General features: G+C 35.8%; 1 pseudogene; it reads left to right on the top strand.

Moving 5' to 3' along the window:
- The first annotated feature begins 53,192 nt into the window (after positions 1-53,192).
- Positions 53,193-53,540, top strand: LOC116567401 (annotated as a pseudogene).
- Positions 53,541-72,089: the final 18,549 nt, after the last annotated feature.

Raw genomic sequence — 72,089 nt, 5'->3', positions numbered from 1 at the left:
CACTAGTATAAAGCAGATTGGTGATATATTTCACTTCATTTTTCTTTTTTAAGTTTTGCTTATTTATTTGGCAGAGGGAGACAGAGAGAACACAAGCAGGGGGAGTGGCAAGCAGAGGGAGAAGCAGGTTCCTGGCTGAGCAGGAAGCCCGACATGGGGCTCCATCCCAGGACCCCAAAATCATGACCTGAGCAGAAGGCAGACACTTAACTGAATGAACCACCCAGGCACACCTATAGTTCACTTCTGGTTGGCTGGACTACCTATTTGTACAGCTTACTTATACCTCCTCTGCCTCTGCTTCTGCTGATACTATAAGCATCACTTTCATCTTCTGCTGAATTGTCACTGGATCTATCCAATGTTATGAGGTGGTGGCTCTGATAGGACACACCTTGTTTTGAGCAGCTTTCCTAGTATGGCCACTAGCTGTCCATGGCCATTGGGTCTCCACAGGTCTCAGGAGCACATCAAAAGCTATTTTTCAAATGGTACATAGTTTTCTACTTCATATGGAATTCCTATAGAATGCTAGGATGGTCTACATTTTTATTTTCTTATTGAAACTAGACCTTACCACATATCCTTCTCCACCACAGGTACCTCTAGAACAATAGAAACTGTCTGGCCATATAACTGTTCAGCAGGGCTGTTTGTCCACCACACACTGAAGGATCTTTTCTCTTCTGGTCCACTCAAAGCTGTCAGCCTTCCATAAAAGGTTTAGAGTAGTATTCTTAAGTGTAGCATATGGCATTTTCAAAACAAAAGGTGCCTAGAAAGCTTTATGTTTCTTTTTTAGTGCTGAGAATTGCCAGGACACATTGATTTTCTCTTTTCTCTGAAAGACATATGTTGGCATGCCCAAGATCAATGGACACTGAAAATTCACTGATACAGCGGGCTCCTGGAAAGAATGCCTGTGTCCTAAATGCAGGATCTGAACGACACATTAGAGCATCTCCTTGTCATACTGCTTCTAGTGTTGAATTACAGATTTTGTGTGTATCTTATGACCTCTACTAGATTAAAGAGAGATTAACTTCTTATTTATCAGGGTATTTACCAAAGCATTTAGAATATATTTTCTTGCACAATGTAGGTGCTCAGTGAAATAATTGATGCACTGAATTAATGTTAAACATCAGTCCAGCCAAACATTTATTTTATTTTTTTTAAAAAATATTTTCTTTATTTATTTGAGAGAGAGAGAGGGTGAGAGAGAGCATGAGAGAGGAGAAGGTCAGAGGGAGAAGCAGACTCCCAGTGGAGCGGGACTCAATCCTGGGACTCCAGGATCATGACCTGAGCCAAAGACAGTCACTTAACCAACTGAGCCACCCAGACGCCCAGTCCAGCCAAACATTTAAATATATAATCATGAGTTGTTCTGTTGTTAGCATATATAAAATGAGAGACTGAGCAGTAAAAAGTTACCATAATCAGACAATATATTAAGTAAATGGATAATAATGCTGTAAAAGTTGAGACAAAGTTAATTTAACTTTGGCTTCAGTGAGTATACCTAACTATTATTTTTAAGTATTTTTTTTAATTTCAGAATTTATTTGGATTTCCAGAAAAGTTGTGAAAGAGTACAGGTAGTTCCGATAGACCCCACACCCAGTTTCCCCTTTTATTACCATATTCCAGTAGTAGGATATATTTCTCATTATAAATGAGGCAATGATGATACATTGTTATGACTATAATTCATATTTGATTCTGATTGATTATTGCTTACTTAAGTAATTTTTTTTTTTTTTTTTTTTTTTTTTTTTTTTTGGTGCCAGGACCCCATCTAAGATACTCCATTACATTTAGTCATGTCTCCATAGATTCCTCTTGGCCATGACAGTTCCTCAGATTTTCCTTGATTTTGATGACCTTAACTGTTTTGGTGAGCAATAGTCAAGAATTTTGTAGAACGTCCTGTGAATAAGTTTTTGATGTGCTGAAGTGTAAAAATGGATGACCCAAGTGTTGGTTTCCCATTCAGCTCTTGCATCAATTTTCATGCTCTTGGAGTGGGGTTTTCCTGTTTGATTCTGATGTGTTAACATTTTTGGAAGTGGTCACAGTGGATAATGAAATAAAAGCAAACCAGCTGTTATACCGGCTTTTGCAGTCAAAGAGAGTGTTCTCTGCCACAGTTGATCAATAAATGTCAGTTGATTAAATAAATAAGCATCCCTTTCCTGCCTTCTTACTTTTAAAGCCAAAAGCTATTCAGATTCTTATTTAAAAGAGCCCCCCTCTTTGGTGACAGTTACAAAGTGGAAACATTTTGCAATCCTTGCACAACTAGTCTTGCTTGTAAATCCTCTTCTGTACAAAACAATCACTTAATATAATAATGTTTTTGCAAAAAAGACTTCAATCTCTGTCTCCCATTTACCCGACACCTTCTGACAATATGTTTATTAACAGATAACTCCTAACCATTGTTAAAATACAATTTTTAAAGTCATTATCTTCTTTATATGTAATTTTTAAATATTCTGGTTTTAGCCAAATAAAGAGCAATATGTTTTATAAAATGTTAGCTATTTATTGTCATAAGACATTTTAGGTGAAGGTTAGTACTGGAAGCCTACTATTCACATGCTTCTCTCTCTAGGGTATAAAACAACGGTGTTTATAAGCAAAGAACTAGTGCCAAATGGGTGCCATTTTGTAAGATTTATTAACAGTGTCCATAGCCTGTCATGTTGGTCTTTCTGGCAACAGCTAGGTGGGAGAAAGTGATGGATCTTTATGCAGTCCACCCGGCATTGAATTTAAGCTGGCCCAGAGCCCTGGGATTTGCCCATGCAAGCATGGTGGAAAAGCTGGAGATGGCGACCCTACTGAAACACACTCCATTTATTATCTTAACTCTGATCATTAGGTAATGTGACCCCATACCAGAGCTAACACACACATTGTAGTCCATTATTTATACTATCCCCTGGGGTTGTGTAGTACTCAACCTGCAAGGCCATATACAGAGACCGAAACTATCTACTGGTTACCTAAGAATAACCTGGAGGCCGACCCAAGAACATAAGTTTATGTAAAGACATTTATTTATAAAAGTTGAATATTCACAGTGTTATTAATGCTCACACATTTTCACCAATAAATTAGAAATTTTAGAAGAAATAGGCAGATTCCTAGAAAACACAATCAATTTATCAAAGGTGAGATAAGAATAAATAAAAATATGATTATTTTTAGATCTCTTAAAGAAATTGAGTCCATAGTCTAAAACCTTTGTCGCAAGAGAATCCTATGTGCAAATGGCTATGTAAGTATATTCTTTTAAATACTTAAGGAAAAATACAGCACCAATCCACATGGATTAAGAGTTTCTAAAGAAGAGAAAAAAAAATATACACATCTCAATTTGTTTTATGAGGTTTTATGCTTCCCCAAACCAGATAAGGTTTGCATTATAGGAAAGGAAATTTATAAGCCAAACTCTTTTATGAACATGTATAAAAATAGCCTAAACAAAAGATAGGCAAAACAAATACAGCAATATAAAATGAGCAACAGCTTTCCTTATTAAGTAGAGTTTGTTCAAAGAATGCAAATAAATAATAATAAATAAAAACTAGCACAAGTATCATGCTTACTACTGAAATATTGAACTCTTTATCTAATTAGAAACGAGACAAGAACACCTTCTATCCACTTATTTTCAACATTCTTTGGAACCTCTCTTTGGGAACAGGAAGAAAGTAAATTAAAGTTATAAAGATGGTAAAGCAGAAGCAAAGTTGTCAGTTGTCAACTTTTTTTTCTAAGTTTATTTATTTATTTATTTATTTGACAAAGACAGAGAGAGTGAGAGAGCACAAGTAGAGGGAGAGGGAGAAGCAGGCTCCCTGCTGAGCAGGTAGCCCAGTGCGATGTTCTGAGGGGTTCCATCCCAGGACCCTGAGATCATGACCTGAGCTGAAGACAGACACTTAACCAACTCAGCCACCCAGGCATCCCTCAACTTTAAATTTTATAGGTAACTCTGGTTTTACCTAGAAAATCCAAAAGAACCTATTGATTAATTAGAATTAGTAAGTTTAGCCATCTTCGGAATACAAGGTTAATAAAGAAGCATGAATTGCATGACTACATGAAATTACAGTTGCATCAAGTAATCAAACTCTTACTCCATAAAGTAAGAAGGACAAGTTTCATACATATAATGTGAACAAAAATTTCCAGAAAGAAAACACTTCAAACTGTATGATTTCATTTGCAAAATGTTAAAAACAACCAAACAACGTTGTAAAACCAATACATGTCATTACAAGTCAGGACAGTGGTTACATCCAGGCAAGCAAGGAAGGGATACTGATAGGGGGGGATCGAGGGGGATTTGGTGATGCTGGTCACACTGGTTCTGGGTGACTGACTGAGACACCTTTGTGTTTACTTGGAAAATCTTCCCAGTTGATCATTTATGATCTAGGCAGTTTCCTGTGTTTGTTTTAAACTTCAGATGAAATGTTCCTAAGGATATTTAGATACATGCATATGTCGTATCAGCCCTTTTATTTCTGTTTTTAACTCTTAACTTTTCCATGTACTTATGCCCAAGGCTTATCTCAGTATATTAGCTAACACAATCCTGATAAGCCACATCAGATCACTTGGCTCCATTGTTCAATCTACTGGTTTCCTATGCCACTTAAAAACCAAATTTCTTATCATTAGTCAAAAGATCCTTCATGATCAGCCCCATGCTTTCTACCCTCATTTCTTCTGAAACTTGTCTTGTATCTGTGCCTCAAACCCTTTTACTGTACTTTACCGTGGAGCCTCTTTTCCCCAGATAGCAAGGCAACCCTCCCTCCTCTATTTCAATTCTTTATTTAAATTTTAATTTTCAGTGAGTCCTCACTAAAGTTCAGCACTGCACTGTGAGTACCACATACATTCCCCAAATTTCCTAATATCCTTTTCTGCTTCTATTTAGCTTTTAGCACTTACGTTTGGTATCTAAAACTTAAAATATTTGTTTTCATTCTATCCCTTAAGAATATAAGCTCTAAAAAAACAGGCCTTTATTTCTGTTGTGTTTTTGTCTATATCTACCATGCCCCATATATAGAAATGCTTAAAAAAGCATTAGTTGGTACACGTAAACATGAATCATAGAACACTACATCAAAAACTAATGATGTACTGTATGGTGACTAACATGACACAATAAAAAAAAAATAACTAAAGAAAGCATTAGTTGAATAAAGGAAGGATCAGGGCAAAGATGAGAATAAAGTTAAGAATGTTTTTAGATGGTTACTTCCACATACTTGGTTGAAACACCAGAAATGCTGCCTCAGGTGAGAAGCATTCTAGAAACACAGGCAGGAGTAAAGCCTTAGCTAAATCATTTGTATAGTTTTTTTTTTTTTTTAATATTTTATTTATTTATTTGACAAACAGAGATTACAAGTAGGCAGAGAGGCAGGCAGGGAGAGAGAAGAGGAAGCAGGCTCCCTGCCAAGTAGAGAGCCTAATGTGGGGCTTGATCCCAGGACCCTGAGATCATGACCTGAGCTGAAGGCAGAGGCTTAACCCATTGAGCCACCCAGGCATGCCATTTGCATAGTTTTTATTGTTAAAGAACTAAGCAAGCAAACAGTTTGTCCATTGCTCCTGGCTACATTAGCTAGAAAGATGTCTTCTGAAAAGAAATTCGATGACTTAATTTCACTTTTTAATAATAAAAATGCGGATAATATACAAATTCCTGTTAATCTGGGATTATAATCTGCTGAATTTGTTTTGAACTTTAAATTAAAATACTCACCAAAAAAAAAAAAAAAAAAAGCGAAATTACCCTACCTTAGAATTCTGTTCTTGGAGCTAAATACTCTTTTCACACATACGAGAAAAATCCCAAAGTAATTGAATTACTAGAGGGATATTTAGTATTAAAATGATATTTTCCAGACTCCAAAATGCCATTTTACCAAGAACTGATAATTCAGCTTGAAAAGTTATTTGCTAAGCAAAATCTTTCAAGAGTGGCAATTTGGATAGGACTGAAGCAGAATTAAGTCACAACAGGAGTGAGGGGAAATAAGCCAAATAATATGAGATTTCCTGGAATTTGGTTAGGGAGTAGCTGAGAAGCTTGTCTGATTCATTTCCAGTTATAAAAAGGATTTTTGCATTGCCCTTTCACGGAGACTTAAGTTCAAAGAGTTTATTAGGAACTGTCACTAGGAAGGTGTGGGAGAGATCCTCATTCACACCATAGTTTTCAAGAGCATGAACCCTTTACCATTTCTTAACAATTAATTAGATTGTTGGAGCAGGAACTTGGCCTCTGTATAAATATTTTAAATATAAAGCATTCTTTAGAGTAGTAATTTTTGATTCAAGATGCCAAGAGGCATACTTAGGGAGTTTTTAAAAAAAATAGCTGATGCCCAGTTTTTTACCTCTGTATTATACTTTTATATTTTCTGGAAGTGACATTCAGTTATTAGAATTGTTCTAAGTTCTTCCAAAACTTTGAAACTAAAAAGTGATTTTTATCTATTTATTTCAGATTTTTAAGTTGTTCGTAGTTTAAGGAAGAACTGGGGATTGAGATCTACTACTTTTATTGCTTTCGTAATTTCATTTCTAAATAAAATACTTGGAACTCTGATGTTAAAACCAATTGTGGTTAATGCACCTGTATGTGTCAAAGGCAAAATTGATAATAAATCTGTTACATTGTGACATAAAATTCCAAAGAATCTAATGTTTTCTCAAACACGTTGGTAATTTTAATACTTTAATAGTTTCTGTTCATGGGCTCTTTTCATGAGATTGTTTTCTGAAACAGTAGATAAGAACTTAGCGAGGGCAAACACGAAGATGATTTGCTTTTGTAACAGTTTAAACATTTCCCCTGCTCTTCTATCATTATTCACACTTACTTAGCAATGGAATCATTTTATTTACCAGAAACATTACTCCAGGCTTTTCATAAAATTATCATAATTGATTAGGACTAGAATTTAATAAAAAACAACTTGAGTAAGTGGCACAAAAGAGTCCACTAGGAACCCTGTTTTCATTAGAAATGGAGGATGTAATTGAAGATGTATGTGAGGAAATAAGTCATTTGTAGTGGTATCAGTTACAACGACTTGAGTAACCATGGCTCTGCAGTCTTGAATCATTCCTGGTAAAATGGTTTCATCCTTGTTATTAATTTTCTCGTCATGAACACATTACTCAGGCAAATCTTTCCCTTTAGCCAATGGAAAAACTCTTTAAGAGTCTTAACACCTTTCCATGACATAAGTCTCTCTTTTGGAAACTTTATATTTTAGATCCCTTTCATGTCAAAACTTCCAAATGCCAGCTCGTAGGCCCTATGGTTAATTAAGGTTCCAACATGATTTATTCTTCTATTCTTTGACACACATACTTATTCCTCACTTTATGGAATGCTTTTTGGGTTGTAAATCTAGTTTCTATCTCTACCTTTGGACATATAATTACTTTCCAAATCCCATTTGAGGATGGATTGAAGTCACTGTTTTTCTATCTGTGAAGGAAAGGTTGGTATGTGGAGTAAAATATCATTACTTAATTTGGAATTTGGCCAGATCTCTGGAACTTGTGACCTTGTTTCGATGAAGTGTTCAGGGATTTTTTTTTCCCCAATCACAAATAGTCAGATATGTCTTATATAACTCATAAAGTGCTCTCATACTAGAGAACTAGCTTAGTGAAAATTTGGGGAAAGTTCCAGAGGCAAGGTTAAACATATACCATTTTCTAGAGGCGTGAACTTTCCTGTTTGAGTTAAGTGTGATAATTCACTATAGTTTATGGCATAATTGCTCCAGATTATATATCTCAGGTGCCTGCAGGCAAATGATGATTGAAAACCACAGTAGGTTTCTTTCTTTCTTTCTTTTTTAAACATACATTTATTGGGACATACAGAATTAAAACAATTCAATTTATAACCAAGACTAATAATCATAAAGATATGACTGAGAGGAAATTCTGTATTTTAGTAGAATTCAAGCAATATATTTGTGCTACTATATATATTTCACTATCTAATTTTCTTTCCAACTTTAATTCCCTGGAGATTAGGTCAATACAATAATAAGAATTATAATAATAATGAACACTGGTTTTGCTAAGCACTATGACAAGTGTTCCGCATATGTGATCTCATTCATTCTGTGAAATAGCTCTATAAGTATTTATCTGCATTTAAACATGGTAAAAAAATTCTGCAAAATGGCCCAATGTTACACAATTAAATGTGGGAGATCTGGATTGATGAGTATGACTTATCTGACTCCGAAGTCCATGCACATTTCACAATGTGGTTTTACCCACGATTAATTATGTTCTGTATCTCCCATTGCCAAGGGGACTAAACACTGAGTGCGAAATCTTCTCTAATCCTAGGAGCATGGTATTACCTAGTTAAAACCTGTTTATAGAACATGTAATATATTCCACAGTGGAGAATCCATTTACTGGCATATCATATATATTCAATATTTGATTGGTTAAGCAATTAATTAAGAGTGAAATAAGGTCTGTCAATATACTTGATTATGATCACCTTCGTAGTAAGCAGAGACAGGACTAGAATCCTGAATCATGACTTTTAGTCCAGGACCGTATTAGTTTGGGTAAGTTTAGCTTGTTACAGAAGACTGTCAATTACTAGCTGAAAGAAGTTATCCTTGTGGTTTTCTGTCATGTACATATCCAGATAGATATTTCAGGGCATTCTGGTATCACTGATCAGGCTCTTCTATCACCTCCGCTGTTCTCTTCTTTGGAAAAGTCGGAGGAGATGCATATATCATCTGCTGATTCAGCACTGCAGACCATGGGATGGGAAAGAGGGAAAGTGAGGGCACATGCTTTTGCCTATTAAGAGCAAATTGGTCATAACATGGTTCACAGTCCAAAGGTCAGAGCTCTGTCAGTTGACAAATCTAAATGCAAGGAAGACTAAAAAACTTAAGACATTAAAAAAAGTAACAATCAAACAAAACAAAGGTTACAATGGATAGAAAAGCAAACAAATGTCTCCAATAAAAAGACACTATATCAGGCAATTATTCTGATATATTATTTTCTGATATCTGTACATTTAATTATTATCACCATTGTAGATCATGGCTAGAATACAAAAAAAAAAAATTACCTTCATATTTTTCCCCTTCTCAGTTAATTATTATCATTGACTAAATGATTACCAGGAAGATATAAATGAGGGAAGAATACTTTTGAGAAAACTAATAAAATTTCATGTACTAATGAAAAAGACACATTTACCATCTAGCTTGTCTTAACATAGAGTATAAATTTCAAATAAAATTATAATCATGATATACACAGAGTATTAGAATTAACAATCATAGAATAACAAGTTTTTAGAAATGTATGTTTACTTTTAAGTGTATGATGCCTTGAGTATACTTCTCAATTTCATTAAGTAAGGAATTTTTTTCTTTTATTCATTTATTGAACAAATATTTATTGAGAGTTCTTCTAGACCTTGGGGATTGAGCTGCAAACAACACAGACAAAAATCCTTCTGGTGAAGCTTAACAATCTATAAAAGAAGTAAAATATGTTTTATGTAGAAGGTGGTCACTGTGAGGAAGAAAAGCAAAGCAGCTAAAGGGAATAGAACAGGGGACATCACTGGTAGAAAAGCAGTCAGAATTTTTAGAATAAGTGTCAGGAAAACCCTCACGCAGAAGGTAACAGATCTGAAGTAGATGAAATATAGAGCAGTGTGACTATCCAGGAGGGGGACAAGAGTAGGTTCAGAAACTGAAGTTGAGAAATATCTGGAGCTTTTGTGTTCCCAGAAGAACAAGCAGGTGAGGAGAGAGCAGTGCAGGAGAGAAGAGAGGAGATCCAGGAGACAATGAGAGCTGGGTCCCGTACACAAGCCGCTGTCAGGATTTGTGTTTTTAACCTGGGTGAGCTGGAAAACCACTTCAAGCAGAAGAGTCACTTGAGCTCATTTTTTTAAAGCTTTATTTTGCCTTTTCTTTTCTTTTTTTTTTAATATATTTAATTTATTTATTTGACAGACAGAGATCACAAGCAGGCAGAGAGGCAGGCAGAGAGAGAGGAGGAAGCAGGCTCCCTGCTGAGCAGAGAGCCTGATGCGGGGCTCGATCTCAGGACCCTGGGATCATGACCTGAGCCAAAAACAGAGGCTTTAACCCACTGAGCCACCCAGGTGCCTCATTTTGCCTTTTCTGTTTGGAAGGACTGAAGAAGAGAGAATACTTAAAGGAATGTAATTCAACTGAGAGATGATGGTGAACTGTACCAGGGCATAACGATGAACATGGTGTCATGTTGTCTGAATCAGGATCAATTTTGAAAATAGATCTGAAAGATTACTGGTAGCAGAGGAGTAGTAACAAAGTTTGGAAGAAAGCCTTTCAAGAATTGTATTAGAAGCTAAAGAAAGGTACTGTCTCATAGGAACAAACCACAACAACAACAAAAACAAGGCAAAACAAAAACCTGAGAGTAATCAGGAGTGTAGAGATACAAAGACCATACCGATCAGTATTTAGTTTTCCGGTCTGGGTAGAGTGCTGATTTACAGATAATCCAGGGTTTTTTTCTTTTGTTTTGTTTAAAGATTTTATTTGTTTATTTGTCAGACAGAGCAAAAAAGAGAGAAATAGAGCACAAACAAGGTGAACAGCAGGCTGAGGGAGAAGCAGGTTCCCCCCTGAGCAGGGAGCCAATGAGGGACTTGATCCCAGGATACTGGGATCATGACCTGAGCTAAAAGTAGATGCCCAACTGACTGAGCCACCCAGGCTTCCCGATGATTCAGGTTTTAATGATAGTGTGTGTGTGTGTGACATTTGAGTGGTTGGGAGAGGAAGACTAAACACTGAATGCATACTATTGACACTGATAGACAGCTCTGAAAACAAAGCAGGGAGTGGAGAGGGATGGGGTGCAATTTTAGGAAGGATGCTCCGCAACGATCAGTGAAGAGCTAACAGCTGAGCTGAGATATGAAGAAAGAGGGAGCTGGGACGCATATTCTTGCGGCTGAGTTTCCTGGCTGACAAAGTCAGACCTGTCCTGGAGCTCATATGCCAGGAACAGCTGTTGGTTGGAGTCAAGTGAGACAGCACGCAGAGTCTGAGAGGTGGCCTGGGACTACAGCACCAGAGAGTCCTGAGGCCAGAGAGAGGACCTCAGGTACTAGTCACTTCAGGACCTGGTGAAAAACCATCAGATTTATGGCTGGTCGGTATATGATTTGACGTATGTCATCAGATAGAAATAAATGAAGGGACGGGGGGGTGGGAGGTTGGGGTACCAGGTGGTGGGTATTATAGAGGGCACGGATTGCATGGAGCACGGGGTGTGGTGCAAAAATAATGAATACTGTTATGCTGGAAATAAAAAAAAAAAAAGAAAGAAATGCAATTTAAACATGCTGAGAAGCATCTTAAAATACGTTGCTATCATCTTATTAAACTCAACTTTAAACTTTTTTTTTCATGATGTTTAACATCCTCATTAAATACTCAAGGGATAAGACCTCTGAAGGAATTAGTTATCAGTAAATGTAGATAGTATATTATTACCACAAGAATATGAAAAAAGAGCTGTAGCAAACTTCAGTTTCATGGTTTTAGAATTTAATAACTACCAGGGGCACCTAGGTGGCTCAGTAAGCATCTGCCTTTGGCTCAGGTCATGATCTCAGGGTGCTGGGATGGAACACCACACCGGGCTCCCTGCTCAGTGGGAAGCCTGCTTCCCCCTCTTCCACTCCCCCTGCTTGTATTCCCTCTCTTGCTCTCTTTCTGTCAAATAAATAAATAAAAACTTAAAAAAAATAGAATTTAATAGCTCTCTAAGAAGGATAGGTATCATTTGACAGAGTGGTCCCAGATTCCTTCTAACCAATTATTTGTTTAAAATGCAAAAACATTCATTTTAAATGCTAGTATATCAGACAAATATCTTCTGGTGACTGACCTGTACAGTGGGATTTATGACAAATGAAACCCATCATATAAAAGGTAATTGATCATTTTTCTCTGAAACATGGCCCCTTTTCTTTTGTTCTGATAGCACACTTCTTAGGGTGTCCATCCTTCAAAATATGCAAGATATGCACTGTAGTTAAATTATCTAGTTGCTTAATGTACAAACAATATACCTGACATGATTTATATCCTCTTCTTTCTCTTAAACATGACAGAATTATGGCAGTGCTACTTGATGAAATATTTAATCAGATTACTAAGGCTTTAAATTATCTTGTATATACACAAATTTTTGAAACTGGTTAGCATACTATTAGTATATTTTATCATAATATCAAATGGTAATATTTATGGTATTTACCATAATATTTATGTTAAATAAATAATATTTATGTTAAATAAATAAGTTATAGCAAATTCCTTTGGAATCAATTTTGGATTGCTTTATAATTAGTTAAAAATGTTACTTAATTTTCATAACAGGTGACTCAGCAATCGAAACTGAATGTGAGCTCTGCCTCTTGATTATTTGGTTTCTAAGCATATGGCTCTAACCAACGACATAGACATACACAGTAGCACAGAAAGGTACATTAAATTCTTGCCAGAAAATAAAGCTTTAAGCCATCTGTTGTAAAATTCTAGCAAGGGGAAGTAGTATCCTTCACAGATTTGACTGCTGTAACTTCCATCCTTGTATGAAAATAACCATACATTTTTATCACAGCCTTTATCTCTATAATGACCTTTAATAGGTCACCGGCCAATGTTTTGTTTCATTATATTGTAAGCCAATATGTGTTTTTTTTTTTTTTTAACTGCTGAAAAATATAGCAACAGTCAACTGATGCAGAATCTACTGGAAAGGATAAAACACAACTCTTAAAGGTACTGTTTTATAGGTAAATTTTATAAAAAAGGCGATAGTCAAAATCATTGCAAATGATGAAAAAAGTGTGCACCTACGTTCCACATGACCTTGTGGGGGAACTGAATTTACATGAGGTATGTAGTAAGGCACCTGAAAATCCAGAGCTGTGGGAAACATGAGGAACGCGGTGCAATATGTGAGTGGTTCAGGCTGTAGCAAAGGAAATATTACTGTATAATGATGGGAGAATATCCATCTGACTATGCAGAGGGAGGAGCACGATCGTCTCATCCCTGCAGGACAAGAGGAGTGGAAGAAGTGCTTTCTCTGGAGAAGGAAAAGAAAAATTACTTAATATTTTGTTTAAGGGCTGTTGCCTCATTGGCTGGCACACTTTCAGCTCTGTGGTGAACGTGGATTTTTCGTCTTTGTGCGTAACAAAGTTGAATTTTCCTCTTCAAAAACAACGAATTAGAAAAATGCTTTTTAAAAGCAGAGTTTTATTGCACTAACTACCTTTCATTCTGTTATCCAGTTTTCTTTCCTGTGAGATATTTTGTATTATTTCTACTGACATTTTTTGGTAAAATGTAGTCCCTCTTTAACACCTTAAAATCTTATTTTCATCCATATCATTTTGTGGGAATCACACTAACAAAACTCAATAGTGATTCTTGAATCCACCAACCTTCAAGATATCCTTCAAACTCAGTAGATAGGTATAAAGAATGCATTTTTGAACTTCTTTGAATTAAATAAGTGTATAAAATGACAGCACGCTTATTTAATTTTTACTCTTTATCCAGTCTGTATTTTACTCGTTTATGACCTCATAATTCAGCTACTTCCAAAAGCCTGGCTAGTCCAGCTCCGATTCACTTTTTACCGCTAACGAAATACATGGTGATACTCATATCTGTTTTCAGGACATTAAATGTGTGCCTCTCCTTTAAAACTCACTAAAGCTGGAATTTCATATTGCAACTTACCTATAGACTATTCCACTTAAATATTAATAAATAGGTCTTTTACTTATTTATTAATAAAAAAATCTTTCTTCTCTTGCACTCACTAAATCTAAATTTAAATATATCATATTCCTCCTCCAAACCACTTAGGATTACCAACTTTCTCATTCCCATTGATGTCATTACTATTTTTCCAATATTCATACTTAAACACCTGGGCATCGTTTTACCTCCTTATCCTCCCTTTCTATCCTCCAATAATATCACATATTCCCGATGTGAAGGTCATATCCTCGATGTGAAGGTCATATCCTCTTTCTTCTGTAATAAATCTGGAAAATATTGATGGATAAATAGTAAAATACATGTTTGGAGTTAATATTTACTTGTTTTCTTTTTACTTCTGTGACACAGCCTAATAATGGCCTTCTTTCCACAGCAAAACCAAGATGACTTTTAGCTGCAATTTTAAGGTTCTTTTCTGATCCAACATTCCTTTTATTTCCTGACCAAGCTCCTAGGTGTTGGAATCAGTCCAAAATTCTTGGATCATGTTAGTCTCTCATTATACATGAAATTATGGCATTTGGGGGTGTGTGTGGCAAATAGGATGGGGTTGTTGCCAAAGACATATTCCTATGCAATTTCTTAAATGACACATATTAATTTCTGTATTCAGGAGATGGAAGTTGCCAAGTCAACCTATGAGGCCCTCCAAGTTCAATACCTGACCCAGCTAATTCATAACAGTGTTACTATTTTTAATGTAACAATGTAGGAGTGAGCAGATTTTAACCACTGCTTACAGTTTTTACAAGATGGCAATCATAAGGGCAGAACAATTTCTAGATTCCACAACATTTTTAGCTGGCTAACTTCAACAATGTTTCCTTCTCTCTACCACCACAACCATACCTCCCTCCTATTGTGGTTAAGATATTCAGGTCATTTCTGAATATTAATAGTAGGATTTCGAAACAGAAACCTTGGTTTTCACTATTAAATTTGATACATTTTCTATCAAGCTATTGGGATACTATTTTTATAAATTTAGATTCCTAAAATTTTAAATCTTGAAGTATGTTAAGCATTTCCACAGAGGAAAATACGATATATCAATTTGGGCTAATTGCCTCCTTGGGAAATGAAGAGACCACAGAAATTAACAGCTAAAAGAAAGCAAAGGGTGTCATAGGTAACTTGACCCATCTACTGACTTAATTTTCATTGAACAAAACTATAAATAAATTTCACGTTTTATTCTAAATTAGGAAGGGAAATGAATCAGATAATTAAAATAAAGTTGGGTTTGAGAAAATTCAGGAAGTGAGAAACAAATCTATTTCCATTCTTATTGTTATTTGAAACAATATGTTCCTTCCTACTTTGGACTTTTATCACTCTCAAGGAAAAAGAAAAAACGCACAAAGCCTTTTTATAATTGAAGCATGTGAGACAAAGACATGACCAGTTTGTTGATTTTCATAACTATGCCTTTACTCCTGGCCCTGAAATTAGTTCTTGAATGAAGGGTAGCTGGTAGAAAGCTGACCTGACCCTTTGGAGTTAGAAGAGGCAAGAACTTTTTTTTTTTTTTTTTAATTTAATTTAATTTTTCTTCAGTGTTCTGAAATTCATTGTTTATGCACCACACCCAGTGCTCCATGCAATACATGCCCTTCATAATACCTATCACCAGACTCATCCAACCCCCCACCCCACTCCCCTCCAAAACCCTCAGTTTGTTTCTCAGAGTCCACAGTCTCTCATGGTTCATCTCCCCCTCCTATTTCCCCCAACTCCCTTCTCCTCTCCATCTCCCAATGTCTTCCGTGTTGTTCCTTATGCTCCACAAGTAAGTGAAACCATATGATAATTGACTCTCTCTGCTGAGGCAAGAACTCTTAATCCCAACTTTGTCGCAGACATTCTGTGTGGTCTCATTTGCAGAATCCATACCAGATCTGTTTTACCTACATCAGACATGGTATTTGAAAATGCTTGAGGGTGTAAAACCCTAATTACCAGAGTTATTATTTTCTAATTAACATGCCTTTATATTCTTTTCAATTTCTCTTTTCTTGATAGAGCAGTCATGCTCAAAAAATGCAGGATCTACTTTTTAAAAAATGCTTTCTTCATTAACCTAGAGAGGAGACTATTTCTTCAAAACTATTTTAGTATATAATGAAATCTTTTCCGAATCATGTTCTTTAATTTAATATGACCTTATTCTTCTCCACAGTAACAATTTGTCTTTTAAAATAACAATGGTTCCAGAGAGATCTTTTCATAGGAGCATACTCAAAAATTTCTGTATCTTTACTGGCTGGCCTTCCTTTTGAACTTTGTGCTGTCCTAAATGGTTCCTGGAGGGAATTATAAAAATAACTCAGGTCCTAATGAGAAAACAAGTCTCCAGAGCATTATTCAGAGGTTGTCATCCCCTGGCTTTGAATTTTTACGTGACAGAGTTCTATTGTCCCATGTCATTATTCATGATCTCAAACTGTCTGTTCCAATTTCCAAGAAATGCTAAGCAAAGCAGGGTTCAAATTCAGGAAGAAGCTTTTCCCCCTTCAATGAACATGAAATTGTAACTGGAAACATGGTTGATTAGATAAACACCACTTGTTTACTTGTGAATTATCTCCAAATGCTTCTGGGTATCCTTTGTTACAAAGATGAAAAGGTATCATTTGGGTAAAGGTTAGGCATAAGAAATTCTCCTAAAATTATGAAATATTAGAAACGTTAAGTTTTCTTGTTAGTTTCACATTAAACTTTTTGTTTTTTAATGTGATCTTTGCAAAGGATAAGCATCTATGTCTTGGGAAATAGGTTTTCTGTCATTTGTTTTTACATATACTCTCAACTAAGTCTCTGATTAAAGAAAAGTAAAGTTACATTGTAATATGGGAAATGAGATTATATTTTTAACTTTTTTTGATATAGAAAAGTAAAGAGCATTCTACATTAAGAGTATTATTCATGGGGCACCTGGGTGGCTCAGTGGATTAGGCCTCTGCCTTCAGCTCTGGTATCACCTCAGGGTCCTGGGATGGAGTCCCGCATTCATCTGGCTCTCTGCTCAGCAGGGGGCCTGCTTCCCCTTCCCCCTCTGCCTACTCTTGATCTCTTTCTCTCTGTCAAATAAATAAATAAAATCTTTTAAAAAAAGAATATCATTCATTATATTGCGGTCGTTGGGTGGCTCAGTTGTTAAGCGTCTGCCTTCAGCTCAGGTCATGATCCCAGGGTCCTAGGATCAAGATTCAGATTGGGCTCCCTGCTGGGTGAGAAGCCTGCATCTCCCTCTCCCACTCCCCTTCTTGTGTTCCCTCTCTCATTACGTCTTTCTCTGTCAAATAAATACATAAAATCTTAAAAAAAAAAAAAGAATATTCATTATAATGCCAACTGTTACAGGAAAGTGTATTTTCTATTTCAGCAGCCATTAATATCAGGCTAAAAATCACTGAGACAATGATGATCAACATGTTGCTTTTTGAAGGAATTTTAATGGGTTATATTATAATTTTGAAGGAGTTTTAATGGAAAAGAGCATACCTCCATGAACGTAGCTCTTTGATTTTACAACATTTAGAGAATTGTTCTATTAGTGTCTTTGTTGCTGTGGGCTTGCTCAGAATGCACGAACTAAAATTAGTCACATGCATAGCTTTGGGGGAAAATGAAATCATCATGCTGTATGATCCTTGGTATGCGAAGCCATATGGTGGTATATTGTTACCCGTCCTCATCTTGAATTTGTGGAATCATTACATGGCCTCCAGCATTCAGTATACTGGAAGAAAAGGCAGTGTAGATGAACACACTGTCTTCCATATATAGGTTTATACCCATCATGAAATATACATTATCCAATCTTATAAAGGTCAAGATTTATTTTAAGCAGGGTTGAAAGAAAGACTAGAGCAGGGTGGTATCTAGCATTGACACCTGGTCATTTCACTAAAACTTCGACTCAGTGTCACCCCTGTCTTAAACATTTCTGGTCACAAGATTCAAAGAGAAGAAAAAATAATCACTGCTTTATATAGTGTAGGTTTACTATTTTTAACTGAATATAAAATAATCAGAAGAAACTTCATGTGCATTCATGAAAATTGAGGTTTCCTCCCGAGGGATGAAACAGAAAGTTCTCAGAGTGCCTGCAAGCTACCTGGCCAGACTTTTCACCCTTGGGATGTTTCCACAATTTTGTCCCAGGGCCCATCGTCTTGACTTATATTTTGTTTCCACTGTTCCTGTGCCTTTAGAAGTTTCCACCAAGGCCCTGCTCAAGCATCACTTCCTCTATGTAGCCTTTTCTGGTCCCTAGGTAGTATTTCCCTTCTTTGTTTTCCACACCATTTGCCCCACATCTCATTTAGCTTCAGCAACAATGCATTCTGTTTATCTCTTTACGCATTGAATTTGTCCACTATCTTCTGTGCTTTCTAAGAGCAATGAGTATAACTTATTTGTTTGTTTGTTTGTTTATTTATTGTGACTTATATTTTTCTTTGTGTCTCCAGACAGAAATTAGCAAAATGGCTAGGACAGAGAAGGTCAATCATAGATGTTTGTGGAGTAATAAACTTATAAGGCCGAACTATAATAACTCTACAAACTATACACAAACAACTAAACAAACCATAAATGAAAGTTCTTTTATTTATCTTGTTCTGTCCATTTTTAGAGTCTCACATAGACTACTTCATAATGTTGTTTCTAAGTGTTCTCTGGATATCAGAAATTAACAGTGACCTCAAAGTGAGCTTGGGCTCCTGACTCTTAAATCTTCCATAGACTTGGTAGTTTTATTTATTTCTGTAACCATAGGTATTAGTACCCTGTCTAGCACATGCCTGTTGCTCAGTAAGAGATTCTAAAGCAAAAATGTTCTCTATATTTTCGCTTTTGTTTCCTTTGCCTTTGGAGACATATCTTGAAAGAAGTTGCTGTGGCTGATAGTGAAGAGATTACTGCCTATGTTCTCCTCTAGGATTCTGATGGATTCCTGTCTCACGTTGAGGTCTTTTATCCATTTTGAGTTTATCTTTGTGTACGGTGTAAGAGAATGGTTGAGTTTCACTCTTCTACATATAGCTGTCCAGTTTTCCCGGCACCATTTATTGAAGAGACTGTCTTTTTTCCACTGTATATTTTTTCCTGCCTTGTCGAAGATTATTTGCCCATAGAGTTGAGGTTCCATATCTGGGCTCTCTACTCTGCTCCACTGGTCTATGTGTCTGTTTTTATGCCAGTATTATGCTGTCTTGGTGATCACAGCTTTGTAATAAAGCTTGAAATCAGGTAACGTGATGCCCCCAGTTTTATTTTTGTTTTTCAACATTTCCTTAGCGATTTGGGGTCTCTTTTGATTCCATACAAATTTTTGGATTATATGCTCCAGCTCTTTGAAGAATACTGGTGGAATTTTGATCAGAATGGCATTAAAGTATAGATTGCTCTAGGCAGTATAGACATTTTAACAATGTTTATTCTTTCGATCCAAGAGCATGGAATGGTCTTTCATCTTTTTGTGTCTTCTTCAATTTCTTTCATGAGTGTTCTGTAGTTCCTCAAGTACAGATCCTTTACCTCTTTGGTTAGGTTTATTCCCAGGTATCTTATGATTCTTGGTGCTATAGTAAATGGAATCGATTCTCTAATTTCCCTTTCTGTATTTTCATTGTTAGTGTATATGAAAGCCACTGATTTCTGTACATTGACTTTGTATCCTGCCATGTTGCTGAATTGCTGTATGAAACTTTTGGGACTTCATCAAAATCAAAAGCTTCTGCACAGCAAAGGAAACAGTCAAAAACAAAAACAAAAAAAAAAAACAAAAAAAAACAAAGAGGCAACCCATGGAATGGGAGAAGATATTTGCAAATGACAGTACAGACAAAAGGTTGATATCCAGGGTCTATAATGAACTCCTCAAACTCAACACACACAAAACAGACAATCATATCAAAAAATGGGCAAAAGATATGAACAGAGACTTCTCCAATGAAGACATACAAATGGCTATCAGACACATGAAAAAATATTCATCATCACTAGCCATCAGGGAGATTCAAATTAAAACCACATTGAGATATCACCTTACACCAGTTAGAATGGCCAAAATTAACAAGACAGGAAACAACATGTGTTGGAGGGGATGTGGAGAAAGGGGAACCCTCTTACACTGGTTGGTGGGAGTGGAAGTTGGTGCAGCCTCTATGGAGAACAGTGTGGAGATTCCTCAAGAAATTAAAAAATAGAACTTCCCTATGACCCTGCCATTGCACTCCTGGGTATTTACCCTAAAGATATAGATGTAGTGAAAATAAGGGCCATCTGTACCCCAATGTTTATAGCAGCAATGGCCACGGTCGCCAAAGTGTGGAAAGAACCAAGATGCCCTTCAACGGATGAATGGATAAGGAAGATGTAGTCTGTATACACAAAGGAATATTATGCCTCCATCAGAAATGATGAATATGGACAGGACTGGAAGAGATTATGCTGAGTGCAGTAAGTCAAGCAGAGAGAGTCAATTATCATATGGTTTCACTTATTTGTGGAGCATAACAAATAGCATGGAGAACATGGGGAGTTAGAGAGGAGAAGGGAGTTGGGGGAAATTGGAAGGTGACGTGAATCATGAGAGACTATGGACTCTGAAAAACAATCTGAGGGGTTTGAAGTGGCGGGGGGTAGGAGGTTGGGGGAACCAGGTGGTGGGTATTATAGAGGGCACGGATTGCATGGAGCACTGGGTGTGGTGAAAAAATAATAAATACTGTTATACCAAAAATAAATAAAAAATAAATTTAAAAAATTAAAAAAAAGTTCTCTATATTGCTAGTCTAATTCCATAAGTGCTTCCTAGTTCTTTTGAACCATTTGTATTTTCATCACCTACATGATCCCTTTCACACTTTTGTTTTCCTACTCTTCAGGTGAGTCCTGATCTGTGTTCTTTGTACCTTACAGTGTTAGTATCTTTGGCCAGATAAACAAAGGGGGCAGCAAAGTTTTGAAAATGGCAATGATAGTTACAATTTTCATAGTTTTATCTTTGTATATTAGCATTTCCTACACAGTTTATAATATTTGACATTACTTGGGGCTGAAATGAAAATTTAATCCATCAGACATTATGTGTGTTCTGTATATCAGAGGTATATACAAGGAAGTGTTCAGTTTTCTTTAATTTTACCTTTACTTAAAAATTTATAATGATGAGGATTATCTGAATATTCACATTTATAAATATAGCTAACAGACTTAAATCAATGAGAGTACTTAATACAAATATAGGATTAAAAAATATCATGCCAATGTTTTCTTACAGTTCCAGCCAAGGAAAAACACTCACCTCCTATTCGATAAATGGCATCTATCTGGTCAACAGCTACTCTCTTGACTTTCACTTCATGTATTACACATCATTAAACTTCAGGAGAGTTAGATTTCCACTGCTGGATGTGGAGACCAAAGAGAGATCACAAATGGGTCAAGTTAGCAGATGTAGATACTTAAAACATACTGAGTTGGAGAACATGAGATACCTGGGTCTCCTCCTCGCTCACCTTCTGCTGTCTCAGTTTTATCATCCCCAAAACCTGAGGCTTGGATTACATTTGCAAGACTATTTACATATCACTACATATGTGATTTTTTCCCATTTTTTTAAATTGTGAAATAAAAACACATTATCACCATATTAACCACTTTAAAGTGCATACCTTAATAGTATTCAGTGTATTCACACTGGTATGAAATAAAATCTCTAGAACTTTTCTTCTTGAAAATCTGAAACTCTATACTTACTAAGCAACTTCTTTTTCCTCCCTCTACCCACCTCCACCTTGGTAACCACCATTCTACTTTTTATGGTTTTTGACTACCTTAGATATATTATATAAGTAGAATCATTTAGCATTTTTCTACTTGTGACTGTCTTATTTCACTTAACATAATCTCCTCAAGGTTTATCCATGTTATAGCATCTGACTGGATTTTCTTCTGTATTAAGCTAAAGAATATTCCATCATAGATGTACATTGTATTTGGTTTACTCATTCATTTATCAATAAGCATTTCTGTTGATTCCAACTCTTTGCAATTGTGAATAGTGCTGCTTGGAACATAGGTGTGCAAAGATTTCTTCAATGCTCTGATTTCTTTTCTTTTGGAGAGTATATTACCCAGAAGTGGGTTGATAGGCTATTTATTTCTGTTTCTGACTTTTGGAGGAAACTCCATCTATTTTCCATAGCACTTACACTATTTCACAATCCCACCAATGGTACACCAGAGTTCCAATTTTTCCACATCCTTGTTTGCACCTGTTATATTCTGTTGACTTGATAGTAGTTATCAGTTAGTGAGGTGACATCTCATTGTGATTTTGCTTTTTATTTCTCTGATGACTAGCGATCCTGAGCATATTTACAAATGTTTGTTGTCTGCTTGTGTATTATCTTTGGATAAATGCCTATTCAAGTCCTTTGTCTATTTTATGATCATCTTTTTACATTCTGGATATTAGCCCCTTACCAGATATATGATTTGCAAATATTTTCTCACATTCTACAGATTTTATTTTCACTGTGATTGTGTTCTTAGATGTGCAAAAATTTTTAACTTTGCTATAGTCTTATTTGTCTATTTTTGGTTTTGTGGTCTGTGAAATTATTGTCAAATCAAATATCATGAAACTTCTCTCCTGTGTTTTCTTTTGGGAGGTTCCAATGTGTGATTTTTAAACCTTTGTCTTTTTTTTTAATCAAAGAAGAATGTACTAAAAAAAAAAAGAAGAAACTACTAATTTAGTATGCATTATGAAACTAAACAGTAATGTATTTTGACAATGATTAGAATTGTTTTATACTTTTTGTCTCAGTGATCATGGCTATGACAACTAATCAACCCACTTTGTTATCCATGTTGTAAAACTATTATTGAAAGTGTTGATACTTTATTTCAGAACAGGAAAAATGTTTTGGATGAATTATAGATATCAAGTTGTGGCCATTTAAGACTACTAATTATCCTTAAAGCAATACTTGTGCAATTCTTCCTCTGTACCTTTATTAAGTACTCTCCAACCCCTCCCTTCTTACTTAAGGTAAGTCTCCTTTTAAGGCCAGATAAAACCACACACGAAGCTTTTTTTTAATTTTCTTATTATTAGTGGATCTCTTTTTTCACTGAGTTAGCTCAAGCTTGTTCTTTCTATATGTTAACTCTCTATACTAACTGCTATAGTTACAGTTTTGTTTTAAAAGAAATAAGTTCAATAAAATGGAAGTTTATTCCTTGGTGGTTGAAGAGAATAGATACTATTTTTTCCCCTGACATTTCTATCTCTTAATTGTTAAACTTAAGAATCAAGTACCAAAATATTTATAGTATACTGACATGCCATTATGCCTGTGATGGCAGCACCATTGATGGATCCAGGTCATAGTTTCAGGGATGAGACAACAACAGATTGCCACATCAGCTGTAGCCTCTGGGGGACACTAAAATAGAAGCCAGGATAAATGGGAGCATCTGTTCAGTGGGAGCAGCAACAGGTGCAAATCTAACTAACACTGAAGTAATTGCAGAATGGCAAAGAGAAAATAATTCAAAATGTTAATACTAGATAAAGAATAAATAGCACAAAATATTAACACTAGTTATTTTTAAATTATGAGTTTATACGTGACTTTTAATTTATCTGGATCTTAATTTTAAAACATTTTACAAGAGCCTATATTGTTTTAATAGTTAGGAAAAAAGTTATTTGAAAAGGACACAGAGAGTGAAGGAATTATAATAGCTAATAGGTTTCATAAAAAATATAATTTAGGGTCACATTGTTTACTATGCTTCAGAGAATAGAAACTTTGTTGAATAGTGATATATATATATATATATATATATATATATGGAGAGAGAGAGAGTGTGTGTTGAGGTGGTGAAGAATAGAGTTCTAAGACTGGAGGTTGCTAGGATTCAGTGATTATTTTTTGTTAGTAAGGGCTCAGTTACCTGAATTTCATTTTAAAACTGGTGTTTTGGGGAAAACAAGCTTAAATATCTCTTGATTCTCTTCATATAAATTGTAAAGTCTAAAATTAAGGCATAGTTAAGTCCCAATAATTTTTAAACTCTAAATACCTAGAGACCAAAGGAATGAGTTTGTTAATTTATTTTACAATAAATATTGAATACAACTCTATCAGTTGGGGCTCCATCCAAGGAATGAAAACTACACAGTAGTTTGAACAGAGAAACCTTAATGTATAGAATTATTCGCTATAACAGGGGGTTGCTGTAATGAGGGGCAGAATAATAAAAGAAAAAAGCACTATGGAGTACAGAACTAGCAAATGCAAGTGTAGGGAAGTAGTCTCCAAAACCCACAGCTAATCAGGGAGATTCAAATCAAAACCACATTGAGATACCACCTTACACCAATTAGAATGGCTAAAATTTACAAGACAGTAAACAGCATGTGTTGGAGAGGATGTGGAGAAAGGGGAACCCTCTTACACTTGGTGCGAGTCCTAGTTGGTGCGGCCACTTTGGAAAGCAGTGTGGAGATTCCTTAAGAAATTGAAAATAGAGCTTCCCTATGACCCTGCAATTGCACTACTGGGTATTTACCCCAAAGATACTGATGTAGTGAAAAGAAGGGACATCTGTATCCCAATGTTCATAGCAGCAATGGCCACAGTTGTTAAACTGTGGAAAGAGCCAAGATGCCCTTCAACAGATGAAGAAGATATGGTCCACATATACAATAGAGTATTATGCCTCCATCAGAAAAGATGAATACCCAACTTTTGGATCAACATGGACGGGACTGGAGGAGATTATGCTGAGTGAAATAAGACAAACAGAGAGAGTCAATTATCATATGGTTTCGCTTACTTGTGGAACATAAGGAAGAACACTGAGGACATTGGGAGATGGAGAGGGGAAGTGAATTGGGGGAAATTAGAGGGGGAGACAAACCATGAGAGACTGTGGACTCTGGGAAAGAAACTGAAGGTTTTGGAGGAGAGGGAGGTGGGGATGGGTGAGCCTGGTATTATGGAGGGCATGAGTATTGGCATGAATATTGCATGGTGCATCGGGTGTGGTAAACAAAGAATGCTAGAACACTGAAAAGAAATAAAATAAAATAAAATGAAAAAAAAATATAAAACATGGCTAAAATAGATCACACAAGAAGATGGTTTCTCCCCAACAGGAGGGGATCCAAACCTTGTTGCACATGGCTCATTGGGTATCAGAGAAGATCCTAAGATGCCGTATTGACAGAAATTTTTAGAAATATGCCCTTCTTGGTTGGAAAGAAGTCCAGTTTCTAGGGTATAATGGAAAGCCATTCATAAGATGGTGTCTGTCTGGAGACATCCTATCACAAAACCACATGAGAGAGGTTCAAGAGGAAGTTGACAGCCACTGGGTATTGCTGTCTTCATGCATTGTAGTGAACCAGGTACTAGAGAAGCTATGCCCCAGGGAGATAGTCTGATGAAAGGGCACACTGGAACCAGAAAAGAAACTCCTTTCACTTCCAGTGTCTCTCCTCTCTTTCCTGACAAAACTTTATATTCTGGAAGCTATTTAAAGAGCCTCTTTTGGGATGCCTGGGTGGCTCAGTTGGTTAAGCAACTGTCTTTAGCTCAGGTTCTGGCATAGGGTCCTGCATCTGGCTCCTTCCTCAGCAGGGATCCTGTTTCTCCCTCTGCCTGCCACTCCTCTCTGCCTGCCACACTATTTTTTTTTTTTTAATTGCCCATATTAGGGTTTGGACGGTCCTTTGAGACATTTCTTACCAAGGTGCCAGTGAACAGATTCTTCTATGGCCAAGTCATTGCCTGTTCACCCAGTGTTTCCTCACCAGTAAATCCCTTCATATGTTTCCACTGCCTGGTTTTTCATAAAGGAGTCCTCCACTCTGTCTTATTTTATAATCATATTCATCTTATCATCTACCATTTTATAATCATGTTATAGTCCTTGTTCTGGTAAACATTCAAATAATAATTTCCAATCTCAACTAGTGATGTTTCCTGCTAGGTCTTTTGTATCACTTTATGCTCCCATATAAGAAGATTCGACATCAGTAACACTTTTGACACAACTTTATATTCAGCATTTGTGAAAATTAATAAGCCATATAATATACTTATAGGAGGGAAATGTTAGGTGTCACTTTATTTTCATAACTGAAAGAGGAGCTAGCTCTATTAATTATGTGATTTTGTAGTAATATCTACGTGAGAATTAAAGCAATGGTTTTTATGATAGTAGCAGCAGAAACAGAATGAGGAGAAAACAAATACAATCTCTTATTTAATGTAGACATTGTCAAATTAATAATTAATTAGTTAGTTAAAACTTGATTTTCCTAAACTTTAGGTTGGATTAGATTATCTCTATGATCCCTTATGCCTTATAACATTCTATGATTCTGCAATCAAAGATGAGGGAGGATTTAAATGCCAAAGATTTAAAATGTTGGGAAAAAAAAAAACAGAAAGAAAAATAAAATAATGGGGATTGAGGAGGAAAAGGAGTAGAAATCTTGAGTATAGTTTTGAATTGGGTTTATGTTTCAAGTTGTGTTGGGACATCCAAGTGGGAAGGTCTGGTAGATAATTAGACTTACAGGATTGGATCTTAGGTAAAATATTAGTTTTGGAGATATACTTCTTCGTATTTTCTTTAAAGATTTTATTTATTTATTTGACAGACAGAGATCACAAGTAGGCGCAGAGATAAGCAGGGAGAGAGGAGGAAGCATGCTCCCCGTCTAGAAGAGAGCCCCATGCGGGGCTCGATCCCAGGACTCTGGGATCATGATCTGAGCCAAAGGCAGAGGATCTAACCCACTGAGGCACCTACTTCTTGGTATTTTTGCCAAAATATTCCTTAATTGTGGGATTCTCTGTAATAAAATTATAAGCCAATGAGTACAGATACCAATAATTTTTATTTAAAACAAAGACTATGTGAAGTAGAGCTGGACACAAATGAATTGAAATTAATTTCAAGGGGCTCATCTGGATCCAATCATGGAGCATTTGAGTCTTTAAACTGGCACAAATAATGATCAGACTTGAGTTGCTTGATCTTTGTTTTTTACTGAAGCAGAAGCAAGTACTACATATGATATAGGAGTAAATAGTGGGTATGAGGAAAGAAAACCAGAGATTCACAGTTCTTCCATATGTCTCTAATACCTCGCAAATGCATGGCAGACCTATTAGGGCCACTTACAGGTCATGTTTACCAAGTAAGAATAATCAAAGGAGTTAGGAAGCAATGACATTAATATGACAAAGAGACCAACTTATTATTCAAGAAAAATCCCAACTGCTTCACAATGAGATACTCAAGGATCATAAGTTGTACTGTGTCACCAGCCATGGCCTTCAAAGGGCCATATATAAATAAGAATTTCTGATATTTGTACAGTGATGTATCAAAACATCTTTATGAATAAACAGATTTGAGATTTTGGTTAAGAACATAACTCTGGAGTCTGAGGTCATGAATTTGAAACTTAACTCTATAGGCTTGCTTAATGACTACAGACAAGTCAGTATTACTGAGGATTAGTTCCTCATACACATAAAGAGATAAAAATAGTACTTCTCTGAAAGTGTTGCTGGATTGATAAAAGCAGTTGACATTTGTAAAGGTTTAAACAATGCCTGGCATAAAAGAAGTCTTCAAGAAATGTTCCCTATTGTATACAAAACCCAAGATAACAATTACCCTGAAATCCAGGTTCTACCCATTTCACAGATAAGGAAACTGATAGAGAGGTTATGCACAATGTAAGAAAATAAAGATTTAAACTGAAAAGTCAGAACAGGGAAAACAGATTTCCTAGGCCAGGTGATTTTGCCTTAATAACATTTATCCTCTTTCCATCAAAATTATGCAGGGGTTTTTGTTGAGACCCATTAATCTCCAGGGAAGGAAATAGTCAAAAGATAAATGGGAATCAAGAGTAGTTTTATATGAAATTAATTAATAGTAAAATTATAAAACTTGCAAATTTGTCATTTGAACAAAAACTGTTATACAAAAAAATATTTATTAATTAATATGGGTGCTTAAGTGTTGGGCAGAATACAATGATTTGTTATGTTTCAAAGTTTTTACATCCCAATGACAAAATCTAAGTCAGTGTAGAAGATGATATATGCCTCTGACGGGTGCATGATAGTGTTAAAGAGAGTTAAGAGATATGGACAGTTGTTTCAGTTTAGGAGAATTAAGTGTAACATTATTTGAATTTGGTTTTGAAGATTGAATAGACACCATATGAGCAGGCAGAGAAAACAACATGGACATATGTTGGCCACATGTAGAGAAAATAGAAATGGAATGGAGAACCATAGAGGAAGAGAAAGAAAGAAGGAGAAAAGATTGGAAAAAATCAAGGATGGAATGTAAAGAAGTAAAAGAAGCAGGAGGAACCAGGGAATGAATGTCTCTTGGAGTATTAACAAAAGGAGTTACCTCGGGCGATACAACACACTTTTTTTGGATGACATAGACTTCTCTTATTAATGCTTCTTGCAGAGATCATTAGCCAAAAAACATAACAAAACAAAACAAAAACAAGGAAAAAAACTCTTCTAAATTCCTCAACTTCCATTTAAAATACATTCATTTCTCTGTGAATGGGGCAGCCACTGTATTTTTTTCAAGAAATTATTTTAATTGATTCTAAGGATATTGGCCAGAGTAATGATGAGCCTTTGTAGCTTTAAATTCTCATTGTCCACAACCAATATATAATCAGCTAGTTCAAAATTTCTCTACCTCTTACTTAGACCCCCTTAGATTATTGTTATCTTTATGCAAAGTGTCAATGTTGCTATATATATATGTGTGTGAGTGTGTGTGTGCGTATGCAAATATATACATATTTGTATATACAGATATATGTATATATATCTGCATGCATACACACACACACACACACACACACACACACACACACACACACACACATACAGATAAGCACTGTCCCTTCTAGAAGTTGCATATATCCAGATGTTAGATATATATTTTATTTTATTTAACAGAAAGAGAAAGAACTAGCAAAAACAAATGAGAATGGAAGTATGAAATCAGAAAGTCATAAATGTATTGACTTGACTTTACACTAGCCAGATTGTTTTGGATGCGAATAGCAGAGAACTCTGACTGCATTAGACTAACATTACATTAAGAGGAATTATCATTGTATATCCCCAGGTATAAAGAAACTCAAGCCATGATAGTTGAAAGATTCAGCTTCATTTTTCTCTAGTTATTTTGGCTTTTTGCACCTCCCTGTGTGGTCTTTACCTTCAGGATGATACCAGTGTGGATTCTGTTCCAAGTCTCAATTACAGACATGCAACATACAAAGGAAGAAAAGGAAGTATCCTTTCTTAAGCCTGTGGAAACCTTACTTAAACTGAATCAGTGTAGCTAACTCAGGAGTTTTCTGTTTCACTCCTTCATACTCCAAAGCAGCCTTGCAAGTATAAATATCTAGGAGAGAAACTAAAAAACATATACCCAACTTTCACTGAGGAATGCCAGCTCAAACATTGTACCTTGCTACCTCAAGTTGAAAACGTTTTTAGTGTTCAGGTATGTAACAGAAACTGAAAGCTATTTCTGCTTTGATATTCATTCTCCTCTTCCACAGTGAGAATAGCTGACCACCATATCTACCTGGCTAGAGACACCCCAGTTTCTCAGATACACTGGATCTAGTGGCTCTGTGACTAAATTCTGGGCAACATGTGATAAAAATAGAAGTGGTGTGAGTAACTTCTGGGGATTTTTCCTAAAGGGAGTGATTTGTCCTTCTCCTACTTTTGTCTTCCTTTCTGATAGAGGATGGTGACATGATAGATGGAGTTAGAGCAAACATCTTAGACCATGAGTTGAAAGTTGGGTGCCTAAGATTACAAATCAGAATAGACATTGCCTCCTTTCCTGTTCATGTACAGCTTCCATACAGGCTGAGAACTAACTACATTTGTGTGAGGGAAAAATAAAATCTGGTGTTATTTGGTCACATTATTTGAGGCTTGCTGTCTTTGATTTCCTAACCTAATAGTAATTGATATTTATGAATATATTAAGAAGAAGCAGGCAGGTAAATGATCAACTTCTATGTAACAAAATCAAATCTTTAGTACCTCTTGCAACCTTTAGTTGAAGACTGTGTTCAGTGTACATGCACTACCATTTGTTTCCCTTCAATTTATTGTTAAGGAAGACAATTATTATGAGAACAGTATCGTCTTGGATGATAGTCATTCCAGAAATCAGTGATGCAATGTAAATAATTTCAAATTATCTTCTTACAAGATCCTATTTGAAAGTTGGGGAAAAAGTCTGTTTTTTGCAAGTGAAAAATTTCTAATCTCAAGGCAGTTATGTGGTACATTGCACAAGCAACATTTTCTCTTGATAATTTTAATCTTAATGTGCCTTTTCCCCGAATAGGCTTCATCTTGATTTTGGTCCCAGTTGCAACATATTTTGCTTATTCATTGGACAAAGCTATATAGCAAATAGCTATATTCAGTTAAAGTATAAGCTAATAAATGCTTGGATAATAGTTTAATAACTGATTAAAGTGATTTTCATTCTATAAGCAATGGTATAAATGTAATGAATTCTTATTCTTGCAAACATTTCAGATTTATTTAAAAGGAGGCTTTTATTATAATATCATCCTTACATAATTGAGGTCTGGTTATGTGACAATGTATCTTAAGTATTGTAGTGGAGAATAATTACCCAACACCTAATGTTTTATGTATGAATTTGGTAACATAGAAATATGTTAAGTATATTAAATAACTTCTTTCTAAAATATTTTATAAAATTATCTGGTTTAAATCAGTATGTTTTGTCACTGTAAGCATATTCAAGTAAAGAGAAAAATGTATCACAATTTTCAAATGTGAGCCCTACTATATACATACTGTTAGTAATTGTGAATCACTTGAAGGAATAATTAGGAGTACAACTAAGCTAGCCAGATTTATCAAATAAAAATACATTGTATTTTTTTCTATTTTATCAGGCAATCTTAAGTACTGACACTTAATAAGTTTAACATTCTGATCAATTAGTGTGACCTGGCCAATTGCTTCATATTTCAAGGTTAAAAAACATTAGCTCAAAGGGGAAAGGAAGTGAATTATCATTTATTAAATGTTCTATGTCAGGCATTGTTGTATGTGGAACTTTTAGAATAAAAGGTTTCTGGCCTGATCACAATCCTATGTGATAGGCATTAATATAGCTTATACATGTAAGAAACAACTGAGAACATCTATTTACACATTTATACTAATTATCCAAAATCTACAGAGAGAAAGCAATGAACTTGGTATTTGCACCCAGCTCCATTGGACTTTTAAATCTTTAGATTTCTGAATAAAGAAATAGCTATTGTTCCTTGAGTTCTATTTTTTCTTCTTTGCCATCATTCTGTATGTCTCAGGAGACTGGAGTTTGCGAATATAAATCAGTGGCTCCCCTGTTCTTTGGCATCTGATTGCATTCAGCTAGTGAGAGTTACCAGCAGGTAATTAGGAAGACTGACCCCAGATTTTAATAATTTACCATGGATAATACTTTTTTGAATAGGGAAAACTGCAGGGATATGAGTATATTATGGAGGAAAGGAAGGAATTGGGGTATGTCTGCTACTGGAAGAAGGTTAGGTTTTATGATATCAAAGTTCTGTTTGAGATGCTGTCATTTAACACACTGGTAAATAATTATATACTCCTATTATTCAAGATAGAATGATTTGATTTAAAAAAGCAAATACACTAATTTTCACGGCACCTTTGTCTAGTGTGGAAGATTTAGAATAGATTTTTACAAACAGTAATAAGAACTACTTTAAATTATAATAAATGATTTGAAGAAAAGCTGTGAATGAAATAAGCAGTTTAAACACAGAAGCTTGATTTAGAAAAGGGGTATGAAAGACAGTCATTCCTGAACCAGTGTTATTTTTTCTCAGGCCTCAAAGATGAATAGACTTATTTAACAAAGAATGAGAGGGACGGTATTCAAGGGAGAGTGAAAAAACAATAGAGATGAAGGGAAATACTGTAGTGGTGCTGTGATTAAAGACATAAATAAACAGGAAAGAGAGCACATTGATTTTGGTGGATGAATGTGGGGAAAATAGAAGTTCAGTTGTATGCGATGCAAGTTGGATACACAGGCTTAGAATTTTAAGTGAGAGGGAGTATGGAGATAGAAATGACAAAAAATAATCATACTGAGCAACAGACCAAAAACAAGCATGTGCATTCTAAGTTTTAGCACAAAATCTTCGACAAACAGTTTCAAAGCTTTCAAGAAGCATGTTTATTCTTCTAGACTCCTCAGAGTAAAGCTTTAAGTGGAACCATAATGAGCCTGAAAATTTGGCCAGTCCAATCACCAGGAACAATGGAAGCAATATTGCCGAATCTCTAGCTCATCATGTGAGATGAACTACAACACATCAACAAATCAGATATCTCGGTCTCCTTGATCTTGCCATGTTTTCCAAAGCCAAGTCTACATGGTGCTATGCAACCGTTTAGTCTGGGTTCAGAAATGTCTGGCATCTCTCTATACAGTAGCAAACTAATATGTTTGAGGAAATAAACAATTGCATGGGTGGCCCCAACTGCATGTTCAAACTGGAATTAATATCCCCAGAGTTCTTTGAAGCCCTGACTTTAATAACATAAACAAACAAGGGAAGATATCAGTAGTCACAACCAATAAAATGTAACTTAATTTAAAAAGTACCAAAGAAAGTTAAGATGATTCAAGCAAATATTCAATGAAAATAAACACAAAAGATAAGTGAGCAAAAGCAGTCAAGTTAATGAGTCTTTTATAATGGTTTATGATCAAATGCAGTAAACACATATACACTCAGAGACACACACATACACACACACACAGTGTTTTTAGCTGAGACTTTAAACAGTCCTGAGTAAATAAATGGCCCACACAAGAACTGGAAGGTTGGAGGATGGAAGAGTTTAGAATTAGACTGGATCATGGATTGGGTCTGGACCTAAGGAACCAGAGGCTGATGGAGGTTATTAATTTGAAGTTTAATATGAGTAGTGACCAGGATAGCTGACTTTAGTAGGCATTAGGAAAGTCCAGTTTGGGGAAAGCCTATTCAAACAGACAGTGATATCTATAAATTGAATTTCCACACAGATCATAATGGGGATGATTATTATAAAGTAGCAGAAAGTCAGATACTCATTAGAAGTATAGTATTAAGACCTTCATACTAGGAAAATACCAGGAGGAGTAAGATGTTTTGGTTCAGGCTCAAAGTATACAACAGAAGACCGCTAGACAGAAGTGAGGTATACATCTGATCTCTGGAAATAGGCATTAGTACAAGTGTTGCAATACAACAAAAAGTGAAGGGGACCTATATTGCCAAAAATGAAGGGTAAATTTGAGTTACTCATCTTACTCCTGAATGGCCATAACTTCCATCATAAAGATGGAAGAAAACTCAAGCTATAAATGAGAGTTTTATGTGAATAAATACAGAAAGTAAAAAGATTTAATTACTTTATTCATTAATCTTGATAGATAGATAGGAATAGAATTATGGATAAACATATAGACATGCAGATATATTCATTTAAACCTTAAGCTGATTGGTTAAATGTAGACCATTTATCACAGTCTCTCAAATATTAGCTGGTACCTTTATGTATCTAATACTTAAAATTTCTGTAAGGCAGGAAATGACAAGTGTCAATGAGGATGCAGAGAAAGGGGAACACTCTTACACAGTTGGTGGGAATTCAAGGTGGTACAGGCACTCTGAAAAATTAGTATGGAGTTCCTCAAAAAGTTAAAAATAGAGCTACCCTACTCCCCAGCAATTGCACTACTAGGTATTTACCTCAAAGATACAAATGTAGGGATATGAAGGGGCACCTGTACCCCAATGGTCATACCAGCAATTTCCACAATAGCCAAAATGTTGAACAAGATGAGATATCCATCAACGGATGGAATGATAAAGATGTGGTATATATGTGCAATGGGATATTTACTCAGCCAATGGTAAGTAGGATGAATACCTACCATTTACATTGGAGTGGATAGAACTGGAGGGTATTATGCTGAGCAAAATTAGTCAATCAGAGAAAGACAATTATCATATGGCATCACTCATATGTAGAATATAAGAAAGAGTTCAGGGGATTATATGGTAATCGAAGGCAAACTGAACAGGAAGTCATCAGAAAGGAAGAAAAACCATGAGAGATTCTTAACTATAGGAAACAGACTTAGGGGTGCTGGAAGGAGGTGAGTGGGGGGTGGGGTAACTGAATGATGAACATTAAGGAGGGCATGTGACATGATAAGCACTGGGTGATATATGCGACTGATAAATTTGAAACTAATGATGTACTATATGTTGGTTAATTGAATTTAAATTAAAAATAAAGAAATAATGTTTTTAACACGAATTTTCATAAATCCTGGTCTCTTTGGCACCACCCCTGCTATCAGAGGTCCAATAAAATTGGGTACATGGTTTGGCTCAGGTCATTATCTCGGGGTCCTGGGGTTGAGTACAGCATTGGGCTCCCTGCTCAGTAAGAAGTCTGCTTCTCCCTCTCCCTCTGCTTCCCTTCTTCCCATTCTTTCTCTCTTATTCTCTCTCTCAAATAAATAAGTAAGTAAGTAAATAAATAAATAAATAAAATATTTTTAAAAAATGGTTGGGGCTCTAGTCAACATCAGCAATTAGTGAGAGAGTCTTTGAGTAAGGTGTGCATGTGAACATTGTGCAGGAAATAAAAAAATGAATTATGACCATGGCTTAGAGTTATGCTTTGAATAATTTCTATTTATTTTTATAGATAAGATAAAATAGAGATATTTATCAAATTTTAAGAAAAAATAAATCACTTCTACCCTTTTTTTACCTTCATTTTTGTGGCAGAGATACATGATCAAACCCCTCTCAGATATCTTTTTAGTTGGATGGGTCATATGACCTAGTAGGGATCAGTGATTGGCCAAAGAATGCCTAGAAATGAAGTAGGATGCTTGCAAACCCATGAATTTTCCCAAGTGATCCTGCCTTTGTGTTTTCATCTGCCAACTGAATAGAAGGACTGCAAGAATGTAGACCAGGCACAGCCACAGGATGAAAGGAACCTCAAACCCAAAATTGCCACTTGGGGGGAAGATTTGTCTAATCTCAAGGATCAGATCCACATTGGACCATTGTGTAAGCAAGAAATAATCTTTTATCTTGGTAAACCATTAAAATTTCAGAGTTGTTCACCCTACTCTTAACCCTGCAAGTCTTAAATTTTATTATCATCTAAACCAAAGTAGGCAAATATTTTGAAGTTCTTTTTAAAACCCCAATAACACTAGGGAATGTAAAAGCAAACAAGTCTTAAAGTACTTTAGTGGTCTGTATTTAAATGTCTAAAAACTGAGCTCTGTGTAAGGAACAGTAACAAAATATCATAAGAGTGATTAAATCTCAAATCTTTTTACACCTAAATTTTTATCTGAAATGAATATATTATGTATAAATTGTTTTAATAAAAATTTCATCTTTTTGGGGTGCCAGGGTGGCTCAGTGGATTAAAGCCTCTGCCTCTCATGATCCCAGGGTCCTGGGATCTAGCCCTGCATGGGGCTCTCTGCTCAGCGGGGAGCCTGCCTCCCTTCCTCTCTCTTTGCCTGCCTCTCTGCCTACTTGTGATCTCTGTCTGTCAAATAAATAAATAAAATCTTTAAAAAAATTTTCATCTTTTTGTATTTGAAGTGGCTTTTAAATAAACACATTCTATTATAATACAGGAAGAAATTTCCCAGTTACATTAAATAAACTAGCTATAAACTCTAAATGACCAGGGAAAGACTATTTTTGTAGTAATATTAAAATATATATGTGGGAGCTCCTGGCTGGCTCAGTTGGTAAAACATGTGACTCTTGATCTTGGGGTCATGAGTTTAAGTCCTACGTTGTGCACTGAGATTACTTTAATATATATATACCATGCAAAAATTTGTTAATAAACACAATGTCAAAGACAAGTGATTAACTAAGAAAAAATGTGCAATGCATGAAATACAAATAATATCATCAATAAGGACTTTCTATAAGTAGTTAAAGACACAAATAATAGAAAAACAGTGAAGGATGTTTACCACTATAAAAACACATGAGAGGCAAAAGACCTCAAATGTATGAAAGCATAAACCTTTAAAAGTAGTCAAAGAATAAAATAGAAAATGAAAATTTTTCAGCTCATCGCTACCTATGAAAAAAAGTCAATTTTTTCTTCCCCCAGTATCCTCAGCACCAGAGTGCTATCTTTTAATCACAACTCTACAAGTACTTAATGATTTATTGCAATAAATGATTATTGAAAAATATGGGAATATTCCTAATGCCCATTAGTGGAATGGAGATTGAGCAAATTATGACCTATCTTCATTATGTAATATTGTGCAGCTTAAATAAGAACATAATGAGCTATCATTAATGTGCAGGCATGGGCATAAGTTATATTAATGAGTAAACAAAACCAAACATACAAAGAAAAATCCATAATATAATCTTATCTTTAGAAAACATAACACAAAACAAACAAATGAAAACATTTATGGGAGTATGTATCTATGTATGTGTAGTGAGGTGTATGTGTGTATGCATTTATCAGTGCATTCCAGGGCCATTCAGGGCCTCAGAGGTTCTAGGCAATATTAGATTTCATCAGTGAAGCAAATGAGAAAAAGTCCCAAATGTGGAAAGCTTTCATTTTAATAGGAAAATACGGACAGTAACAGCAAAAACAGTGAAAGTAAAATGTAGAGTACAATAGACAACGAGATGTGCTGTAAAAAGGAGATAAAGCAGTGTTAAAGAAGGGAAGCATTGGGAGAGTTGGGAGTTGTTATTCTGAAGGCTGCAATGAGGATTCATTTCAGATCACATTACAGGGATTGGGTAGATGCTGTGCTAAGACATGGGAACATGCAAAGCCTGAGCAGTAAAGATACAAAAGCCTACAATCATGGCAGAACACTTAAGATTGTGAAATCTTTCTTAAAAATGGTGAACTGAAGGAATATCTAAAGGAACTGCATGCTCTAAGACCTTTAAAATAGATGAACACTGCCTGAAACGGTAACAAAATTTTAGCAAGAACAAGATTCTATAAATTATCCTTTTGAAAACAGGGATAATGAGAAAATAACTAGATCTGTTACAATATTATAAAATGGTAAACGTGTTATAAAGCGGTAAGAGGAAAGATACAGTTTTATCTTAAAGATTTTTTTATGGAAAAAAGAGTATAACTTTAGCAAATGGCTATCATTTCTTCTTACTGAGATAAAAGAACACTGTAACTCTTAAATATAAACAAATTAAAGTTAGTAGAACAAAATGAAAGTAATAATATATTAGAGTAAATAGGTTAAAGTGTTGGAAGTTTTAGGAAAAATCCAATCCAAAGTAATTTAACCCTTAGAGAACATGTATTGTCTCACTTAACTCGGAATTTCATTTAGGTCTCGCTTCAGGAAGGGTTTGATCAAAGCTTTTGGTTGGTGTCCCATTCTTCTCTGGGTGCTTCTCTCCTTACTTCAAACTTTGTCTCTCCTTAGCTTCTTTCAAGGTAGCAAAATAGCTAAAGCAGTCACATCATTTACATCTAGAACCACAAATACTGTCCAGAAAGAGGAAAATTCCCTTTTAACAATTTGGCATTAGTGTGATTGAAGTAAGTCAGATTGGGTGTCCAACACTGAACCAGTGATCCCAAGGGGATAATATTTCATGGGTTGTCTCAGACCATTCATGTTCCATCCCAGGAGCTGAGTGAAGAGTGAATGAAACACACAAACCACATGTCTCCTACACAGTGGGGGGTTGGTGGAATGAATGCCAGGAAGTCAACTATCCATGCCCAATAAAATTACCATTTAGAACTAGTCAGTAGCAAAAGTAGCTTTATGAAAAACACAAATTAAAAAGCAGAAAGACTAGAGGAACTCTCCCAGGGAGCAGAAGGAATTAATTGGAAACAAGACAGTATTTGCTACATAGAAAAATAGATCACAAAGAGGAAATCTGCAAATAAGAATACAGAATATGCAAAACAAAAATGGCAACCAAGAGCATGACCGAAGAAAAATTCCCATATTAGAAAGGGAATTTAGATAGGAAAGCAGAAACTAACAAAATACAGTGGGACAAAATTGTTAAAATCTCAATCGAAAGAAATGATTAAATATTTCTAGAAGAACTCATTCCCTAATGAGTAGAAATTTGACACTATACTATATATATTTCCATATATGACCTTACTTAGTATCAATCCTCTCTATTATAAAACTGTGAGATAAGCCCTATCTTCTCCACTTGGTGCTTGATGAAATTGAAGTTGCAAAGGATTTAAACAATACAACTGATAGAATTGCTAAACTTCCATTTGAACCTAGGCCCACCCAAAAACAAAATCTGCATGCTTTCAGTTGTCCCATTTAAGAAAGTGAAATGAAAGAACAGCTTGCCAGAAGTTTGCATAAAAAGTAGAGCTCCATTACAACACTGTTGCTGTTGATGTGAACTTGCAATGACCATGGAAACTAAATACTCATTATACAGATAAGGGAATAGGAACACTGTCCTCTCCTCTTCCCACTGAGTGACTTTCCACTAACATGAGCCAAAGCTGGCTTTTAACTAATCCACACTCAGCAAATGAATAGTGTCCTAAAGTCAAAGAATCCTCCCCTCTGTGCTCCTTGTAATAGACAAACCTAAAAGACAGGTAAACAGTCATAGACTTCTCTGCAACTAATAAAAGGATATATTCAGTATTATTAAGACAAGTTGAAACATGGTATTGGAAAGATATTTTAGCAAAACTATTTCTAACGATTTCCAACTGCCAAACCACTAGCTTCCTTTAATTTGGGCTTTCCCTTGTTAATGCACAACATTCTTAGTGGTTGGAAAATGTTCAAAGAAAAACCAAGAGAGGAAAAAAATATAAGTAAAACAAAACATTTCTTCTTTTTTTTTAATGCCAAAGAAAAGGAAAAATATAGAATAATTCAAACAAACATAAGTTTTGGTGCAAAAGAAGATGGATATAATATTCTTTCTTTTTCCCAGATCCACAAGCTACAATACATTGGCTTGGGGAGGAAAGTCTTGGCATAGGATGCAAGAGCTTGCTTGTTGTGGTGGGTTACCTAGTATTAACATTGACATTGAATCAAGTCTTTTTTCTGAGTTACCAAATTGTGACTAAGTAAATGTTTATTGTACACAGACCATTCATTAAAACTAAAACAAACCAAACCAAAAAAGCCCACAAAACTCTTTTCAATATCAATTGTATGTGCTGTGGGTTGAATCCTATCTCCCCTCTCCTACCAATTCCTTAGTACCTCACAATGTGACTTTATTTGGAAATACAGTCATTGTAGAAGTAATTAGCTAAATGAGGTTGAAATCCTACTGGAGTAGGGTGGGCCCTTAATCCAGTGTGACGGGTGTCCCATACAAGGGGGAAATTTGGAATTAGACATAGAGGGAGAACATTATATGAAGACGAAGGCAAAGATCAAAATGATACAGCAGAAGCCAAAGTATGCCAAAGTTTGCCAGGAAACCTCCAAAAGCTAGGAGAGAGCTGTGGAAACAATCCTCCCTCACTGCCATCAGAAAGAACCAGCTCTGCTGACATCTTGGATCTGGGACATCTAGGTTCTAGAACTGTGGGGCAATAAATTTCTGTTGCCTTAGCACCCAATCTGTGCTTTGTTATGCAGCCTGAGCAAACAAATACCATGTTTAAGAAACTATTCCTTGGAAAGAGGGGTGTTAATACGAAGATGATTCACAGATGTAAACAACAGACCACAATATAGGTATCACCAACAAATGCACTCCCTGGCTGAAGAAAAGAGGAGTGAATTGGAGAGAAAAACTGAGAGGCCAACAGTTGTACACTCTGGCCGAAGAATGTGTTCAGGGGCCCATACCATCAATCACTTTTTTTTTTTTTTAAGATTTTATTTATTTATTTAACAGACAGAGATCACAAGTAGGCAGAGAGGCAGGCAGAGAGAGAGAGGAGGAAGCAGGCTCCCTGCTGAACAGAAAGCCCTGATGCAGAGGTCGATCCCAGGACCCTGAGATCATGACCTGAGCCAGAGGCAGAGGCTCAACCCACTGAGCAAACCAGGCGCCCTCTTCAATCACTTTTAAGATCAGGCTATTTCGGTTTTGACGTAATAGGCTTATTGAGCAGTGAAAAGCCAAAGAGCTTTTCTGGGGCCTGTAAGTATATTTGAGATGGTGACAAACAAAAAATGTCAATCCATATAAGTACCATTACAAAATGAAAAATCAATAAAATTTTGATTGGGTATCTATACATGTAACAAGTGAACTTGGTTAACTTGAAGTTGATATTCAAAAGAAGTTTATAATAATTAAAAAGTATTTGAAGGGTATATTATGTTTGCTTCAGCATGAACTCCAAAGATTGTATGATAATTTTCAAGAAATAAAAATCAAGCACAAACTAAACATAACTCAATCATGGTCCAAGTAGCAATTGCAGAGAAAAAAATTACACAAAATTCTGTCAACATTTTAGAGCACACATTGATACTTGATTTAAAGTGTGGTTGTGTCTTAATATACATATGTATGGTATTACAAAGGATAGCTAAGAATAACAATGCCTAGAACACAAGTTGCTCCTAATGATAGGGAGCATATCAGGGGTCAAAGGGAATATTCAATGATGAAACTGTCATTAGTCTTCTTATAGATTTTTGAAAATCTAATTAAAAACACTTAAAAATGCTAATGTTTTACCAAGCACGTAAATTATTATCAAGCTGGGAATAATTCACCTTAACCCATACGATAAGGATTTTAATATTTTCAAGTAAAAGTTATAAGTAAGTCACAGCATGATAAGTAAAGCATAGAGAATGCAGTTAATAATATTGTAAAAACTGTACGGTGACAGATGGTAACTACACTTATTGTAGTCAACATTTTATCATGTACATAACTGTCAGATCATGATGTTGTAAACTTGAAATTATTATAATATTTTGCCAGCCATACTTCAATTTAAAATAATAAAAAAAGATTGAAAACTTAAGATATTTGTATAAACTTTAAATGCAAAAGTGAAAATTTTCATGGATTTTTTTTTTTTTTAATAATCGAACAAGGCAGTGCCTCAAAATCTTCCCAGATTTTAAATCAGTGCAACACGTGGCAAAAATAAGAAATCAAGATTGGTTTCCTAGAGTGATTTTCAATGAAAAAATGTTGACTTTACAAATTTAACAGAAAGGCCAGAAGACATCCCAGACTATTTCAATTGAGTGAACTTCATGTTCTTTGAATGTCTCTTGTTAATAATATTGTCATCAAATCAAATATTTTCATTTGAAGAAAGTTGTTTTTGTCTCCTTTGCAAAAGTGTTTTCTTTGATTAAAATAATGCTGATTATAAGTACTTATGAATATTTTGACCTTAAAAAATTGTCATTGATATTTGTATTGGCTCTCAATCCCCATCTCATCTTCCTTCTATTTGAAGGTTGAACCATGTCTCCAAGCTTTCTTGAAGCTTGACTATTGGAAATGAATCAGGATCATCCAGGCAGAGGCCCTCAAGCCAAAGCAGAAGGCAGATTATGACAATTAGACAATTTCCCTCAACTTCTTAATGTTGTTGTTCCTTTGGAAGATCAAAGAGGTAACAGGGTTCACTCTTCAGCAACCTAGGGTGTCAATAAAAAGAAACTTAATGATCTGGCTCCCTTTCTGTTTGAATGAGGGTTTAGAAATTCATTTTTTCAGGTTTCTAGTGTTGAAAGGAACATGGCTTCAATGGTGGCCATAAACACATAGCTTCCTTTTTAGGAAGGATCCTTCCTAGGATCCATTTTAGAACTTGTTCCTTCAACCTCTCCAGTGCCTATACTCCTACTTTACACCTAGTTGCTATTTAATGTCTCTTTTTCCATAAGATACTTAACATGGTTTGTTCTTTAAACGGAATGTTTACTGATATATATACATTTAAATAAAAATACATCAGTGTATATCATTGAAAGATTGAGAAATATATTCTCATTGCTTTATTAATGCAATTTCCTAATGATATTAAAGATTGATATGAACTAAAAGTCTTTGACTATGGACCATTGCATATATGATGTGGAAATCATGGATGAAGCTTTAAAAATGATAATGAGTGAAAATCAGTAACAACAAACGGGAAATAAAAAATACATTTTCTAGAGTCTTTTAAAATAGTTTTTAAAAAGCCATGTTTATATCAACTCAGTTCATTTTCCAGGAAATTGCCAAGACTTCACTTAGAAAGTCATGAGATTTTGCAGTAGTCTTCCTGTCGGGGAAAGGGAGGAGGGTGGGGAGAAGAGAAACAATAATTCACTGCTACCATGGTTCTTTCTTTTAAAGAAACACAATTCAGAAGGACCTCATGTGTCATCAGTTCCAACCAAGTTCAGGGTCTCATTAAATCTACATGACTCTTGCTTCACAAACACAACTTAGTACTGTATTCATGTTCAAAAATAATGATTCTTACATGTCAATAATGTGCAAAAACTGGAAAATGTTAATGCTGGTATTTGACTATAATGATCACCTTGCTCAAGGCCAGAGATCTGTTTAGACCAAACTAGAATCTTGATTTCATTCTACTGATTCTATTAGTCACATTGTCTCCTGTGGTCAGCAGACCCTGTTTAATTAATTTAAAAGAGGCTTTCAAGAATGAACCTAGATGTTAGGTGCTATTTGGAGGCATACCCACCCTCCCAGCATTTGGAAAACAATGAGTAAATACGGGGCTAGTAAAGCTCTTTGTGCTGCACCTTCCCTTCTGTGACTAGACTTGGCTCACATCCCATTGCAGGAAGCACCTCAGTGTTCTCCAGCCAGCAGATTCGGGAGTCTCTCTTACCTGGAGCTCAGTACCTGAAGAACTTCCTCATTGGCTAACAAAAATAACTTCATCACTGCTCTTCTCCCTTAACAAGTCTAAAGATCACTTTTCTCATTTCCTGCCCTTGGATTGGCTGTTTTCCAGGATGACTAAACTGGACATTTCCAACTCTCATCATAGAAAACAGCCCTCTCTCCATAGAGTTTGGCTGTGTCTTTGGACTCACAAGCATAATCCTTTGCAATACATGAATACTATATATCACTACATTTGTCCAATGCTGAGTTACTTCATATCAAAATAACTCCATGAATGGGTCCTTAATCGTATATTCTACAGTAAAACTTCAGCAAGCCCTGTCAGGTTGTCTCTATGGTCCTTCAGCTAGATGGGATCCAAATACATCACAACACCCTTGCTTTCTCTATCTTGAGCAAGTGCTAGAACAAGGACAGATACGCAACATATCTGCCAAGAAACAATAAATGTAATTAAGGGACGTGCAGTCTAAATCCATATTTATAAAAGAAACATTTCTAAGCGGGATGCTAATCTTCAGACATAATGAATGAAGAGCCTTGTATATTATTAAGTAGCACAGTTTAGTTTCTTGGAGCCAGGATGTCTGGACAGTCAGTATCCCAGAATGGGCACTTTGCTTAAACATTGCATAACTAAAAACCTATTAAAGTGATTATCTGCAAATTGAAAGCCCATTAAAGTGATTATCTGCAAACAATAAGCTTCCCTGTTCTGAAGGTAACTTTGTTTCAAACTCAAAATTCATAAACCTAGTTTATGACTTTCATGTGTTTTTTGTTTTGTTTTGTTTTTCTGTTTTCTAATCATCAGAATTTTAAAAAAAGACAAAAACAAAAAAACAAAATAAAAAAATCCCCTGGTGTTCAGAAACAGCTATTACATACAGAAACCTTGAACTTTCAGAGAAAATGAGGTATTGAAGAGTACAGCCTGCCTGGAGGGAGCAGGATCAGTCACCAGACAGAAACAGCATGCATAAAATGCATTGACCTGTAATGGTTTGGTCCTGCTAGTTTTTAGTTGTAGTTCAGCGGTCATATAGAGGTAGTGATCTGCATAATCAGCAAATTCCAATCATGTTTATCTTATTCAGTAATTATGTTCCATATTAGTTTACTGAAGCTACCAAAACAAAGCACCCCAGACGAGGTGACTTAAACAACAGAAATTTATTTTCTCTCCATTCTGGAGGCTGGAAGTCTGAGATTAGGGTGTTGGCAGAATTAGTTTCTTCTGAGGCCTCTCTCATTGGTTTGCAGGTAGCCAACTTAACTCTATCTTCACATGATTTTTATCTTTTTTTTTTTTCTTTTTTGTACTTATGTGTCTGGGTCTTAATTTCTTTTTAAGGACACTAGTCTTATTGGATTAGAGCCCACCCTAACTTTATTTGTTTAATTTAATTACCTTTTTAAAGATTTTTTTAAATTTACTTATTTGACAGAGATCACAAGTAGGCAGAGAGGCAGTCAGAAAGAGAGGAAGGGAAGCAGGCCCCCTGCTGTGGAGAGAGCCCTATGTGGGGCTTGATCTCAGGACCCTGAGATCATGACCTGAGCCAAAGGCAGCGACTTAACCCACTGAGCCACCCAGGTGCCCCTTTAATTACTTTTTTTACATAGTACCAAATATAGTCACATTTGAGGTACTGGGTGTTACTGTGGGGGACATAATCCAACCCATAACATGTTCCTTGTTCTGATTTATCTTTTATCCCTTTAATTTCCCTAAAAATGTCGGCCTTCTTTTAGCCAAATTAATGCAGATATTGAAATAAATATATTGGTGTATCTTCTCTCTGTTTATGCAATACCAGTATTTAAAATTCATATTCCACAACGCTTTTTGTTTCCTGTGGTCTTTTCTCTCCAAAATGAATTATAACAATATTAAATATCAAGACCATTGTTCAGGAAATTGGAATATAAGGAATATATAACCACTGCATAAGATAAATGCATTGAACATTTTTTTAAAAGATTTTATTTATTTATTTGACAGAGATCACAAGTGATCACAAGATCACAAGAGGGACCTACAGAGAGAAAGAGAGAGAGGAAAGCGGGCTCCTTCCTGAGCAGAGATCCTGATGCAGGGCTCTATCCCAGGACCCTGAGATCATGACAATAGCCGAAGGCAGAGGCCTAACCCACTGAGCCACCCAGGCATCCCTGCATTGAACATTTTTATCATGACTTATTTTGACCATGAAGGATGTACATATTATTTTCTGCTATTACAAATGACATAATGAATAAACATACACAAACTTTTGAGTACATTTAATTACCCTGTAAGATTAATTCCTAGGAAGACACATTACTATTTCTAAGACTGTCTACATTTTTAAGGCATTTAAAATATTCCTCCAAAATTGCTTTTCAGAATAAAGTTATTATACATATCACACCACAGTGAGTTACTAGTTACAAAAATAAATAAGAACCTTTTCATAATGACATGCAAAACAGGGTGCTTATTGTTCAAGTAGCATTTCATCATTTAACTTGATAATACTTTGGCATTTTGTTTAGGTTTTTCACCTATAAATATCCTTTGCCAATATTTCTATTGGCATGTTGTGTTTATCTAATTGATCTGTACAAAGTTATCATAAAGGTCAATTTGAAAATTGACTATAGAGGCTTGTCCACACTTCCATTTCAGTAACGAAAATTTACCCACTTGAATTATCCATAGTTTATTTTATAAGAAAAGGTATCATAGAATTTTTTTTTGTAGCTATATACCACATTTTGTTTATTTAAAATTTAATTTTTTGATATTTGTTTCTCATCATTTTTGTTTTAATATTTTATTTTTTATTAACATATACTTTATTATTAGCCCCAGGGGAATAGGTCTGTGAATCGCCAGGTTTACACACTTCACAGGCCTCACCATAGCACATACCCGCCCCAATGTCCATAACCCAACCACCCTCTCCCTATCACCCCCACCCGGCAACCCTCTGTTTTGTGAGATTAAGAGTCTCTTATAGTTTGTCTCCCTCCTGATCCCATCTTGTTTCCTTTTTTCCTTCCCTACCACCCAACCTCCCCGCATTGCCTCTCAAATTCTTCATATCAGGGAGAGCATATGATAATGGTCTTTCTCTGATTGACTTATTTCGCTCAGCACAATACCCTCTAGTTCCATCCATGTCGCTGCAAATGGCAAGATTTCATTTCTTTCGATGGCTGCATAATATTCCATTGTATATATATACCACATCTTCTTTATCCATTTATCTGTTGAATGGACATCTAGGTTCTTCCCATAGTTTGGCTATTGTGGACATTGCTGCTATAAACATTTGGATGCATGTGCCCCTTTGGATCACTATATTTGTATCTTTAGGAAAAATACCCAGTAGAGCAATTGCTGGATCATAGGCTCTAGTTTCAACTTTTTGAGGAACCTCCATGCTGTTTTCCAGAGTGGTTGCACCAGCTTGCATTCCCATCAAGTGTGCAGGAGGATTCCACTATCTCTGCATCCTTGCCAGCATCTGTCATTTCCTGACTTGTTAATTTAGCCATTCTGACTGGTGTGAGGTGGTATCTTATTGTTGTTTTGATTTGTATTTCCCTGATGCTGAGTGATGTGGAGCATTTTTTCATGTGTCTGTTGGCCATCTGGATGTCTTCTTTGTAGAAATGTCTGTTCATGTCCTCTGCCCATTTCTTGATTGGATTCTTTGTTCTTTGGGTGTTGAGTTTGATAAGTTCTTTATAGATTTTGGATACTAGCCCTTTATCTGATATGTCATTTGCAAATATCTTCTCCCATTCTATCAGTTGTCTTTTGGTTTTGTTGACTGTTTCCTTTGCTGTGCAGAAGTTTTGATCTTGATGAAGTCCCAGTAGTTCATTTTTGCCTTTGCAGCCCTTGCCTTTGACAATGTTTCTAGGAAGAAGTTGGTCTGGTTGAGGTCGAAGAGGTTGCTGCCTGTGTTCTCCTCAAGGATTTGGATGGATTTCTTTCTCACATTAATTTCCTTTATCCATTTTGAGTCTAATTTTGTGTGTGGTGTAAGGAAATGGTCTAGTTTCATTTTTCTGCGTGTGGCTGTCCAATTTTCCCAGCACCATTTGTTGAAGAGACTGTCTTTTTTCCATTGTACATTCTTTCCTGCTTTATGGAAGATTAGTTGACCATAGAGTTGAGGGTCAATTTCTGAGGTCTCTGTTCTGTTTCATTGATGTATGTGTTGTTTTGGCATCATAGAACTTTTGAAACACGTTCTGTAAAAAATAATTGCCTACATTTACAGAGTAAATGTACTTATTTTGTACATATTTCTATAGGAGATAAAGTTCAGGAGAGTTCTATTAAGTGTTTGTCCCCTGCATTTGCTATTTTAATAAAAAGTAAGTTCTCTCTCTCCCTCTCCTGCTCATCTTCTTTGTGCTCTCTCTCTCTCTCTGTGTCAAATAAGTAAATACAGGGGTGCCTGGATGGCTCAGTGGGTTAGGCCTCTGTCTTCGGCACAGGTCATGATCTCAGGATCCTGGGATCGAGCCCTACATTGGGCTCCCTGCTGTGCCTCTCTCTGCCTGCCTCTCTGACTACTTGTGATCTCTCTCTCTGTCAAATAAATAAATAAAATCTTAAAAAAATAAGTAAATAAAATAAATGGTGTAGGGAAAATTGGATAGGGCCCACCCTATCCAATGTATGGAGTATGGAGGTTCCTCAAAAAGTTGAAAATAGAGCTACTCTATGACCTAGCAATCCTACTGCCAGGCATTTACCCTAAAGATACAGATGTAGTGATCTGAAGGGGCACATGCACCCTAATGTTTATAGTAGCAATGTCCACAATAGCCAAACTATGGAAAGAACCTAGATATCCACCAAGAGATGAATGGATAAAGATGTGATATATGTGTATATGTGTGTGTGTGTGTGTGGGTGTGCACACACCCACACCCACCCACCCACCCACACCCATGCACCCCCTATATATATATACATATATATATATATATATACACACACACATACATACACATATACATACAATGGAATATTATGCAGCCATCAAAAAAATCTGGCCATTTGCAAAGATGTGGATGGAACTAGAGGATATTATGCTGGGCGAAATAAGTCAATCAGAGAAAGACAGTTATCATATGATCTCTCTGATATGAGGAGTTTGAGAGGTAGGGTGGGGGGTTATGGGGGGTAGGGAGGGAAAAAATGAAACAAGATGAGATCTGGAGGGAAACAAAACATAAGAGACACTTAATCTCACAAATCTGAGGGTTGCTGGGGGGAGGTAGATGGGAGGGATAGGGTGGCTGGGTGATTGACATTTGGGAAGGTACATGTTATGGTGAGTGCTCTGAAATGTGTAAAACTAATGATTCACAGACCTGTATCACTGGGGCAAATAATATATTAAATGTTAAAATTATATATATATATATATTTTTTTTTTTTTAAAATATGGGGGAAGTGACTGGGTGGCTCAGTCAGTTAACCATCTGCCTTCAGTTCAGGCCATGATCCCAGTGTCCTGGGATGGAGTCCAGCATCTGGATCTCTCAAAATCAGGAGAGCCACATCTCTTTCTCTCTCTGCTGCTACCCCTGCTTGTCCTCCCCTGCCATATCAAATAAATAAATAAAAATATTTAAAAAAAAGAAAAAGCAAATAAATGTTACCATATCATTTCATTTTTTATTCTTGCTTTAAATCAGGGAACTCTATATTTCTTTTAAGAAAGTTAGAGAAATGGAGTTGCTTTATTTTCATCCTAAGTGAGAGTAGGTTCACTTTACTGTTGACATGGGAAACTCCTCTATGGAATAGTCATGGCTATATAGTATCAGGGCAAGAGCAATATAGAAAGATTAGCTAGATGCAATAAGAATACATATCCCAAGGAAAAGGAAAAATATATGTGGCAAAGGCTGGAGGCTATAAGAAATGTATAGAAATATTGATGGAGATAAGATACTTAGGGAAGGAGGTGATGGTCCTTAATATTAGAGAGGTTGTCATTCAGAAAGGTCAAGCTTACACTAAATGACTGCTTAACAGTTTTATTTCTTAAAATTCACCTAAGTGAAGTCATATGGTATTTGTCTTTCTCTGACTGACCTATTTTGCTTAGCATAATACACTCTAGTTCCAACCACATTATTGCAAATGGCAAGATTTTATTCTTTTTGATGGTTGATACTCCATTGTATATATCTACCACATCTTTATTGTTTCATCAGAACCAAAAACAGATGAACATAGGGGAAGGGAAGGAAAAATAAAGTAAGATGAAAATATAGAGGGAGGCAAACCATAAGAGATGCTGAACTCTAGGAAACAAACTGAGGGTTGCTGGAGGGGAGTTGGGGGGTAGGAATAATTGGGTGACAGACATTAAGGAGGACATTTGATGTAATGAGCAGTGGGTGATGTGTGCAAGCAATGATTCACTAAATTCCACCTCTGAAACTAATAAAAAAATACATAACTGCTAATTTAAATCATCAGTAAAAATTAAAGAAAGGTAGGAATTGTTTGAATATAAGATGATCCTTCTAAAATTAGAGCTTTTAAAATAACAAAGTGTAGAGGTTTCCTTCCTGTGTAATGAAACACCTGTCACTGAAATCATTCAAACTGTAACTATATGACAGTCCTTCAGTGATAATTTAGGTTTACTTATAATCCATAGCAATGGCTAAAATCAGGATAAATGACTACTTAGATCATTTGTAGCTCATTGATTCAGTTCATCCTCAGATAATTTGGCTGTGTTTTCCTATGGTTTCATGGAAAATAACAGGAAGCATTTTATTTATTGCAATATATTAAAATATAGAAATTTTGCCAAAGGAAAAATTATAAAATGATTAGATGAGTGTCCCTCTTTATAATTACTGAAATCTTGGGAACATGTTTCATTAAATCTGATGACAATGATTTAACTGGTGATAAGGCAATTATATTAAGTTCAAAGGAAGCACATAAAATTATCTTTTATAAAATTAATGTTTGGAGCATGTTTTAATGGTGATATTTTATTACAAAACATATACATAAATAAGAAGGTGAAAAATGGGATAATACTGAGTCTGTGTGGCTCCAAGAAAAACTAATTGTTGCAAAAACATGTATCATAAATATTAAATCATTTCACTTTGTTTTCTCCTAACCCTCTGTTCCTATAAGCTTTCCACATGCAGACTAAAGTCATGCATCCTAAATATTCCAGGATAACAGGGAGCAAGTAATGGATCCCTTTAACAAGGAAACTACTGAGAAACAATCAGGCTTGAAAATCCAGGTATGGTAGCTAAAGGCTCTCCTAAATTAGGAGAAATTCCCTTGAAATATCAAGAAGCAAGCCTAGAGTTATAGGTTGTGTATTGTTGTTTTTCTCAGTATGAAGAAACTGCTGCTTCCATACTGATATTAAAAATAGTTTTGTTGGGGCGCCTGGCTGGCACAGTCAGCTATGCAGCCAACTTTTGGTTTTGACTCAGGTCATCATCTCAGGATCATGAGATAGAGCCGCAACTCAAGTTCTGTGCTCATCACGGAATCTGCTTCAGCTTCTCATCTCCCTCTTCGTCTGCCCTTTTTGCTTACGCTCTCTCTTTCTAAAATAAACAAATAAATCTTTAAAAAAATAATAATTTCACAGAATGATCTTTATATTGGCAGAAAATTACAAATAGCAATGATATTGAAAAAAATGTGTCCATATTTAAATTAATATAAAGAATTTTAATTAACATATAATGTATTATTTGCTTCAGGGGTCCAGGTCTGTAAATCATCAGGCTTACACAATTCACAGCACTCATCATAGCACATACCTTCCCCAATGTCCATAACACAACACCCTATCCCTCATCCCACTCCTCTCCAGCAGCCCTCAGCTTATTTCCTGAGATTAAGAGTCTCTTACAGTTTGTATCCCTCCCCTGCCTCATCTTGTTTCATTTTTTCCCTCCCTTCTCCCCCATGACCCACTACCCTGACTCTCAACTTCCTCATATCAGAGAGATCATATAATAATTGTCTTTTTCTGGTTGACTTATTTCATTTAGAGTAATACCCTCTAGTTCCATCCATCTCGTTGCAAATGGCAAGATTTCATTTCTTTCGATGGCTGCATAGTATTCCATTGTATATATATATACCACATCTTCTTTATCCATTCATCTGTTGATGGACATCTAGGTTCTTCCCATAGTTTGCCTATTGTGGACATTGCTACTATAAACATTTAGGTGCATGTGCCCCTTTGTATCACTGTATTTGTATCTTTAGGGTAAATACCCAGTAGTGCAATTGCTGAATCATAGGGTAGCTCTAGTTTCAACTTTTTGAGGAACCTCCATGCTGTTTTCCAGAGTGGTTGCACCAGCTTGCATTCCCACCAACAGTGTAGGAGGGTTCCCGTTTCTCCGCATCCTTGCCAGTATCTGTCATTTCCTGACTTGTTAATTTTAGCCATTCTGACTGGTGTGAGGTGGTATCTCATTGTGGTTTTGACTTGTATTTCCCTGATGCTGAGTGATGTGGAGCATTTTTTCATGTGTCTGTTGGCCATCTGGATGTCTTCTTTGTAGAAATGTCTGTTCATGTCCTCTGCCCATTTCTTGATTGGATTCTTTGTTCTTTGGGTGTTGAGTTTGATAAGTTCTTTATAGATTTTAGATACTAGCCCTTTATCTGATATGTCGTTTGCAAATATCTTCTCCCATTCTATCAGTTGTCTTTTGGTTTTGTTGACTGTTTCCCTTGCTGTGAAAAAGCTTTTGATCTTGATGAAGTCCCAGTAGTTCATTTTTGTCCCTGCTGCCCTTGCCTTTGGCGATGTTTCTAGGAAGAAGTTGGTCTGGCTGAGGTCGAAGAGGTTGCTGCCTGTGCTCTCCTCAAGGATTTGGATGGATTTCTTTCTCACATTAATTTCCTTTATCCATTTTGAGTCTAATTTTGTGTGTGGTGTAAGGAAATAGTCTAGTTTCATTTTTTCTGTGTGTGGCTGTCCAATTTTCCCAGCACCATTTGTTGAAGAGACTGTCTTTTTTCCATTGTACATTCTTTCCTGCTTTATGGAAGATTAGTTGACCATAGAGTTGAGGGTCTATTTCTGGGCTCTCTATTCTATTCCATTAATCTATGTGTCTGTTTTTGGGCCAGTACCACACTGTCTTGATGATGACACCTTTTTTTTTTTTTTTTTTAAAGATTTTATTTGTTTGACAGACAGAGATCACAATTAGGCAGAGTGGTAGGCAGAGAGAAAGAGAAGGGGAAGCAAGATCCCCACTGAGCAGACAGCACAATGCAGGGCTTGATCCCAGGACCCCGAGGTCATGACCTGAGTGGAAGGCAGAGGCCTTAACCCACTGAGCCACCCAGGTGCTCCAGATGATGACAGCTTTATAATAAAGCTTGAGGTCTGGAATTGTGATGCCACCAAATTTGGCTTTCTTTTTTAATATTCCTCTGGCTATTCGAGGTCTTTTCTGGTTCCACATAAATTTTAGGATTACTTGTTCCATTTTGAAAATAATGGATGGGATTTTGATAGAGATTGTATTGAACGTGTAGATTGCTCTAGGTAGCATAGACATTTTCACAATCTTTGTTCTTCCAATTCATGAGCATGGAACATTTTTCCATCTTCTGTGTCCTCCTCAATATCTTTAATAAGTACTTTAAAATTTTCTGAGTATAGATTCTTTGCCTCTTTGGTTAGGTTTATTCCTAAAGCCTTCATACTGTTTTCCAGAGTGGCTACACCAGCTTGCTTTCCCAACAACAGTGTAGGCAGGTTGCTTTTTCTTCATATCCTCGCCAACATCTGCCATTTCCTGACTTCTTAATTTTAACCATTCTGACTGATGTGAGGAGGTATCTCACTGTGGTTTTGGAAACAGTCAACAAAACCAAAAGGCAACTGACAGAATAGGAGGAGGTATTTTTTTTTTTAACACTGCTGTTATAATCTAGTAATGATTCCATTCATATAAGTACACGTTCAAAACAACCATTTAATTTTGATGGTACTACTATTTAAAATTGCATTTTTGTTTTGGTGACTGTTGGTGGGGGCCACATGGCTGTGTGCTAGAGGTATGACCATTGGTGGCTGCCACCTTTGGGCTGGGCTGGACCATTCTCTCAGAGGAGGCTGAGGAACTGAGCCACAGCCATGGCCAGTACAGTGTTACCATCCAGAATGACCATTGTTTCTCCAGGATTTGTAGGGTGTTACATTTTGCAAGCCATGAAACACATGGAGCCTCAAGTAAAACAAGTTTTTCAAAGCCCACCAAAATCTGTCCTCAGTGGTGGTTATTATAGAGATGGATTTGAACCCTAAAAGACTAAATGAGAAATAGTATTAATGCTAGCCACAAGCCTTGCTGCCAATAAAGAAAAAAAAATATGAGATGCTCATTGACAGATTATGCTTTTAAGTCAACTGGATGAGGGAGGATCTCCTTGCACAGCAGCCAAAATCAACGAAGCTAGATATTTACTAGAAAGTCAAGCTTAAAATGAAGTAAAGGTGTGATGTTTTCAGTTCTTATTAGTTTATGTATATAAGTGCCAGATCTTTTTAAATAAAATGCCTCAAACCTAAGAAAAAATTCCATTTTTAAACTTGGTGTTCATTTCTTGCTGTGGCATGGGAAGGTGGTAATTTGGCAGATTCAAGGCCCAGATTTTCACTTAAGTGCAGAAGAGCATTACAACACAATCATTTTCTTAAAATCAAGTACAAAGCTTTTCTAAGCCAACCTTCTCCTCCAGGCTTTATCTGAGGATACTTTCCACTTGAAATTTCATGGCAACACTACAGTTTATAGAAATATGTAGCTAAAGTAACTTAGATATGAGTTGGGGATGGAGAAATCTTGGAAGAGGAAAAAATCTGTGCAGATATAGGGCCATGAGAAAAAAGGTAAGTGTGTGCCTTCTCGAAATGTTTCATTAGAGTGGTCAGGTTGGGACACAAGTTGCAGGAGCATCAGTAGGAAACAAGTTTACAGTTGAATGAAATAATAAAATGGAACTATTATAATACTTTTGTAACTAATGGTACTAATATAAGTTGAAGTTATTCCTCTGTCTTCTGTTCTTCTTCCTCTTTCTTTTTTTGATAAGAACTACCAGACAGTGTTTTAGACTTTGCTTAATATTGGTATTATTTAATATTTAAAGAATTTATATGCTACAACAATGTATTTTCTTGTACTTCTTTTCTTTGGAGGAAGTTTTTTTGATAAATTCAATTGAGTTAATACAGAAACAGATATAGAGCTTTCAGTTCTTATTTTTTTTTTAATTTTCCCCTAGTTCTTATTTAAATTCCAGCTAGTTAACACACAATGCAGTATTAGTTTCAGGTGTACAATTTAGTAATTCATTGCCTACATCTAATGCCCAGTGTTCACCACTTATGTCAGTGTTGATATATTTTGTTTTTCAAAGAATTGTTCTTATCATTGAAATCTTCAAGGTTGTTGAAATAAAGTTGCTCATATATTCCACTATTACACATGTATTCTTAATAAAATTTGCAAAGAGATCCCTACTCTAATTCCTGATATTAGAGATTTTCTATTTCCTAACTTGCTTTTTCCTTGACCAGTCCTGCTAGTTGTTTATCAATTAACTGATATTTATTTTTTTCAGTTCAAATTACTTTATTATTTTTATGATCATGTTCAATTAGCCAACGTATAGTACACCATTAGTTTTTGATGTAGGGTTCAATGATTCATTAGTTGCGTATAACACCCTGTGCCCCTCACAACATGTGCCCTCCTTAATACCCATCACCTGGTTACCCCATTCTTCCACCCCACTCTCTTTTGGACCCTCAATTTGTTTCAGGGAGTCCAGAGTCTCTCATGTTTGTCTCCCTCTCTGATTTCTCCCATTCAGTTTTCCCTCCTTTCCCCATGGTCCTCCATGCTATTCCTTATATTCCACATATGAGTGAAACCATATAATAATTGTATTTCTTTGCTTGATTTATTTCACTTAACATAATCCCCTCCAGTTCCATCCATATCAATGCAAATGGTGGGTATCCATCTTTTCTGCTGGCTGAGTAATATTCCATTGTATATGTGAACCACATCTTCTTTATCTATTCATCTGTTGAAGGACATCTCATCTCCTTTCACAGTTTGGCTATTGTGAACATTGCTGTTATAAACACTGGGGTGCATATACTCCCTCTTTTCACTACATCTGTATCTTCAGGGTACATACCTAATAGAGCAATCACTGAGTCATAGGGTATCTCTATTTTTAACATCTTGAGGAACCTCTATACTGTTTTCCAGAGTGATTGTACCAGCTTGCATTCCTACTAAAAGTATAAGAGGGGTCCCCTTTCTCCACATTCTCACCAAAACTTCTTGTTTCCTGTGTTGTTGCTTTTTGCCATTCTAACTGGTGTGAGGTGGTATCTCATTGTGGTTTTGATTTGTATTTCCCTGATGGTTAGTGATGTTTTAAAAACCAGAAAACTTTTGTGTTTCTTAACTTGTCTGTTTTTTTACTTATTTAGAAAATAAATCTATGTATTTTTAATATCTGCTATCTTTATTATCTCCATCCTTTTACTAAATTTGCATATAAATGACTCATCTTTCTAGCTGCAGAAGGTGGAAAATTCTATCACTAATTTTAAACTTTCTTCTTTTCTTAAAACATTTATAACTATATATTTCCCACTCAGCACCATCTTTGCTACATACCACACATTTTGATAAGTTGTGTTGTGATTAGAATTAAATTCAAACACTTGTGGGAGAGCATAGAATATTGTATAGAGAAGTTAAATCATTATGTTATATACATAAAAATGAATGTGATATTGGATGTCAACTATGCTCAATTGAAAAAAAAAAGAAAGAAATTCAAAATCTTTTGTAATTCTCTTGTGATTTCTTGTTTTATCATATTAATTATTTAGAGGTATGTGCCTTAATTTCCAAAATTTTGGGATTATTCTGGCTAACAATGTGATTGATTTCAAATTTAATTTTCTGGTGGTTGTCAGAAACTACTCTGTATGACTTCAGTTCTTTTGCCATAGGTTATTGCAATGGGCCATCTTTCACTTACCACAAGAGAATTACAATTAATATTGCACCACTTCATGTGAAATCTGAGAACCTTAAAATAATGTTATGTATGCTATGTATCAATGATGTGATAGATTTTCAATGTATCAATGATGTATCAATGATGTGATAGATTTTCAATCTACTTATATCATAAATCTCAAATTTCAATGCTGCAATTTTAGCATTAAGCCATCACTTTGTTTTAAAGACATTAAGAAAAAAATGTATAGTCTTATTTCTGGTGATCTTCCTTCCTTCCTGTAGATTTGTATTTCTATCTGGTGTCAATTTGCTGTAGCCTAAAAATTCCCGTTACCATTTCTTCTTCTACAGGACTTGAGAAATATATCTTCTTGGTTTTTGTTTACCTAAAAAATAGATTTATGTGGTTGTTGTTATTTTGACTGGATGTAGGAATTTGAGTTGAAAATTTGTTCTCATTTTCATTAATTTGAAGGTCATGAAGATCTTACTACCTTCACTGATGCTATCTGCAGGCAGCCATTACTTTTATCTTTGTTCCCTGAAAAATGCTATCTTTTTACCCTCTGGAAAATATATATATTTATCTTTGGATTTTATCAGTTTGACTGTGATCTAAATATAGCTTTGATTGTTCTTGTCTTGGCTTTTGTTAAGCTCCTCATGTCGATAGGTTAGTGTTTTTCTCCATACCCAAAATATTTTTGGCTGATACATCTTTAAAAAATTTTCTCCCTTTTTTTTCTCTTATTCTCTTTCTGGGAATCTAATTACATATATACCAGACATGCTGACATTGTTTCATAAATCCCCGAGGTTATATTTTAAAAAAATTTTTTTTAAGATTGAGCCATTTCTATTGACATTCCTTAAATTCATCAACCCTGTCTTCTGCCATCTCCAATCTGTTATAAAGTTCATCCAATATATTTTTAATGGACTTTGTTTTTTAAATCAGTTTCAGACTTGCAAAAAAAATTGAAAATACAGGACAAAGAGTTCTCTTATAACACATCCAGTTTCTCCTATTGTTTACATGTTAAATTAGTATGGTACATATATTACAATTAATGAGCAAATATCCATATGCTGTTATTAACTAAAATCAATATTTTATTCATATTTCCTTAGTTTTCACTTAATATTTTTTTTTGTTCCAGAATCTCAACCAGGATACTCTAATATGTGTAACTGTCATGTGTTCTTAGGTTTCTCTGGGTTGTGACAGTTTCTCAAACATTACCTTGTTTTCATTGGCTTTGACAGTTTTGTGGAGTCCTGGCTAGTTTTACTGAAGTATGCCCCACTACTAGAATTTATGTGATGCTTTTCTCACAAATAGATTAAGGTTCTGGATTTAAGAAAGGAAACTTTCAGAAATAAAATATTTTTTAAAATCATATATCAAAACTACATGGTAAAAAATGACATAGGACGTTTGGTGTTGACCTCAATCACCTGGCTACTGCCCGAAGTAGCATTTACCAGAATTCGCTGTAAAAAGTTACACTTTGCCTCCATTTACACACTGATTACTTGAGAAAAATCCCTTTGTGCAGCCACACAGAGACTTATGCTGTTCTTTTAGGGTGGAGTATCTACATAAACTATTTGGATGCTTCTTCATAAGTGATTTCTTACTTTTCTCCCATGGGCTTACTAAATCATTTATCATATCAGCTTGAACTCATGGGTATGTATTTCATACTTTAGGCTGTAATCTAGTACCCTTAATTTCTTTTGTTGCACAAATTGTTCCAATTTTAGACATTAGAAACCCTTTTAGTTAATTATCCAATATATTTCTTTTTTTTCATTGCTATACTATACTTTTCTTTAAAGTTCTTCAAGGTTTTTCAATTCCCCTTGATATCTTCTCTTTATTAAATAATTATGACCAATACTTCCCTTATATCTTGACATATTTATATAATAGTCTCTTTAAATTGCCTGTCATCTAATTCTAGCATGGGAATCATCTTAGGGTTCTTTTGTATTGATTGATTGTGTCTGGGCTATGTGTCACTTTTTCCTCATTCTTTGCATGTCCAGATTTTTTGTTGATCAGTAATATTGCCATTAATATTTTTAGAGTCTCTGGATTCTGTTATTTACCTAAGAAGGGTGTTATTATAGTTTGCTAATTCAAATACTGAGCCACCAGCAAGAGACTTATCACTTTTCTTCTGGAGACTTGGCTTTATATTTTGGTAGGCTGTATCTTTTTCAAGTTTACTGCAGATCTCTTAATTAAGGCATATAGCATTTTCCTACCATATGACCCACCTGGGATTTTAATGGAAAGGTTGAGATTTATCCTAGATCTTCTTACTTAGTAGGACTCATACCTAAAACTTTATTTCCTTCAATGGACAACAAAATAAATTTTTGTATTGCATTTTTACTTTATAGTTTGGGTTATCACCAATTTATTTGATTATTACTGGATTCCTCTGTACATATTCAGTCCAGGGTCAGTCAAGAAGCTGAGAAGAGTTTATGCACAGAGTTTACATAGAATTTCAGGCTCCTCTCTTCTGTGACTAACTTCCTTCCTGGGATTTCTTCCCTCAGTTTCAAGTCATTCTAGCTCCATATCTGTCCCCTGATACTTCAAGCTTAAAATAGTACTGTTAGTCTGAATAGACATTGGAGTCCCTCAGGAGGAAAAATATTAAGCGGTGATCTCATCACTACCATTCTCTTTTTCAAGGGCTAAACTTTATCCAGCTTTTGTCCACTTTTGTTTTGTCTCCAGGGCCTTCAAATCTGTTTTTGTTATATTTGTTTAAATTTTTAAAATTATCTGCTTCAGGAGTGGCTTGATACAGGTTACCTTGCAATTTCTGGAATTAGAACTACCATTTGGTAGCTTTTTCAGTGATATTCGAAAAACTTTCTAAAATCCTGGGATACAGTGTTCAAGTGAACAGTTAACTTTTGTCATAGAGGTTTTTAGTAACAAATACAGAGTTTTTGCAAGGGAATAAAATATTATGGAAGAGAACGTTTCATGTATATTTTTCAGAGGGCATGAAACAGATGCTAGCAAATTTCATAGCTCTCCTATTGGGTCTATTCTCTTTAGCAAAATGTACTTGTTTTTCTGTTTTTATTTAAAATTACAAGCTTCACTACTACTATAAGGGCTTCAGTATGTAAAGTGCTGTGGGTTTGGAGAGAAAAAAAATTAACACATGGATTTGAATCACTGATCTGTTCATTGCTAACTAACATTATAGCCTCAGAAAACTTTTAAAGTCTCTTTGAGATTTTGTTCACATGTAGAAACAGGAAAAATACTATTAATGACATAGTTTTGAACAGAAGACTCAATCCTGGAATATAATTTTTACCTTATAGCTGGTTTTATTCCCAAACATATGTCATACTTCTCTCTTCTAAGCCTACTTTAAGTCATGGAAAAAATTGAAAAGTTTTTGATTTTTAATTTATATGATTAATTCCAAAGAAGTTTGACAAGCAAGGTACTTACTGCCTTGTTGTTAGTCTTGCGATAAGTGCTTTAGAACTAGGAAGACTTAATCCTATATCTGGGTCTCGGCCAGCTGCTGAGGAAGCAGGAAAAAAAGTCCAGCTCCCAGGTTGGGAGGTTATCAAGTGATAGGCAGGGTGTCAGTATCTACCACTTGGCGGAGAGGAAGGAGTTGGATAAAGAAAAGTCTGGGCTGATAATAGATATTGAAAATGATTCAAAATTTAATAAACATGTAGCTTGGTCTCACATTTTTGTTGGAAATTCTAATTTAGGTTGTTATTAAGCAATGTTATTTTTAACTAAAGAGGAAAACTGGTGAAAAAATTGTAAAAGTTAGACTTCACATGGCATTACTCACATACCAAAATTACTGAGGCTATATCCTAAAGTAACCCCATTATCTGCCTTTGGTGAAAAAAGTAAAATGTAATAAATAAGAAAGAATCTGGATATGAAAGTCACTTAGGATGTGATACAGCTGTGGAAGACAAAATAAAGCGGAAACCTCGGAAAATTCTAGGGTAAAGCAACAATTCAAAACTACATGCAATTATTTGGTAGATTTACTAGAAGCAACATGCATTAATGTATACTCCATATGAGTATATTTTCCATACACTGCACATTCACTTGTTTAAATAGACTGAGACTTGTGTATCTTGTGCTATTTTTTTTTATTGTTGTTGTTGATATTTTAATTTTTGCAGCCATTTGAATATACCAAAGATAAAGATTCTGTATTATAAAGAATTTGGCATACACATCTTGGTTTGAAATATCCCAAAGTTAGGAGAAGCCTGCTACTCTCTGCTTAAAAATATTTACTTAAAAAAAAAATCTTAAAAACAACAACAACAACAATAACATTCTCACAATCACTGGAAGAAGATATTTAATGGAAAAGAAGGGAAAGTCAATAGCCCAGTGAATTATAAGTAAATGAGGATGAGGTTCATTCCAATCTTGATTGCTATGAAATAGCAATCTTTACCAGAATGCTGGAAATATAGAAGAAGGTCAACAAATATTTACAAAATGAAAAAAAAAAATGAATGACTGAAATATGCATAGTTTCTTTGTGACAGAATTCTAAGTGTTTATTGATGGAAAATTAATTCCTACCTATTTCCCTGTATTATATTTCTACTTTTTCTCTATGTCGGCAAAAAAGGAACTATGACTATTGCCATAAAAGCAAAGCTACCAGATATTAAATCCTAGATTGAGAAACACCAATCTGGAGATAAACTTATGCAGATTTGCATGGTAGTACAAACAGACGCAAGGGTATATTCTATCCCAGAGGACAAGAGAATTTTGAAAGAAAAATGGTGGGAAACATATTTTATTTTCCCAAGCCTGGAAATAAACCCTACAGAGAAAAGGGAAGCAAATATTTGAGCCCATCCTATTGTCTGAGGGATATTCCATAAAGTATGAATCTATTTGCTCACCATTGCTCACAGCCATTTTAGGACTGTTTGAATCAACAGACTGATAGATGTGCAGTAAACCAGAAATTGTATGATTTGCGTATTGTTCTTTCTTTCCCTTCACATCGCTCATTGTCAGTGCAGAAGAATCTTCACTTCATTAATGCTGATGAACTGAGAGAAGAGAAGGATCCAAAAAGGTCACAAAGTAAGCTGAGGCAACAGTGCAGGGATCTCTAAGGCAGGTTGAAAGATTTGCATCCAGGGATGAAGAATGCAAGCCATGATGGGAATCAGAAGAGAGATATTATAATTCTAAAGTGGGTTGGAAGCTTCCATACTTCCCAGGAATGTGGGGTGAATAAATATTGGCTCTTCCTACTCTTATTCCTCTTTCTGAAAGAGAAATTGTATACAGACAACGTCTGGGTGAGACCGGAAATTAGAACTTGTCTCTGAGTGTGACTCTCATTCTGGGTTCTTTCTGTTTTTTCCAGGTCTGTCTAATAGCCTCTTCCTCATTTTAGAAAAATTACAGTTGTTGGGTCTGAATTTTGGGGCAAGTAAATAATATCTAATGGAGTTACATACTTGGAAGTCCAGTTTAGCCTGGAGTGATGCTGATTTCTCCAGTAAGTCTTTTCTATAAGAAAAGATAATATTTTGATCTGCCACCCTTTTGACTCATTTTTACCTCCAATTGGATTTGAATTTAGGAGTGGGGTGGAAAGAGAAAGGATGATTGAATCTGACTTTATATTGTACTGTTCATCTACTTTTTTACCCTTATTTTTGCCATACTTTACTGGGTATGGAGTGTACTTTACCACAGCATTACTGCTGTGCTTGGCCATGTGACTGTTTTGGTGAGTGGATTGGAGAGGAAGAGATAGCGAGGCAGTAAGAAGACCTTAGGGGCAATATCATGTGTTTCTTGTTCTCTTCCTGGAAATCTGCCATCCACTGTGAGAAGAGCAGATCCCAGTGAGCTTCTGGGGCCTGGCCCCCATTGGAACAGACTTGAACTCACCATACTTCCTATAGCTGGGGTGCCCTAGTTGACCCCATGCATCCATGAGAACAATAAATGTTTATGTTGTTTTAACTCAGTAAGAATATGGGGTTGTTCATGATGCAATTAATACTCCTACAAAGAAAAAAAAAAATCCTTTTACAAAGAGCCTGAAACCTCAGAGGTGATGCCAAGGAGTTGCCAGGGAACCAAATGTGTACCAACAAGTGAGTTCCCATATTGTTCCTGCCAAAAAGCAAAAGAGAACAAGAAGCAGGCCTCTCCCTTCCCACCACCAGTGAATGAACAATCACCTAGAAGAACTTGTCATTTTTTTCAGCCGCTTGGAAACGCTGAGGGTTGGGGCAGAACTGGGAGAGGTAAAGAACAGATTAACATGCCAGACAATTCTGATTTGATCTAGGAATTCACAGAAAAGGACAAATAGAAGAACCATAGTGAGCTAGTTTAAGGAATTCATACTAGGCTAACAGAGGCCTCAAGTCAGAAATTAACTTCAGATCTAGAAATAAAGAAAATATATTACTTTGACACACCCAAATAATAAACTATGAATCATATGCCCAGCACATTTTTGAGCAAAGAATAATATCTCAAGTGTCATTGTATTTAGATGTCCCAAAGAATGGATTTCCTAAAGTCACTTACAAGGAAAAGAGTCAAAGGCCCACTTCCATGGCCATGGATTATTGGTTTTCAGTGGTAACAGCTTCTGTGACCTATTCCATGTCTGTTCACATGCTCAGCCGTCTTTGTCTTCTTGATGTAGAGATTAACTGCCATCTTTCAGTGAGTCTGGGTATACTCAGCTCTTCTGAGGATCTCAGATATTGTCAGGAAATATCAAATAAACTTGTTCCCTTTGATTTGGTCAGGGATCATATAGGTTTAGGTAAACCTGTAGGTTCTAAAGCCACACCTACATAGAGATTTTTGATTTTCCTTTTCGAGATGTAGTCTCTTTCTGTGCAGTTTTGTCAGGGAAGTATTTTTCTAATGGAATGGAAGGTAGAGTTTCTTAAATATTGTCATATTGACTGCTATGGGCTGCATGTTTCCTAAAATTCTTATTGTTTAAATCCTAATGCCCAATATGATGGCATTAGAAGATGTGGTCTTTGGGAGGTTCTGCCATCATTAACAGATTAAAGTCTTGTAAGAGGATTTAGAGCCTTAGCCCCTTCCTCCATATGAGGGCAAGGCAATAAGGCACTAGCTATGAACCAGGAAGAGTCCTCACCAGTACAACCATGATGGCAACTTGATCTTGAACTTCTCAAACTCCAGAACTATTAGAAATAAATTTCTGTTGTTTATAAGCTACCCAGGTTGTGGTACTTTGTTATAGCAGCCTAAACTGACTAAGATATTGACACAGTCCCATTCTTTGGAGGCCACATCTCCCTGCTTTTTTAGTGAGATGTCAAATCACTGATCAATCCTATTTTCAATGCAATGACCTACATTTTATCTCACCTCTTTCACTCTCTGCAGAAAAAAAAACAATAATAATAAGCTCTCCTTCCCCAGATGAATCACATTTAAGCCTCTGGGCATCCGAAAACAATATAAGTAATAGTCAGTTTACTCCCATGAGGCACAGGGGCTCATTAAGAAAATTAAGAACACACATATGAAACAATCTCGACAGTCACCATATGCTATGTTGGCAAAATTAAGCCTATTTATCATTCTATCATCAGTATAATCTGAAATATTAAGCAGATCAAGCATTTTTGAGTTTCACAAGCTAAGGAGAAAAGAGGACATGAAGTGCTTAATAGAGCATAATTGAGAAATTTCTATTTCCAGGCAAACCTTGAAGGTATTGCCACCATAGGCTGAAATGCTTATGTTGTTGTAACACTCATTTTACATATCAGTGTGTCTGAACAATGTCATTGCTAGCTCCATCCCTCTAGGAATCCACCTAGGTGTTGGCTCTGGTAACTTCAGAAGAAAGGGCTGTCAGCACTGCTGGCTGAGCACATGAGGCCAAATAAATATTCATACTCTGCTCCCTGCATGTGACACTTGAGTTGTGAAATCGATGTCCACATTTCAAAAACAACATCACCCAAACTTACCTCTTTTACTCCAAAGAGGTAGCCATCTAAAAATACTATTTTCTTGGCAATTTAAGGTTTCAAAGAAGAGAAAGGAGAAAATTTGGAGATAATGAAATTATAATTTTTTTGTTCTTAATAATGAAAAGAAGTCAAATGAAGATCCTGAAAATCAGTCAAATGTGTCTCTGGTATATTAAGAAGGTGTTAGAAGGAAATACAATTTTGTTTATAGACCTTCCACTGTTGTACTTTTCGTTAAGCTGTGTCCAAATACTTTGCTGCATACTGCGTAGCATTTTTAATAATCTTCTTTTCAGGTTTCTGTTAAAATATTTTTGATGAGTTGATCAAAACAATGAAATCTTAAAAATAAATGAAATCTTTCCATTTGCAATGATGTGGAGGGAACTAGAGGGTTTTATGCTGAGTGAAATAAGTCAATCAGAGAAAGACAATTATCATATGATCTCTCTGATACGAGGAAGTTGAAAGGAAGTTGAGAAGCAGGGCAGGGGATTATGGGGGTAAAGAAGGAAAAAACATGAAACAAGATAGGATGGGGAGGGAGACAAACACAAAACAAACTAAGGGTTGTTAGGGGAGTAGGGGTAGGGTGGCTGGGTTATGGACATTGGAGAGGGTATGTGCTGTGGTGAGTGCTGTGAAATGTGTAAACCTGGTGATTCACAGACCTGTACCCCTTGGGCGAATAAGACATTATATGTTAATAATAAATAAGTAAATAATAATAAATAATAAATAATTCTAACAATTTAAAAATCTATAAGCCTATGCAATATGGCTCAAAAATGTTTTATTAACATTGCCAATTTTTTAAGAACATAATTTTAGTTTTTTTTAAATTCCTCATCCGGTACTGATTTTATCTCTTATGAAGAATGTAAATAAAGACATCTAAATTGTGTAGAGGAGGTTTAAAATTCTCTAAGTTAACTCAGAAAGCTCAGTATATTGCCTACATAATATTTTCCTCTTTTTAAGTATAAGTGTAAGAATGCTACCAAATTGTATTAGGATCTTATATGAAGTAATTGTATTCATTTTCAGTGTTCCAAAGTGAACATTCTTTCTGTCATATCTTTCCTTTGTTGTGCAAGTTCACATATTCTGGCTGCTGAATTTCATATCAGAGGTGTCACATACTTGTATTGTGTACATCCTTGAAAATTTCCCCTAATAAATGGTGTCAAACAAAGATAAGGGATTGCATAACATTTTCAAGTATATGAGAGACAGAGATCATTTCTAGGTTTTTTTTTTTTTTTTTTTTAAACAAGTGGACAAAATCTCACACCTACAGTTTTGTTGGCTTGTTAAAAGTCCCATAGCCGCTCTACAAGCAGGGGTAGAGCAAAGGGTAGGAAGCAGGTTTAGTAACTCCTAGTGATTTGGCTTTTCACTGTATTCTTATCTTTCATCTTCAAATTCACCTCTTTGAGAAAATGTACTTTGGTTAGAGAATATTACATTGTCAACATACATCTTTAGGATTGTTTACATTACAATGGAATTTTATACTTAGATGGGTAGTTTATATTATATCGGTAAATTGAGTATGCATGTGCACACACAAATACACATATACACACATTTTGACACGCTGTGATGAGAAATTTTCAGAGAGAATAAATTTTCCTAGATAGGCATCACACTGCTGTATTTAGGCTGGATAAAACACACACACACTCAGATGTAACCTGTTATAAGGGCATAACCGCATGTAGAAGAAAGTGCTCAACATTTGGAGTCAGATGTTCCTAGATTCAAATTCTGCTGTATTCCCTTACTTCCTCTCTACTTCTTTCTACTTCTCCTTCTTTCCCTCCTTTATTCTCTTCTTTCTTTACTTCTTTCCTTTCTAAATGATTTACCCAAATAGCTCTTAGGTACCCAAAATGAGAAATAAGGCCTGGCCTGGTAAGGATCAGGGCCTGGAGAGGGAAGTGACTGAGGAGGGAGAGGGTCCAACAAGATTAAGAGATTTCGTACACACAGGAGGACTGAGCAGCAAGTAAATGTGTTGAGAATAATGGGAGCCTGGCTTCTCACAATCTTTTAAAAATAAAGAAGACAGACTGTTAAAATGAGTGTTGGTGCTAGACTAGAATCAGAGATATTGGTCTGAACTCATAGTTTTCAATACAGTAAAGACAGACACAAAAATAGATACAGATGTAAAAAAGTATGTGTGTGTGTGTGTGTGTGTGTGTGTGTGTGTGTGTGTGTGTATTTTCTAGCTGTATTCACTAAGAGGGTCCTGGGCTATGTTGCTGCAGCAGCAGATAAGCAAACCTAGATCCACAACTTTGGTTTCTAAATACTAATTCTTACTATCAGGAACTGAGTTTTTTGTTTGTTTGTTTTTTTGTTTGTCTTTGGAGAAATTGCTCCTTGTAGAGCTAGATTAGGAAAAGTACAAGAAGAAATATCTTGTTTGATATGAAGATGAAGTACTCAAAGATTGTGGGGACATGTCAAAAAGACACAGACTCCAGCTTTAAAAGGTTCCCATGGACCAAATCTGGGAAAAAGTATGCGATCTTATTATATCTCTATGAATTAAATAGAAATCTATGAGTACACTATGAAATAATACACAGATAAATGGGAGAAGTGATAGCTCTGACTTATAACTTACCAGCTGTATACATAGAAGAGATGATGAAATTAGACTATCATCATCTGTTTCTTTTCTTCCTCAAGTATGTATGTATGTATGTATAATTTTTTTAAAATATTTTATTTATTTGGCAGAGAGATATATGGTGAGAGAGGGAGCACAAGCAGGGGGAGTGGGAGAAACAGGCTTCCCACTGACCAGGAAGCCCAATGCAGGACTTAATCCTAAAACCCTGGCTTAATCTTTGTAATCCCTGAAGTAGAAAATTTTTTTACAGAACAAAAGAGATTAAATAGCCCATCTCCTCTGTGATTACTACCTTCTATTGTTAATCATTCTGCAATATATTGAACACATACTATGAGCCAAGCGCTTCTATCAGCTGTGAAAAGATTAAATGATTTTTTGGCCAAATGCTCATGAGAATGGGAATCATCACTAATGACTCTTCTATTAGGACCTGAGCATCAGTGTCAAGTTTGATGCCAATGTGCATACCAAATCCACTTCTAGTTAAAAAAAATGCTGCATTTCCATTTATTTAATAAATATTTCTTAAATGTCAGACACTGTCTTTGGTGTTAGTGAAAAACAGTGAGTAAAAAAATTAGTCTCTATCATCATTTCCTTATTTTTTATTTTTATTATTTTTTATTATTTTTAAATATTTTATTTATTTATTTGAGAGAGAGAGAGAACTGAAGGGAGAAAGAATCTGAAGTAGACTCTGTGCTGAGCACAGAGCCCCCAGCACAGGGCTTGATCTCACAGGACCTGAGATCATGACCTGAGCTGAAACCAAGATTCAGATGTTCCGCTGACTGAGCCGTTCAGCCTTCCCTACCATCATGGCATTTACAGTCTAATGGAGACACAATGTGACACAAATATGTATGCAATTACAGCTGTAGTAAGTGCTATCAAGAATAGTTACCTAGTGGTACAGGTCTGTGAATCACCAGGTTTACACACTTCACAGCACTCACCAAAGCACATACCCTCCCCAATGTCCATAATCCCACCCCCTTCTCCCAAACCCCCTCCCCCCAGCAACCCTCAGTTTGTTTTGTGAGATTAAAAGTCACTTATGGTTTGTCTCCCTCCCAATCCCATCTTGTTTCATTTATTCTTCTCCTACCCACTTAAGCCCTCATGTTGCATCACCACTTCCTCATATCAAGGAGATCATATGATAGTTGTCTTTCTCTGCTTGACTTATTTCGCTAAGCATGATACGCTCTAGTTCCATCCATGTTGTCGCAAATGGCAAGATTTCATTTCTTTTGATGGCTGCATAGTATTCCATTGTGTATATATACCACATCTTCTTGATCCATTCATCTGTTGATGGACATCTAGGTTCTTTCCATAGTTTGGCTATTGTGGACATTGCTGCTATAAACATTCGGGTGCATGTGCCCCTTTGGATCACTACGTTTGTATCCTTAGGGTAAATACCCAATAGTGCAATTGCTGGGTCATAGGGCAGTTCTATTTTCAACATTTTGAGGAACCTCCATGCTGTTTTCCAGAGTGGCTGCACCAGCTTGCATTCCCACCAACAGTGTAGGAGGGTTCCCCTTTCTCCGCATCCTCGCCAGCATCTGTCATTTCCTGACTTGTTGATTTTAGCCATTCTGACTGGTGTGAGGTGATATCTCATTGTGGTTTTGATTTGTATTTCCCTGATGCCGAGTGACATGGAGCACTTTTTCATGTGTCTGTTGGCCATCTGGATGTCTTCTTTGCAGAAATGTCTGTTCATGTCCTCTGCCCATTTCTTGATTGGATTATTTGTTCTTTGGGTGTTGAGTTTGCTAAGTTCTTTATAGATTCTGGACACTAGTCCTTTATCTGATATGTCATTTGCAAATATCTTCTCCCATTCTGTCAGTTGTCTTTTGATTTTGTTAACTGTTTCCTTTGCTGTGCAAAAGCTTTTGATCTTGATGAAATCCCAATAGTTCATTTTTGCCCTTGCTTCCCTTGCCTTTTGCGTTGTTCCTAGGAAGATGTTGCTGCGGTTGAGGTCAAAGAGGTTGCTGCCTGTGTCCAACTTTTGTAGCAACAGGGACAGGACTGGAAGAGATTATGCTGAGTGAAATAAGTCAAGCAGAGAGAGTCAATTATCATATGGTTTCACTTATTTGTGGAGCATAACAAATAGCATGGAGGACATGGGGACTTAGAGTGGAGAAGGGAGTTGGGGGAAATTGGAAGGGGAGGTGAATCATGAGAGACTATGGACTCTGAAAAACAATCTGAGGGTTTTGAAGGGACGGGGGGTGGGAGGTTGGGGTACCAGGTGGTGGGTATTATAGAGGGCACGGATTGCATGGAGCACGGGGTGTGGTGCAAAAATAATGAATACTGTTATGCTGGAAATAAAAAAAATAATAATAAAATAAAAAAATCTAAAAAAAAAAAAATAAAATAAATAAATAAATAAATAAATAAATAAAGAATAGTTACCTAGTAATTCATAATGGATAACCTGGTATGAAAGTTTGTTTCTTTCAGATGAATAGAAATGAGTCTTTATTAAATCACTTTCAGTATCAGGAAAATTAAACTCTTATAATTCTCTTTATAACAAATATCATTGCTTTGGTCGCCTTAAGTAAAGGACATTTTATCATAAAATGGTATTTTAACTTTACTCAAATTGAATTTATGATGCCTATGACTTCCCTTCATATATACAATGGAAGAGGGTAGTAAGATTAGCGAATACTAAGCTATATTGCTAATTTATCTTCTTTAGTTTGTATTGTTTGGACACAATATATCCACCGATATATGTCCACTCCTTGGCTTATTACAGTCTCCAATCCAGCAAAATACAAAATGCATATTTGGTGAGCATTCATTCATATCTATAGGATGGCAGCTAATGATTAGGTTTCAATACTGACATTTAATCAGTCTATAAACAATTAGCATTGTTTATAGAATTAGATAACATGCCATCATGGCATTTATACTGAAAAAAGATCAAAATAAGGCTGTTATTTACAAACACTTTTACAAAATATAACTTTTCAAGTGGGAGTTTAAAAAAATGTCTATTTGCTCTTCAGCATACATAGAATATTAATTTTTGTTATACTGAGAAAAAGCTGTTGTGTGTTGGGAAAATAATACTTTAAAAAATAATTACTAGAAATTCCCACCAGTGTGACTTTTGTCCTTTCAATACTAGCTCAGGTCAAACAAAGCTTTCCTAAAGAAGTGACATGGGCACTGAGATCTGAAAGACAGATAGAAATCTAACTGGAAAAAGAGAGAACAGGAAACAAAAGGGATTTGCAAGAAAACAAAGGCCCTCTCCATGGAGGACCCATGGTGGAAAAGAGCTAATATGAGTGGGGCAGAGAGTGAGTGGGTGCTTAGCACAAACGTCCTCTGAATTTAGTCAGAGTCAGATTGTACAAGGTCTTGCAGGCCACAGGGAAAGTTTCTACTCTAATTATAAAATAATAAGAATGTATTAATGGGTTTTAAGTAAAAGATATCTTTTAATGATCAAAGAGGAAGTTGGCGGGACTTGTCTGGTGCCCAGAGGAGAGGTCTGACAGGGGGGTGTGAACTTGGGAATACCAGTTAGTATGTGCTTTATAGATGAAGCCAGAGTATAGACCAGATTGCCAGGGACAGAGCCTAGAATAAGAAGAAAAGAGCCAAGGCCCAAATCCTGAAAAACTCTAACCACTAAGGGTCCAGATTAGGAGGAGAATGGGATAAGAAAATGAACAACCAGTAAGACAAGTAACAACAAAAACACAACCAAGACAAAAACAAATCTGGGAAAAAGTGGAGGTTAAAAGTAAAAACAACAACAACAACAACAAAAACAAAAAAAACAAAAGGAGTGTTTTTAAAAAGGTGCAGCTAATCATGTAATAAGGCTGGTCATCACTGGAATGTTAAGAGGGTGTTAAGAGAGGTAACAACAGAAAACCCTCCACTGGATTTAGGACCACATTGAAGCTGTTGGTGACTTTAGCAAGGGCTGTGGAAAGAAACATTGAAAGAGGACACACATTGTACTGGATCAAAAAGCAGGTAGAAGGTGAAAAAAAAAAATCAAGACTAGCAAGACACACTTGTTTCCAAGATATTTGGTTGTGAACATGTCAGGAAAGTATGACAATACAGGGAAAAATGTAGTCCTGGAGAGAGAGATTATTTTCTTTTTGTTTTAGATACTAAAGACTTGGATTTATTTAAACACAAAGAGAGAAGGATCTAGGTAAATGGTGAAGGGGAGAAAACAACGATTAAATCACCTAAGACTAGAGAGAGCACAGGTTCAGTGCATAGACAGATGAACAGGCCTTGATGGATTGGTAGGATCTTTTTTTTTTTAATTTTACAAAAGTGAATAAGGACCAATAGGGGCAGGTGTAAGAAGGGGGTTTATGGTTGATGGCTCATCTCCTTTCTGGTTCTGTTTCTGTCTCCATCCCTGGAAACCACCAACATGTTTAGGGCCTCTTTTCTTATATGTAAATTAAAGAAGTAGGGTAGGACAACTTAATCCTTATAAATTCCTTTCAACCCTAAAATTCACTATATTGTTTCTTATTTTCAATTCTGGCAATACAGATGAGTTTTATATCTTGCATACTGCTGAATTTTACATGAACAGTTGGTTTGGCTTCATTTTTGGCCAAGTGTGTAGTTCATAAAGATCCTGCGTGTGAGCTGTAGTGAACTAAAACGATTTTTTTTGTTGTAGTTGTTCTCCCTGATTGTACTCACTGATGCAAGCGGTACTTTGTTGTGGTATTTTGATAACAATGAGGGATAAATCTCTCAAGAAAATGAAGGAAAAGTTTGGAGAGGATTTCCCTTTGGTTCTAACCTCACTTCTCTGAGGTTGGAACTTCAGACCTTGTTTCTTATAAATACTTTCCAAACAGCTTTATTGAGGCAAAACCCTGGGGTGCCTGGGTGACTCAGTCTGTTGAGTGTCCAACTCTTGATTTCAGCTTGGGTCATGATCTCAGGGTCATGGGATCGAGCCCCAAGTGGAGTCCCACTCAGGAGAGAGATTCTCTACCTCTGCCTCTTCCCCCCACCGTACATATTTTCATTGTATACAATTTGGTGAGTTTGTGTGTCTGCATGCACCAGTGACACTGTTAGGATGACTATCAAAAAGTTATGTGCTGGCACATAGTTATATGACCACAAAAGTTATGTGCTGGCAAGGATGTGCAGAAAAGGAAAGCTCAATATGCTGTAGATAGGAATGTAAAATGGTGCAGTATGGAAAACAATAAAAAACTAAAAATAG

This window comes from Mustela erminea, chromosome 1 (genome assembly GCF_009829155.1).
Source record: "Mustela erminea isolate mMusErm1 chromosome 1, mMusErm1.Pri, whole genome shotgun sequence".
NCBI lineage: Eukaryota > Metazoa > Chordata > Mammalia > Carnivora > Mustelidae > Mustela > Mustela erminea.
The sequence above is the reverse complement of the archived record's forward strand: the minus strand, read 5'-3'. Positions and strand labels throughout refer to the sequence as shown.